At 42.6% G+C, this 62,193-nt stretch overlaps 4 protein-coding genes across 7 annotated transcripts in view; 2 read left to right on the top strand and 2 right to left on the bottom strand.

Moving 5' to 3' along the window:
* Window positions 1-1,895: 1,895 nt before the first annotated feature.
* Window positions 1,896-15,366, bottom strand: LOC138971190 (riboflavin transporter 2-like). Its single transcript, XM_070343844.1, has 6 exons — window positions 15,141-15,366; window positions 10,680-10,877; window positions 9,689-10,347; window positions 8,945-9,224; window positions 8,155-8,355; window positions 1,896-7,228 (listed from the first exon to the last, which is right to left on the bottom strand). Exons 2-6 carry the CDS (start codon window positions 10,854-10,856, stop codon window positions 7,031-7,033), a joined length of 1,515 nt encoding a protein of 504 aa, XP_070199945.1. The 5' UTR covers window positions 10,857-10,877; window positions 15,141-15,366; the 3' UTR covers window positions 1,896-7,030.
* Window positions 15,367-15,990: 624 nt separating this feature from the next.
* LOC138971174 (bromodomain-containing protein 7-like) lies at window positions 15,991-30,561 on the top strand. 3 transcript variants are annotated; one of them, XM_070343832.1, is made up of 15 exons: window positions 15,991-16,139; window positions 17,790-18,001; window positions 18,832-19,079; window positions 19,773-19,917; window positions 20,190-20,300; window positions 21,774-21,934; window positions 22,580-22,697; window positions 23,081-23,153; window positions 24,061-24,171; window positions 24,971-25,106; window positions 25,389-25,500; window positions 26,113-26,193; window positions 26,513-26,549; window positions 27,029-27,184; window positions 28,070-30,561. In XM_070343832.1, the coding sequence occupies exons 1-15, from the start codon at window positions 16,082-16,084 to the stop codon at window positions 28,486-28,488; spliced, it is 2,178 nt and encodes a 725-aa protein (XP_070199933.1). In that variant the 5' UTR covers window positions 15,991-16,081; the 3' UTR covers window positions 28,489-30,561. The 3 variants fall into 3 exon arrangements, with proteins under 3 accessions (XP_070199933.1, XP_070199923.1, XP_070199915.1); XM_070343822.1 differs by having other exon boundaries at window positions 17,787-18,001; window positions 18,835-19,079; XM_070343814.1 differs by having other exon boundaries at window positions 17,787-18,001.
* An 11,599-nt stretch (window positions 30,562-42,160) lies between these two features.
* On the bottom strand, window positions 42,161-50,723 carry LOC138971163 (E3 ubiquitin-protein ligase TRIM9-like). The gene is made up of 9 exons (XM_070343803.1): window positions 50,586-50,723; window positions 50,215-50,271; window positions 49,341-49,490; window positions 48,436-48,992; window positions 47,402-47,497; window positions 46,917-47,215; window positions 46,244-46,365; window positions 45,371-45,687; window positions 42,161-44,558 (listed from the first exon to the last, which is right to left on the bottom strand). Exons 2-9 carry the CDS (start codon window positions 50,258-50,260, stop codon window positions 44,256-44,258), a joined length of 1,890 nt encoding a protein of 629 aa, XP_070199904.1. The 5' UTR covers window positions 50,261-50,271; window positions 50,586-50,723; the 3' UTR covers window positions 42,161-44,255.
* Window positions 50,724-50,868: 145 nt separating this feature from the next.
* LOC138971150 (glutamyl-tRNA(Gln) amidotransferase subunit B, mitochondrial-like) overlaps window positions 50,869-62,193 on the top strand; it is a 22,872-nt gene continuing 11,547 nt past the window's right edge. Inside the window, exons 1-9 of one of the 2 annotated variants that reach the window (XM_070343785.1) lie at window positions 50,869-50,999; window positions 52,140-52,293; window positions 52,994-53,107; window positions 53,290-53,494; window positions 53,640-53,762; window positions 56,165-56,278; window positions 56,700-56,784; window positions 61,100-61,334; window positions 62,064-62,193. The exon at window positions 62,064-62,193 is cut by the window's right edge and continues 4 nt beyond it. In XM_070343785.1, the coding sequence (XP_070199886.1) occupies window positions 50,875-50,999; window positions 52,140-52,293; window positions 52,994-53,107; window positions 53,290-53,494; window positions 53,640-53,762; window positions 56,165-56,278; window positions 56,700-56,784; window positions 61,100-61,334; window positions 62,064-62,193 (1,285 nt within the window). In that variant the 5' untranslated portion in view covers window positions 50,869-50,874. The remainder of the gene's footprint in view (window positions 51,000-52,139; window positions 52,294-52,993; window positions 53,108-53,289; window positions 53,495-53,639; window positions 53,763-56,164; window positions 56,279-56,699; window positions 56,785-61,099; window positions 61,335-62,063) is intronic. The other variant, XM_070343793.1, reaches the window with a different exon arrangement.

Raw genomic sequence — 62,193 nt, 5'->3', positions numbered from 1 at the left:
AGTTTGGTAGCGCAAGGTAGTGCAAGGCCGCGTGCGGTCGCGTAGTATTTAGTCAGGGAACGGAAGTGGGCGGTGTCATATCAGCTTCAAATGTGCGCGCGATGTCTAATCCCCCAAAACATCTGTGTGTTGCATTTAGTTTTGGCAGTGCCAAAGAACAAAGTTTTGTGGCCTTACCGGTTTTTTTGTGTCTAAAAAAAAAATCTGACAGGGCAGGTTTATTGTATAGCCACTGCATAGTCAGCTGCTAGAATATTAACACTATAAACAGGGAATGTTAAAGTATTGCTGCCCCCCCCCCCCCCCCCCCCCTTCCCAGATTCCGCACAAATGTGAATATTCAGCAATGCTGCAAACATTACACATGCAACTGCTGCAATCACTCTTGAATCACACCCTGTCTGCACTTTTTCTATAATTTTTAAAGTGCATGTAACTTGAATCACTGTTTCTTGGTTGGGTTTATGTACGTTTTTTATATTTAGTCAAGTTTTGACTAAATATTTTAACATAGAGGGGGAATCGAGACGAGGGTCGTGATGTATGTGTGTGTGTGTCTGTAGAGCGATTCAGACTAAACTACTGGGCCGATCGTTATGAAATTTGACATGAGAGTTCCTGGGTATGATATCCCCGGACGTTTTTTTTCTTTTTTTCGATAAATACCTTTGATGACGTCATATCCGGCTTTTTGTAAAAGTTGAGGCGGCACTGTCACACCCTCATTTTTCAATTAAATTGATTGACATTTTGGCAAATCAATCTTCGACGAAGGCCGGGGTTTGGTATTGCATTTCAGCTTGGTGGCTTAAAAACTAATGAGTGAGTTTGGTCATTAAAAATCGGAAACTTGTAATTAAAATTATTTTTTCATTAAACGATCCAAAAACAATTTCATCTTATTCTTCGTCATTTTCTGATTCCAAAAACATATACATATGTTATATTTGGATTAAAAACAAGCTCTGAAAATTAAAAATATAACAATTATGATCAAAATTAAATTTCCGAAATCGATTCAAAAACTATTTCATCTTATTCCTTGTCGGTTCCTGATTCCAAAAACATATAGATATGATATGTTTGGATTAAAAACACGCTCAGAAAGTTAAAACGAAGAGAGGTACAGTAAAGCGTGCTATGAAGCACAGCGCAACCGCTGCCGCGCCAAACAGGCTCGTCACTTTCACTGCCTTTTGCACTAGCGGCGGACTACGTTCAGTTTCATTCTGTGAGTTCCACAGCTTGACTAAATGTAGTAATTTCGCCTTACGCGACTTGTTTTAAATGTATTGTTTCTTTGCTTGTTCTTTTGTTAGAAACTTGTCTAAAAGAAAGTTGAACGGATTACAAAATGGACCAATTAAGTCAGTCACCACCACCCAAAAAAAAACCACACACGCACACAAAACATTCACTGCACCTCGCCTGGTAGTCAAAGATAATATGCTTTTAAAAGAAGTGAGTGCTGCTTTATGCAATTACATGTAATGTCAACTTCCCTACAGGTTTGCCTTGACTGAAAGTTTCTGGATCTAAGAATGATGCAGAAGATGTTGAAAACTCACACACAAACGTATACATACACCTTACATGCATGTGCACACACTCACATACACTCAAGGTGTACTCTTCATGCACGCAGACAAACAGACACACACATTTTTTAACTGCTCGCTGGTTCCGTAACCTGCCAGGCTCGTAGGGGCATCTTCATACATTCTTTAAAGAGAGAAAAAGATGTCTAAGCATGTCCTTATGTTTTGCGGGTGTGTGCATGCACATTTGATTGAGAAATATGTTTGCAACACCCCCCTCCCCCAGATGTACAAACAAAACACATTCATACAACCAAGCCTGAGGAACGTATACAGCAAACAAGTAGCGACTGAAAGGCATGTAAAATACCTAATTTATTTCAGACAAGAATAAAACCATCACAACAAAGATTCTGATAGGTACAAAACAAACAAAGAGATACAAAAGCACTGTTTTGAGATTCATATTGGCAATAACCAGAAATAAATGAAAGTCAGATAATAATAACACTTTCAAAAGTAACAATAACAATAACCCTCTCTGTGCATGAAAAAAAAGACACATATACTGGTCAATACTAACGACAAGAGTACTTTATTTTAATTAACAGATTAATTTCATTCAGAAAACTATGATTCACACCAACTGAAAAGACAGTATAAGCATTTTGTTTTGAGTCTTTTGGCAGTTGTTGGAACGTATCATACAATGATTATTCTTTTTAAGAGGAGAAAAACAAATCTTTTATTTGTAATCTCTTACTACTCTGAATACAAAAGAGACTGCTAACGTTCATTTTTGTTTGATGTGTCTCTTGTTTGTCTAAGACTAGTAGGTCACAGTTCCTGTGAATGTTTGGCTTTGTCCTGAACTAAATGCTCCAATAATTTAACCTTTCTTATTTTTTACTCTGAATACATGTAGCAAATGGAAAGAGTTACTTTTTTACGATCAGAGTTTGGTGATTATTTTGAAGGTTAGAAGAAGGAGGAGAAAAAAAAGACAAAGAAGTCTAAAACGTACAGTCAACTTTCAATTTTCAACCATCAGATTTAGACCTCAGCAATGCAACAGATGCTAAGATGTGCCTGGCTGTCTTTGTTTGGGTGCAATAGACAACAAGAGATCAACAGAAAACGGAACAAAAAGTAACAAATAATTTACCCTTCGTTTTTAGTGCATTAAAAACAAAACGGAGTAATTATACATAATGAAATATTCACAGGGACTGCATGTCAGGTCAATAAAGATATGGTCAACTTCCTTGGCACTCATTGAGATATGTCCAACATTGAGAAAAAAAAATATTATGGCTTCCATCCAACATAAACCATCCTGTTTTCTTCTTTGCTTTTTTACTAATGGCTCTTGTCAATCAGACATTAATAAATTCACTGATAACACATCCACATATCCATTTGAGATAAGAATAAATAAATAAATAAAATAAAATAGAACTTAAACAATTTCAAGACACATGAGTGCATTCTCTTTTCAAACTGATAACATATTAACCAGAGTGTACCAGTAAAGCAACAAAAATGGCATTTACCGGTAAATGACAGAATCCCCGCCAAAAAATCTATGAGACCGCAAACACGAAATTAAAAGAAAAATGTACATAAAGGAAATGCACAGCATTCTCCATAAACATGGCGACAATGAAAGCATGATTAAAGGCACAGTAAGCCTCCCGTAAACCATCACAGAGCTCCCCGAGCGTCTACATACAGTACAAGCATACTTCCATTTAAACGCTCACCTAACGGGAACATCCTGGCTGCTTTCTGTCGAGCGTGAGAAATTTTCAAAGAATTTATTTTCGTGGACTTGGCCCTTTACAACAATGGCGCCTCGTTTTGGTGCTGGACGGCTGTTATGAATATCCCGGAAATCACGCCCGGACAGTAAGCCTCCCGTAAACCATCACAGATACTGTCAGGCTTTTACACACAGTACAAACACCTTTCCATTTGAACGCTCACCAAACGGGAACATCCTAGGTGCCCTACGTAAAGAGCGAGCAATTTTTAAAGAATTAATTTTGCAGATTGTCTCGAACACTTTTTGGACCCATCCTGAACTCAGGTCAAAAATGAGTTACTTCCCTTAAACTGGCGATAGCCGTGGATCGATAATCAGAAAGTTTTTGGACCGTGGTGCGTTTTTTGCGCTAGACCTAACTTTTAAAATCTAAATAATAAATTGACAGCGTGTTTTCATCAAGACAAGATCAGTGCAATTCGAAGTTGTGAAAGTTTGAAAAAAGAAAAGCCCGGAAGCAGGGTCACGCAAGGGTCGTAGCAGACGACGGTTTATCCGGCATATCGCCGTTCCTCTCAACAGTTAAAAGCCATCGCTAGAGTTCTTGTGAACCACAGCCGTTTGTTTCGTGCATAAAAACGTGCTATTGTAGATAAGCTCACATCGAGTCGCATTCAAATGACTAACTGACGACTACATTGTGAAAAAGGGAAACTGGATCACACGGGTTCACGATGGCTCAGGGGTAAGATAAACCACACAAAAAAAAATTCTTTGAAAATTGTTCGCTCTTTACGGAGGGCATCTAGGATGTTCTCAATCGGTGAGTGTTTAAATGAAAGGGTGTTTGTACTGTGTGTAAAAGCCTGACCGTATCTGTGATGGTTTATGGGAGGCTTACTGTGCCTTTAATATATACATGTCAGTCTGTTATATCAAAAAACTTATAAGTAAAATGTACCAATAATTCATAAATGGATTTCTTCTTCAACACTGGCTCTAAATGGGCAACAAATGTACAGGAATAACAACCTTCATGCATATACACATACCATTTTATATTTGCTGAACAGCATCCTCAATGCATTAATTAGTTGTCTCCCCTTTTGCCATCCGGTTCTTGTTAACACAAATGGGGCATGCAATAGTCATGCCTTCCACATCCCTCCCCTTAACACCCATACGATGAGATGATAGCAAATGTTAACAACGGAATCAAACATATTTTAATCAATATGGCTTCATTGTAATTCTAATGCTCAAAAATGTGCAACATTCAGCGAGAAACCAAAGAAACATAGAAGTGAGAACACATACATGTATCTAAGCTAATGCTGACATTTTACACAAGTACAAACTTGCACACACACACACACACATGCACACTTTCTTTCTTTATTTGGTGTTTAACGTCGTTTTCAACCACGAAGGGTTATATCGCGAGGGGGAAAGGGGGAAGATGGGATAGAGCCACTTGTCAATTGTTTCTTGTTCACAAAAGCACTAAACAAAAATTTGCTCCAGGGGCTTGCAACGTAGTACAATATATTACCTTACTGGGAGAATGCAAGTTTCCAGTACAAATTAAGGACTTAACATTTCTTACATACACATGCACACACACTTGTTCAAACATTGGTAACATATCTTCCTGGGGCACTTAGCACAACAACATAAAATCGTAAGTCTCGTTTGGCATTGCCAGTTGAGATTCTAAATTCAAATTTGCTCACGTCGTCAGTAAGTGTCACACATTTTTTTGTTTGTTTGTTTAACGCCCAGCCGACCACGTAGGGCCATATCAGGGCGGTGCTGCTTTGACATATAACGTGCGCCACACACAAGACAGAAGTCGCAGCACAGGCTTCATGTCTCACCCAGTCACATTATTCTGACACCGGACCAACCAGTCCTAGCACTAACCCCATAATGCCAGACGCCAGGCGGAGCAGCCACTAGATTGCCAATTTTAAAGTCTTAGGTATGACCCGGCCGGGGTTCTTCGAACCCACGACCTCCCGATCACGGGGCGGACGCCTTACCACTAGGCCAACCGTGCCGGTTAGTGTCACAAATACCTGGCACATTTCTACATGAGTACACAACAGAAAGTGCAACTGTCAACTGCATGCATATGCAACAGCTTGCAGTTCCTGGTGTTTTAATTATACAAGCTATAATGCTTTTCATGAAAAGTAATGGACAAATACTTTTATGAAATTAAAAGTCAAGCTGCATAATAGTTCAGGCCATGGAATGCTTGCAAACGCCAGCCTCACACAAAAAGTGTCTCTAATTATCAAGAATGACACACACAGATTGCAATCTCAGCCCCAAGTAGAATCTGGTTCTAAGGAGGGATTTACTGTTTCACCAATAAACAGCTGGGGCTATATTGCCTGGGTTCTAGTTTTAGCACACACACAAAAACAAAAAACTAAATTTAGTACATCAACTGCAACTTCAAAAATTTTTCACAAGAACTCGAAGCTGCAGCTTCGAAACATGTTAGAAAAGAACCCTCAGCTAATACTGATCATTTGCTTGAAAAACAAATTGTTAATTATTGAATTAGTAACTAAAGTACATACACATACTTTATTCATATAAACACAGATTCCTGGAAAAGCCAAGGGAGCATTTTTCAAGTGTACTTTATAATGATGACATCTGATGTATTCTCAGATTTTGATGGGATCTCAGTACAACTTGGAAGTTTTGATTTTTCTTTCTTGGACATGTCCAACATCTGTCACCCTCCTTTCCTTTTGTTTGTATCAAAGTGAAGCATTTGCACCAACAAAACCTTTCAAGGTCCTTCCTTCTTATGTAATCCATCATGTCAGCTCCCACACATCTGACTAGTCTCTTATTTATATGATCCTCTATGATGCTGCATGTATTGTTTTTATTTGTGAATACAAGTTTACTATTTATACATTTTAGATTTGTGATAGAAGTGCAATGCATTGGATAAATCTCTTACCATCAACTCGTGTGCGTGAGAGTGTGTGCGTGTGTGTGTGCGTGCATGCGTGTGTGTGTGCGTGTGTCTATGTGAGTGGGGGTAGTATGGATGTGGGCGGCCGTGCCTGTCTGGAGTACTTTGGCGGTTCTTACTTCGTATGTTATTATAGTTTTTATGTATAGGGTTGTTGTCATGTGTTGTTTGGTTGTTTCAAGAGCAGATGAACCACACTTTTTCATCCATTGTTTAATTGACAATAAATTATCTTATGTCTTACATAATATCCTTCCACATGAACATACACACAAAAATGTATGGCCCCGCTGAATTCTGTGCAAAGTGAACGTTTTTAGTTGAATCGATATTGCGTGTCCACACTGGGTAGACTTTTTGGTTCAATCTAATTTGTAACTGACAGTAGTGTTAACTCGCAAAATTAATTCTGCAAAAACAGGTCCATCCTTTCTGCCCGGAGTGCAGCCAGGCTGTTGATTTTTTGTGGGGTGCAACTCCCACATACACTCGTAGGCACGAGTGGGCTTTTATGTGTACGTATTTTTACCTGCCACTTAGGCAGTCATTCTAAAATTACGGGGCATACATGCTGCTTTTTTTGTGTGTTTCTGTAACCCACCTGATTTTGACATGCTGGATGACAAGATCTTTTTTTGTGTGAGTTCAAGTGGAAGGATGCTCTCATTCTGTGTAAAAGCCTTAACAGATCTGTGATGACTGGGATGTCTGCTTGAGATTACAACCTCAAGCACAAAGATTTGCCTGCTTGAAGAGTTTGTAGAAGTTGAGGATGAAGAACATGATGAGCGCTCCCACCAGGGACCCGACTTGTGTGAAGGCCCCGCACCATAGCAACGCCTTCTTACCCTCCTCTCGCAGCATGGACGCTATGCTGACCTTGATGTAGGTCAAGAAAAACACAACCAGCACCCACGCTGTCACCTGCACACAATGAGGGGGTGAAAAACTGTGAAGAGCGTCTTGCGAACCTGTGTTTCTTTTTCTTAAATTTGAAGCAAAGTGTCTCTCTGTCAAACTTAGTGACAGAAAAACATAAACCAGAGATTAGTTTCCTTGTAATAACTTTCACATTGACCCCCCCTTCCCCCCCCCCCCTCCCCTCCCATCCCCCCCCCTCCCCTCCCCCCCCCAGGGTTTCATTTACTAGTGCGCCTTGTGCCATTGGCATAACATCTCAAAATGTCCCATTGGAATTCCCTTCAGTGCGTCAAAGGGCGCACTGAGATTACGTACCACTGCGCCACCACATGCACACTTTTCACGGGAGTACAATGTTCGGAATGACCTAAACAAAAACTTGCGCCAAGACGAGCAACTTGCGAGTTTGTGAAATGCGCTGTGATTGGCTTTTAAAATGTAATTCATTAGTATTCAACCAATCTTGCGAACTATCTGTGCTTGCGCGATTACCTCTGTAGAAACTATCAACAGAAGCGATATCGATCGAAACACAGATAAACACCCACACACACACTAACCAGATACACTAGCAAATTCTCATATCATCATATGGCACCAAATAGCACTATTTTGCATCTTTCAACAAAAGCATTTTCGAACCGCCTAGCCTGCTTTGTGCGTTTTTCCTTCAGCTATGTAATGTCCCATCAGAATTTCGTTGAGGGGGACAAATGTCCCATTGTCTTTTTCTACCGGGCTAAACCCTGCCCCCCTCCCCCCCCCTCCCATTATTTCAGCTGAGCCCCATACATTTTTTGGTGTTAGTTTCTGCCTCATAGTTACATTGTAATCAAACCCCTTTTAGTTTACCCTGCTATCAAGTGACATATTTGTGAAGTAAACTGCCCACAGATAAAAACGCAAATACATGTAAACAATCCGCTTACCACTGTGAATGATCCCAAGGAATGATTACTCAGAGGAGGCGAAGGACTAGAGGCAGCAGTGTATATAACATAGGTGGCGAGAATGGATCCCACAATGGAGAGAATGGAGACAGAGCGCAGTGACTTGGCTCGGAGGAAGAACGTGACAAAGCATGCCACAGGGTTGGCTATACTGGACAGCGTTACTGCAAGGTGGTACGCCTGGAAAAAAAGAAAACATCACATGCTTTTTACCTTCATAAGGATAGGAACTATCAGCAAAAATAAAACCACATGACAAGACAAAGGTGATCCTTGTCAGTGATGTTTAACTTGTCTTTATATTTAGTCTTTTCTTTGCCAAACTTGCATACAAATTCAAATGTCTGAAAAACTGACAGTTTTTGTGTGGACATAGCTGTTTTGTCTTTTGAAGAAGATTTTGCCACTCTCTTCAAGTTTAATGAAACTATGTGCCAGGGAAGGTAAGTTGTTGGAACGTTTGTTATTGACAAAAAAATACGTTACAGTCACAGATATTTCGACCCAGCGGTCTTTTAGGTGCACAGACACACAAATATTAATCAAACAACAAAAGACTTAGCTCGCAAAAGGTGCTGCCGCTTGGGGAGAAGACACAAGTGAGGCAATGAATGTATGACGACATGAATGTTTGGAACGTTGGCAGTCTCTTTGTTTTATGTGCCAGGGAATAGTATCAGCATCCATAAGATAAGACAATGGGATAATATACATTCAGCACACACACACACACACACTCACATGAATCAACCCTCAGCGTAACACTTACCTCTATACTGTACGGTAAACAGGAGTAGGACTGTATAGACGGCAACACCCCATTGCCCAGTCCGTTCACCCAGGCTGTCAGCAACAACAACGTCAGGTATTCCCACTTTCTCAACTGCTTTCGCTCAGCAGTAATGGTGACAACTTCATCCAGAGCATACTCCGATACTTCTGGTCCTGAGGTGCTGGAGTCCGTCGGTGAGTTCATCAGTAAACGACTGCGGGAGTTGATATCTGACTGAAGTGACTGGGCCTCTCTCACTGTAGCTGGATCCAAAAATCTGAAAGCACACAATGTTCACCAACACTGTACAGAGGAACCCCCCTTTTAGGACCTACAAAAATATGAGAAAATCACGTCTTGAAAAGGAGGGAGTCTTAAAATGGGGGGAAATTTACAGAGGTTCTGAACAGAATATCCGAGAAAAGAGTGTCTTAAAAAGGGGGTGGTCTTAGACGGGGTGTTCCACCGTATAAGCAGTCGTCCAATGTTCTTGCCTGAGAAGAAAGAGCTGTCCTTTGCTGGGAGATATTTTCTAATGAGAGGGTAGCATTGTACATGTGGCCCTGCACCTGCACTCTATAACAAAATATTAATTGCAACGCAACTTCTTCATGTGTTTTAACCTATCTTTTAAAATGGAAATGTTATTTTTAAATTGACTGTTTACATCTCAAGGAATATCCAACAGATTTGTTTTTATTTTTACCATGTGTACAAACAAATTAAGAGGTGTCTTCTCACCTTGGCTGATTCATGTGAGAGTTGAGCTCATATGACGCTGTTGAAGCTGAAGACTGGAACGATAGCTGTGATCTAATTTGACCTTCTTGCTCCGACTCCACACTCCCATCCACCTTTTCTTTCTTAGCGTAAGGCCAAAAGTTCAACAGAGTGAAAGAAATGAAACTGACCACCAGCATACCACACAGAAAGAAGAAGAAAACCTCAATAGAAAACTTGGGAGTTTCATACTGCGGATAGACAACAAATGATGGCTCCATTGTCGACGCACCATCGACAGTTACGTTCTGCATGATGGACTGATTGACACAACGCATCTCCCCAGCGCCTTGAGCCAACGACACCAAACTGGGCAAGAGACCGCTGAAGCCCTCCCCGATGTAGAAGGCTGTCATGTATTCCTGTTTGAAGGAGCCCATGAAAGGAAGGTAGACAACAGATGATGTGCAGTCAACAAGAGCCAGGAAAAACTGCAGCGCCAGCAACCCAACGCTATGCAGCTCTCCTGCGATGACGGCCGTGGCATCCCAGAAAAAGGACAGGAGCAGACAGGAGACGGCACCCACAGTGATAATGGTGTAGATGACCGGGACTTCAATGTTGCGCTTTGGGAACACGGAGTGGACGATGACGTAGGTCAGGGGAGCAATGTTTGCAACCTGCAAAAAAGAAACAGTAAACAATGAGTATGCATGCTACATTAAAAAATGGAGGTGGAGGTGGGTATTAGAGGAAGCAAGACTGCCATGTTAACATTGACATCCACACTTGTCTGAGCTCACTTGAGATGTCTATTTCAACAAACGTGCAAACCAGCGTCCCAGTTACAGCATTGAAAATCTTCAAAATAAACGCATACCAGTTTATGTTATGACAAGAAGAGCATTTGAGTACAAATCAACTGATTTGCAGAGGGAAACAAAGAAATTGCTCTGACAGGCAGTGGCATTAATGTCTCTTCTGACTCTGAATTTTTCCAACATGTGCGTACCTGAATAATGACGGCCATGTAGGACGGGAGGTTCCATCCCTCGGGCAGTCGCTGGGTGAGGATGGGCAGCTCCACCCAAAGACCGTTGATGTCCACCCACGACGAGATGGCAAACATCATCACCAGCAACAGCACCACCACATTGGTCCCACGAACTTGACACAAGTCTTGACTCATCTTGCTTTAGTTTATGTTTTCCTGAAAGCAAAATAGAACCACAACAGTCAAATCTATCTATAACAAACACCCAAGAAACTGACCTACAGTGATTTTAATAGACATTTGGTCACTATGGAAAGGTGAATTATAAAAAAAGTTGTTAGGGATCCTTTGGGGTTGTTGTTGCAGGCAAGTGGTCTTTAAGCATGAAGCGGTCGCCAGGGCAAGTTCAACAGTATAATAAAACCAGAAGTTGATGATCTGCATTACTCAAACAGTTGTAGTCATGCAAGGAAGCCCCCCTCCCCCTTCAATCTTAATTTGGTTAAAAAATGAGGTAGTCACAGTAGCGCCACAAGTTCCACTATAAGCCAGATTGTCAGGGTTATCATGTGGAATCATTTTTCTGTCAAGTTTCATGAAGAACGGTTCAGTAGTTTTCTGAGAATCGCTTCACACATACACTCATACCCACACACGTGCGCGCCATCACCTTTGTCTCGATTTCCAGTCTATCAGAAAACCTAGGTAAAACTTGACTAAATGTAAAAAAAAAAATTTCAAAAAGGACAGAAAAGCAGGCAGTCTCCAGGCTGAAACAGATCCAGTGACTGCAGTTTCAAGCACGACAAGCCTGAAAAGGGGATGGTCCTAAAATACACAGATCACCCACAACAGGTTCTACAGTCTCAATTCACCTCTCCACCCCCCCCCCCTCTATTTCCAAAGTACAGTCTCCATATACCCTCCCCCACCCCCCTAAACAGTCTCCAAGCAGTCTGTATTTTCAGTTTTTGTGTGCACAAGTTTATGCATTCTTTTTTTTTCCACAAGTTATTTTATGTGCTGAAAGCTTCAGATCAATAGAGAAAAGAGAGTCATGTTGACCAACTCTGACAACAGCATGTCCAGTAATCTTCACTGATTCTTTCGCACTACATGCAGTATTTTCCAGTTACATTTGTTCACACTCTGCTTTTAGGTGTACCGACACGGTTGGCCTAGTGGTAAGGAGTCCGCCCCGTGATCGGGAGGTCGTGGGTTCGAACCCCGGCCGGGTCATACCTAAGACTTTAAAATTGGCAATCTAGTGGCTGCTCCGCCTGGCGTCTGGCATTATGGGGTTAGTGCTAGGACTGGTTGGTCCAGTGTCAGAATAATGTGACTGGGTGAGACATGAAGCCTGTGCTGCGACTTCTGTCTTGTGTGTGGCGCAAGTTATATGTCAAAGCAGCACCGCCCTGATATGGCCCTTCGTGGTCGGCTGGGCGTTAAAGGCATATGTACTCGATGACTATACACGCTAATTGCTTTACCAACAGCTGGAGACAGACTAAATTAAGTTCCCTGCAAAATATTGTGGTCTAGGACCCCTTAAATGTTGAGATATTTGAATTTTCATTTTGATCTGGATCGTCCTATTTATAGATTTGGCAACACATGTAACGTTGATGCAAGGGAGAGAACACCGCGGCTTTGTTGACATCCTCACTTTTTCAGAGGCTAGAACAAGCTGTAATGCATGTATTATGGTCCGCGCATGGTGACGTATCGTCATTATATGGTCTTATGGTGCGTTTGACATCGATTGTGGGCAAACTACACTTTGTAAACACGGGAGTGCGTTAGTATGCCTTTAAGCAAACAAACAAACAAAAGCTTTTAGGTGTGTGTGAGTCAGTGGGATTTCCCCTCTGTCTAAAAATAGTACAAACAAATACTTTGCATTTAACGCCTGACAGGGTCACAGAGTGAAATAAGCTCCCCCAAAACTGTTGTAGCTTGTTGATGTATCAAATATAACATGGTACAAAGAAACACACACTTGAGTGTCCTTTTTTTGTTGCCTGTTTGTTTTTTTAATATAAATAATATATATAAAAGGCTTAAAATTAATTTACCAACAGAATAGATGAATCTGGCAACAGAGAGGCTTACCTCATCAACAGATTTTCCACCACGAAAAAGGATTCTTTGAGCACTTGCCTCGGAAGCGAGAGGTTGCGAGTTCGACCCTGGGTCAGGACATTACCAATTTTCTCCCCCCTTTCCTAACCTAGGTGGTGGGTTCAAGTGCTAGTCTTTTCGGATGAGACGAAAAACCGAGGTCCCTTCGTGTACACTACATTGGGGTGTGCACGTTAAAGATCCCACGATTGACAAAAGGGTCTTACCTGGCAAAATTGTATTAGGCATAGATAAAAATGTCCACCAAATACCCATGTGACTTGGAATAAACACCGTGAAAGGTGATTGCTCGCCCTAATAGGCTTGAGATTTGCTGGCCGATGTGAATGCGTGATATATTGTGTAAAAAATTCCATCTCACACGGCAGAAAGTAATATGTAAAGCGCTTAGACAACGTCAAGCGCTATATAAATCTCCCCATACATATATAAAACCTTATACAAATTCTAACTGAATACTGAATCTATTATACAAGTTTTATTTCTGCAAAATAATAACAACATTAATAACCAAACTAATAACAGAAAACATGTAAAACGTGCAAGCGACCTCATTCACCTTCATTATCAACCTCTCCCATTGTGACATATATAAATGCAAATCAGCATAACATGGGTTGTCACAGCAACAGTGATGTATGTCAAAGCATGCACTCAAATTACTGTGACACACTCAGCTACTATAGATGTGCTGAGTGTTATGTTCAAACATTTACATAATGCTGTGATCACGACTGGAAATGACACATAATCTCAACACACAAACAAAAAAAGTTTTACAACACTTGAATACTATAAGCACTCTTTTCATAAACATGTAATGAGAATTAAATGAGTGTTGCCCTTTGGACTCTGTCAGGGAAGAGCTGACAAAACAATTAAAAAAGAACACAAAAAAGAAAAAGAAAGAAAGAATTAGAAAGACAGTAAGCACGAAAGAAAGAAGAAACAGAACAGAACAGTTTAATCTTTGAAGCCATATAGGTCTTATTATACCACATCTTCTTCCCGTGGGGGACCGGATCCAATTTCTTGAATGCCCCTGGAAGATTTAAGCGCTGCCTCAAACAAGTTGAACCACATAAAATGAGTAAATTAATCTACTGTGTACCTCCCCCCTTCAGACTCAATTTCCAGATGCTTAATTAACACATCCGTCATTACATGAATAACCCAAAACTCTTCTACAAAATACCAGCATGAGCTCAGCATGACATTTAAAACAGCAGACAGTTTGGTTACATTCAAAGAGCCCCTTATCTGAGTATACCTTTCCAGAATAAAAGAGAACCATAAATTAAAACACATGTGGCTATGGGTAGGACGTCGTGTTTCTGCCAATACATGTATAAACTCTGGACTGAATGCTTCCCTGACGATTAGGGGTACAGTACAATTATTTAGATGGAGATAAGAATGTCTAGTTCTTGCAGGTAAAGCAGATTTGGTATGAATAGACCGTATCGGTATTCCGAGCTCTCGCAAACTTCAGGGCATAGCAAAGCATGTGGTATAGCGATCTAGCGCGAGCTGCAAAAGCAGAGGTTTGGAGTTCTCGCGATGTTCAAAGCATAACATAGAGCGTGTCTCGCGGATATCTTGCGAGATCGAGCTGCTCAGATACCAAAAAGGTCTATTCCAGGCCAAAAGCTTTTACACAAATATTTGATATATTCCAAAACTCACCGATCGAATGGTTAGTCCCCAGAATGAGAAAAAGAAAGATTTTGCAATGAAGAAAATTTTAAAGTCAAAATACTATTTTTTTCACGTGAGTTCAATACAGACTCCAAAGTTTGATAAGCATCACTTTGGAGGGGAAGGGGATAGTCAGTATGGAGTTTATGTGAGATAAACAAGGTCGGCTGACGTCCTACCTATAGCTGCATGTATCAAATCCAATGGCAAGACCTTTCATAATCACCAACAGCACATCAGTGGGATAAAACATTTCTCAGCACCAAAAAACTGACACTTACCTCAGTTCAAACCTCTTTCTTTGTGAAACTTTAAGGCTTAAAAATACACAATGACAAACTCACAATTCAAGACACTGTCTGAGAGCGAAAACAGGATGCAAGCTTTTCCACCAATAAGGTCGGTGTCAGGGTCCTTTATTCACAATGTCGAACGCGGAACGGATGCAAAAGGGTAAACCATGCATGCATCTACAATTCAACCACCATGGTGACAGTAGAGTTTAGAAGACCGCGCAGAGGCAACAGGATGTACATTCACATAGTTTAAATATGTAACAATGATACAGATCTTGTGAACCCTGATAATGGGCCGCTGATAATGTCTTTTTTAACGAGAAGAAAAAAATAAACGCACCTGTTTCATGAACGGAAAGGTCCTGTTTTGGTTCTTTACACAGAGCCGATCGACAGCACAAAACTGAACCCGACTCTTCTACACACGTTCTGTTGACAGTTAAATGTCAACACTGCCAATTGTCCAGTCAAAGCAACCTATATGACGAGTAATACATACTGTCCGTCAAAATCGCGTGGGGGAAACTCCGCTATTGAGTCTGTCCTCTTGCATCACCGATGGAGCGCTGTAGCAGACAGCTCTAAATTTGAAGAAAGTTGGATTGGCTTCAGGGCATGGACTAGAGCAAAACAGGGACTGATTTCATCACCTGTTCTTCGTTGGCACATTGCCAACAGAGTTCGGTGATTTTAATCCACGGGGTTGTATCGGGTTTGGTCCCAAGAGCACAAGTACTAATGGGCTCAAATGTGCGCGAGTCCGACCACAAATGTCAGACATATCTTGTCACAGTCAGTCCAACATGAAATCATAGATGTGTATTGACATACATATTTCTGCATGAAATAGATAAAGCTCAGTTTTAAACTAAACTGAGTTTATAATAACGGACATACCATTGTGATAATATGTTAAACATATTTTTGATTTTGTTGATGATAGGAAGACATTTTTAAAAAGAAGATTCCTTGAATTGATGAAGCTAAAATGGAAAATAGTTTCTATGGAGTAAATATGTATGAACTGTTAAATCAACCGACCAACCATCCAGAGAGCCAATCAATCGGTCATTTCAATCACTCATTCACTCAAACAATCAATTCAAGTTCAAGTCCACCTAACGATCCACCCGACGTATGTACTAATTTTAGGAAAACAGGAACCGGAAGTTAATAGCCGACATCAACAAAGGAAAAGACGCTTGAACCATACTGATACTTGCCTGCGAGGCTGGGTTGAACCACTCCGCCTGTGGTTGAACCTGTGTAATATCTTCCAGAATGGGAAAAAAGCACAAAAAGCACAAGAGCGAGAAAAAGTCTTCAGACGCACCTGATGGTAACGCATTATACATCCTAGATCTTGACTGCGATGCACTTTCCAATCGTCATTGTGATGGATCTGGCCATAGACCATTTCTATGATCTGGCAATCTTTTCGACGTTCTCTTGAAGTTAAAATGACTCGGGACTAGATAAGTTTGTACAGCGTAAAACCTAATGGTTCCCGTACTGAACCGTGGCCCAGTACGCATCAAGCCACATCTAACATAACACAAGGGCAGTTATCGTGAAAGTAGCAGTTTAGATTTTACCCACACAACACCAACCAGAATACCAAGATACTTTAGTTTACTCTTTAGCAGTAGCTCTGGTTTGACACATTTGTACTGTAAACTAAAATTATAATAGAAGAAAGATCCTGATCTTTCATTGTATAATGACAGTGTAAATTGCTCTCACATGCCTCGTATGATCTTCCTTGCGCCGTATGTGATTACATTTTTATTCTGAAGACAACTTGCGCAGACGATTTTTACTTTTACACTTTACTTCTGGTCTGTGTATGGATTGGATGTGATGCCATTTTTGATGGGGTGGCCAAATATATTGTGTAAATCTAGCCTATATCTTTCACCACTTTATATATAAAAAACGCTCGCGCTGGACCCGAGTACTCTTCAGACATTCACACACACACACACACACACACACTCTCTCTCTCCCTCACTCCTTCTCTCTCTCCCTCTCTCTCTCTCACACTAACACACACACACACACACACACACACACACACACACACACACTACCACATCTCCATTCTAAAACACGTCACGTTCCAAATCAAAAGACGACATTCTATTTTCTTACGTCACTATTCTTGGTTTACGGTACCATTCGGCGGCTTTGCTACGAGTATGGCATAGTCTTGGTTTGCCGAGACCTTGCACCGTTCTATCAGACTGCCTGGCTGGCTGTTGCACCGCGAATTCCTCCCACCGCCAAGTTAGGTCCCAGGTAACATTATGAAGTTTTAATACGATCAATCGGACCTATTATCAAGTTAGTGTATCAACTTTTAAACGAACTGCGCCCAGTAGTTTCCCAGCAATAAGCTGTTAAGTCGAGACACACACACAGACAGACAATTAAAGTCTGCTGGACCCTTGTACTAGTGTACTCGGGGATAAATATATATATATATATCGCACTGGCTATACGCACTCCAAGTGTATACACGATTCAGCCCCTGTATACACTCCGGCGTAACTTCCGGTCGCGACGCGAATCAGTTTGCAATCCAAAGCCACTTTGCGGTTGGAACGCAGAGCAGTTGTGCAAAAACAAAAACAATCTTACGCTCCAGGGCCTTTTCTGTAATGTAGATTTCATTTTCGAAGTGTACATGAAAGACCAGACAACCACATCAACACTTGGAGTGTCATTCGACGCCATTTTGCGAAGGAACGCCTAAAACAACTTTCGATTCATAGTATCAAAGTACATTTGGGACAAACACACACGCACAAAACTGTTGCTGCATGGCCTGATGACCACTTCTGGATTGTTGATGTTATACTACTTGTAGATTGCTGACAAGAACTCAATTATGCTGTTAAGTTACTTTTATGTGAGGTTCTGTTTGGTGGAATAATATGAATATTTTGAATACATCTCAACTAGTTTTGCTCTGTAACCTTTTCAGCAGATACAGGAACGGATGGTTCTGCAGCTCACAGCGGGCAAGGGCAGACAACTGATACATCAGAGAAGGGGGAGAAGCCACTGAAACTTGTCTTCAAATTAGGACCCCAGGAGACCTCTGAATCATTCAATTCGCCACAGACAGAAGAACGGCCCAAACACAAGCACAAAAAGAAGAAGAAAAAGAAAGAGGGAAAGGACAGGGAGAGGGAAGAGGTAAGCTAACTTTTGCTGCTATGGCTAATGGAAGAAAACTGTTCTATTTTAAAAGATTAAACTTTAAAGCAGTATTCACTAGTCTTTTGCTACACAGTTTAATGCCATTCAAGTCATATATATATGCTTGGGAAACCCAAACAGTCTGTTTTCATACCTTTCAACCAATACAACCAAAACTAAGTGTCCGGATGAAAGCATCCAGGCACATACACACACAGAGTTTTACTTGTCACTGATAGGCAACTGAAGTTAAAAGAATAGTTAATTAAATTACATATGATTATGATGCAACTATCACTATCAGTAAAGTGGAATCCTACTCCTCCCTCGCCAATTAAGACCTTACATTCTCAGCTTTATTGTTCACTGACAAGGCCTAAAAAAAATAGGTGTGGTTACAGTAACCCGACCTACCCTATTTTTAGGGGCCGACCCTATAACCTTTTATTACATTTGTCAAAAAACAAAAAAAATGAAAACAAGAATTCCTCTAATCTTCTAGTTCTAAGGTGTTTTTTTTTAAAGGTAAGTTCAAAATTGTTCAAAAGAATATCCATAGTCGCACACTTATTTCCCTGTCAAGTAGGTTTAATTTGTATACATTAGAAAAAAAAGTTTAAAAAAAAAATGTGATTGCCTACCTTCCTACCCTATTTTTTTTGGCTATGTTACCTTAACCACACCTATTTTTTTGTGTGGCCCAACCTCTATTTTAAGACTCCTTCCTGTTTCAGAAATAATCTTCACATGTGGTTTTTTTTAGGTCTAAAGAGGGATGTTCCACTGTATGATTCAAAAGAACATTTAATAACGTTGATCACCTGTAGCAGGGAAGCAGCAGCAGCCAGAAACGCAGCGTGCCAGAGGAAGTGAAGACAGAGCCACCGTCAGAGGAACCGCCCCCGAAGAAAGCCAACACAGAAACAGATAGCATCAGTGTCACTGCTGATGGCAATGAAGAAGGGGAGACTATCGAAGACAGGGTCCGTCATTCCCCCAGGGCCTGTGCCATTAAAGCAGACGATGGCGCCATCTTGCGGACGTGTTTGGAGTATTTACAGAAGGCGCTACAATCGTAAGTTTGTTCACCTGTCCTTCTAATTTGAAGTTGGAATATTCTAAGGGAAGTGAATTCGGCTCTGGCCATACTGTCCAAGTCAAAACCTATTTGAGCAAAACAGGGGTGGGAGCTGTAACCAATGAATGCCAAAGAGGAAGAAGACTCTTAAAATGTGGGATAGCAGCTGCAAACAAAGCGCCATGTTCAGTAAACTGTGATACTTGTCATCAGAGGACCAGCTCTGAGAACAGTACGCAGCATCCTCTCACTGCTGGTGTCCTTTCACGACAGGAACACTGGTAAAATGAACACAACAAGAGTGTATAAGAAGATGTCTGGTTTGTGCAGTTGTCTCTTCATGAACAGAACAGAACACAAAACAGCGTATGATGTCGAGTATTTTCAGATGGCCCTTCATGAACAGAACAGAACACAAAACAGCGATTGATGTTGAGTATTTTCAGATGGCCTTTCATGAGAGGGACACTAGATAAATGAACAGAACAAGAAACAGTATAAGAATAAGATGTCTGGTATTTTCAGGTGGCCCTTCGTGAGAGGGGCTCTACATTCAGGGGCTGTATTATTTTTAACTTTGGGTTGGCAACAACACTGTTTTTCTTCTCATTTGCAGGTGTCCTCTCTTGAGGGGCCTTGCATTTCAAGTACTACTGCATGTGTTAAATTTGATTTTTATGTTGTTTTCAGCAAAGATGTCAACGGGTTTTTCGCCTTCCCAGTGACAGACTCCATCGCCCCCGGCTACTCCAACATCATCCACACCCCCATGGACTTCAGCACCATGGAAACCAAGATCGAGAAAAACGATTATCGCAGCGTCATGGAGTACAAGGTGAAGATTTTGTAGTAAGACTTTTCAGTAAGAGCCGCTGTGAGAGAGAATTGTCAAACACAGAGAGTCTGCAGAATGTGACAAGTATAACACTGAAGTTTATTAGTATGGTACTCAGAAAATTAATTTTATATTTGAAAAAATAGTGAATGTGCTGACAAAAGTCTGTTTGTTTTACTCTAAAAGACCTGTTGGGAAAAAAACCTGCATTTGCAACTAAATTTAGTTTTTTCTTTGCCATATTTTTCTGTAACATGATGTTTTGTTTGCAGAAAGATTTCCTGTTGATGTGTACCAATGCCATGACGTACAACCGGCCGGAGACAGTGTACTACAAGGAAGCCAAACGGCTCGTACATATTGGCGTTAAACAGCTCAGCAAGGTCAGGCTTTTATCTGCTCATAGATTCAATAGATGATGTTTGGAAATAACTCTGTCCGGTTTGTATGGGTTGTGAAACTAAAAGAGTGGATACTCTTGCTTTTATTGAGGCAAACTTTTTGTAAGGCACAACAACAAAAAATAGTCTGTTTACGGTAACATAGGCACACAAAAAATAGGGTCGGTAGGTCGGGTTTATTTTGTTGTTTTTTTCTCCCAAAAACCATATTTTTAAGTTATTTTGCCAAAAAACAAAGACTTTTTTTTTCTTTCCCAAATGCCAAAAAAAGTCTAGGGTCGTGCAAAAAAATAGGGTCGGCCGGGATACCGTAAACAGACTATTTTTGTGTGTGCCTAATATTATAGGCCATTCACTAGCGATGGGTGTGTCAAAAACATGTGGACAAGGAGTATGTGTGGAAAGTTTGCCTCAATAAAAGCGAGAGTATTCACTCTTTCAAAACCCATACAAACCTGACAGAGTTATATCCAGAGTTCGTCTATTGGAGGAATTTTTATACTAAAAGGTGTGAGCCTACCTAAAAAGAAACTCCATTTACATTTAAAGCACACAGGTGAACTGGATTCTTGTATGTGACATTTTTAAAAACAACTAGGCATTGCTGGCGATAATAAACTACATTCTTCCATGGCGATAGTTTTGCTGGCATTTTCAGCATCTTATTTGTTTACTTATTAAGCTGCCAGTACATCTGCACCAGCTTTGGAAATGGAATGTGTGATGCAGGTTTCAAAGTGTGTTGATCTGTACTAAAGCGTGATGAAGGGAGTGTGATATCAGATCACATTTGGCGGGGATGTAGCTCAGTCGCTAGCGCGCTAGATTTGTATCCAGTTGGCCGCTGTCAGCGTGAGTTCGTCCCCACGTTCGGCGAGAGATTTATTTCTCAGAGTCAACTTTGTGTGCAGACTCTCCTCGGTGTCCGAACACCCCCGTGTGTACACGCAAGCACAAGACCAAGTGCGCACGAAAAAGATCCTGTAATCCATGTCAGAGTTCGGTGGGTTATAGAAACACGAAAATACCCAGCATGCTTCCTCCGAAAACGGCGTATGGCTGCCTAAATGGCGGGGTAAAAAACGGTCATACACGTAAAATTCCACTCGTGCAAAAAACACGAGTGTACATGGGAGTTTCAGCCCACGAACGCAGAAGAAGAAGAAGAAGATCAAATGTTTTTAATGGCGGCTTTATCAAGCAATTCAGAGCAATGCAGTATTGGCGACCAGCCCTCTGATAATGATGTCATAAACAAAGGGAAGTAAGCGCTCTAAATGCATACAACATGTGCAACAGAGTAACAGAGAGTTATGTGCAACCAATCTCCTGGCACCTCAGAGAATAACAAACCATGAAATGAACAAGCTTCTTCTTCAGCGTTCCATGGAAATGAACAAGCGTCTTTCGTCTTTTTTATTTCCTCTGATAATAAAGTCAGTTGTTTCTGTGCAGGAGAAGCTGTTGACGATGAAGAAGACGCAGAGCTGGCTGTCGAACCTGACGCTGGCAGAGATCGGTATTGACGAGAACGGCAGAGTGCTGGAGGAACTGCCGCCCATACCGGAGGAAATCAAACACAAGGAGAAACCAAAGAGCAAGTCGACGAAGACTGTGTAAGTCTGCTTCATGAGTTACGGTGATGGTACAGTGGAACTCTCTTTTAAGACCCCCCAGTTTAAGGCTTCCCCCCTTTTAAGACCTTGTTTTTTCAGACTTTCTTCTCATAATGTCTGTAAATTTACCTCCATTTTAAGACTCCCTCCTTTTTAAGACCTGCTTTTCTCTGATTTTTGGAGGTCTTAAAAGGGGGGTTCCACTGTAGAGTCAAACCTGTCAATGATAATCACCCAAGAGACCGACCAAAAGTGGTTGATTTAGACAGGGTGTCGAAAGGTGAATAATATCAAAAAGAACTTGTTGGGGATCCTTCGGGGTTGTTATTGTGGGCAGGTGGTTGTTATTGAGGGGTGATTGCAAGGGCAGATTTGACTGCAGTACAGAACAGTACACTGGGATAAAACTAAGTAAGTTGTGTTTCACAGCACTTTTGAAAGATGATTCTGTAATAGAGAATCAAATTGACCAGGAAAGCGCAAGTATTCAGAATTTTGTGAAAACACACAAGTGATGGTTTTGAGACATTGGCTGGTTCTTACTGTTGTGCAAATAGAATCGTCTTGTGTGTATCTATACAAGGGTGCCTGTTGTGAAAAGACTCCCATCAAATGTATTTATGCTGGGTCATATTATGCCGACAGAGGGACGCCCTTTGAGCCGTTCCCAGACAACCTGTCACCGGAAGAGATCCTGGCCCAGGCACAGACCGCTGCCAAGAAAGCCAGGCAGGAACTGACTGTCAGGGAACCCAAAACTGATGTGAGTTGTCCTGCAAACTGTTGTTCTCGTCTAACTTCTGTAGCTAACCCTGCAGTTGAACATTTTATTTTTTAGTTATGCAGTTCTTACACGTACTGTGCAATTTGAGGTTTACTGAGCAAGTTCCGTGTCAACACACACGCACAAACACACACATGTCAGCGGGTTCAATTTAGAAGTTATTTAAAAGTTATTCATGGTAAAGACAGAAACAAGTTTTTGCAATAGCAGCAACATCAACTGCTAATATAACATCAACAACAACAAATCAGACCTTTCTTACCAATTCCTAAAAATGTTACAATAAGCATATCACAATGTTTGCTTCATGCTTGGTTGCATGATTTGTGTTTGGGTAATGTTATTTTCAAACTTTGTTACAGCTGGTGTTCCTGAGGCGCAACAAGAAAGGCATAACCACTCTGAACATCCTCAACCCTGAAGACGACGGAATTGGTAAGTAACTGATAGATTTATTTGACTGCGAAGCAAATTTGTTATGTGTTCAGTTTTAGTTTCACTTGATTTGCTGGTGTAGTGGTAGAATACAGTGACTGCAAAGCACATTTTCAATGTTTTTGATATGCAGGTATGGGGGTCAGAATTACAAATTAGGCATGGAAGTTATTTTTCCTTTATGTTAAAGGCATATGTACGCGCTCCCGTGTTTACAAAGTGTAGTTTGCCCACAATCGATGTCAAACGCACCATAAGACCATATAATGACGATATGTCACCATGCGCGGACCATAATACATGCATTACAGCTTGTTCTAGCCTCTGAAAAAGTGAGGATGTCAACAAAGCCGCGGTGTTAGCTCCCTTGCATCAACGTTACATGTGTTGCCAAATCTATAAATAGGACCATCTAGATCAAAATAAAAATTCAAATATCTCAACATTTAAGGGCTCCTAGACCACAATATTTTGCAGGGAACTTAATTTAGCATGTCTCCAGCTGTTGGTAAAGCAATTAGCGTGTATATTCATCGAGTTAATATGCCTTTAACATAACTAGTTTTATATATAATTGAAGTAATTAGGGGGTGAAATCTCAATTGTTTGTCTTTGCAAGGATTCATCCTTGAATGTTGGGGATCTTTTTTAGAATCTAGTCATCAGTATATTAGAAACTCAGCATAGATTTCTGTTTAAAGCCGTAGTCTATCTTTGATCATACGAGGGGCAAATGTTTATACAAAAAAGGGGGACCGCCAACACTGCACAGAATCTGTACCGTATTCTGTACACTAGGGGCAGCCTGCACGCTTGATGCAGAATTTGATACATGATTCTTAACTACTCAGTCCCCGTATAGTAATGGACCTCAGCTTTAATGTCATGATTGTTATTGTGTGTGCAGTGAGCAACACAGAGAGAGTGGTGAACCTGGGAGACCTGGTGGGAAAGCTTCCTGCTGGCACCGGGGCTCTGCAGGGCTTCAAGGAAGATAAGCGGAACAAAGTCACACCCGGTAAGTGCAAACAGATACACTTGGTAAACTTAACAATTGGATTGTGCTTTACCTAGTACAGTCGATCCTGTATATAATGACCACCTATAGATTTTAACCTACATACTTATCATCACATGTTTAGTTAATCATTTGATCTGTCTGTTGACTGGTCTATGTGCTAATAGTATTATAATCAGCAGGAAGAAATGGTTGTGATTTGCTACCTTCTTCCATTGCAGGGCGTATATTATATTGAGAGATAACATTTTTGCCACAAAACAGTTCAGTTTTGAAGATGCAGCAATGGAACAGTTCTACCGTCTAGGCAGCTATGGATTTTTGTGGTGATAAGAAATATCCCTTTGAACAAGTTTTGGTTGGAACATTAATGTCAGAAATGTAAGGTAAAGCAGAACAACAGATAATTTGCTGATGGATAAAAACTGACAGTGTGAGAGTTATGACTGGAGCAGAATAGAGGAACCCAGGAAATAACTCACTCAGGTTTATAAGGGTTGTGAAAGAGTGAATACCCTTGCTTTTACAAAGACAAGCTATCTACACATGCTTCCGTTGTGCAATGTAATTTTCACACACGACATTATAGGCCAGTCACTAGCAAGGGTGTGTGTCTGAAACACATGGAAGGAAGCGCATGTAGAGAGCTTGTCTCAGCAAGGGTATTCACTCTTTCACAACCTATACAAACCCGACAGAGTTATTTCCGAACATCATCTACTGTTTTCCATGTTAATGACTTGAGTGCTACCATTGGTTTCCATGATACCAGTAAAGATGAACGTTGCTTTGATTTCAGTCCAGTACGTAAACTACGGTCCATTCAGCAGTTTTGCCCCGCAGTACGACTCGTCCTTTGCCAGCGTCAATAAAGATGAGTCAGACCTGCTGCTAGCCACGTATGGGGACGAGACAGGAGTGCAGTACGCCAAAAGGTCAGTCAAAAAAATCTGATTAACAAAGGGAAGTAAGCGCTCTAAAATGCATGCAACATGTGTAAGTGAGAGATTTTCGGAACCATTCTCCTGGCACCTGAGAGAATAGCAAGCATTGAAATGAACAAGCGACTTTCATCCTCAAAATGTCATCGTATTTCATTCATTTTTGTCTGGTCAGTCAATAGGCATGGTTGTCACCATGTCAATAGGCCATGCATTACTGGGTCAACTGGTTGGGTAGTTTTCAAGGTGAATAATACTTGTTTGTTTGTGTTTCAGTGTTCAGGGTTTTGTGGACAGTGCCGGTGACTACGCGGTGAAGATGGTGAACAACCTGCTGGACATGCTGACCAAGGGTCAACACACTCGCACCAACCATGCTCTGGAACAGGTGACCACTCACCTTGACTTTTCTTCTTTTCTTCCTTTGAAGGATGGTGTTCAACAGATAGAAGTGTCCCTGTGTTCTGGCTACAGAATCAGTGGCTGAGATATGGCATGCTCTTGTCTTGACATGATGATGATGATGATGATGATGATGATGATGATGATGATGATGATGATGATGATGATGATGATAATGATGATGATAATGAGTATGATGATGATGATGATGACGAGTATGATGATGATGATGATGATGACGAGTATGATGGTGGCGATGATGACGACGACGACGACGATGATGATGATAATGATGGACGGCGACGGGCGACAAGCAACGACGACGGACAAGATGCTTACAGTCATATGGATGATCATGATGATTGTGATGGTATGTAGTGTTTAAGATCCATAACAGGCTGTTTGGAGAGCAAGTGAAAAAACATCAAATATTTACTTACTTTTTCCCATTGTATGATGGAAATTCTGCAAAGCCTGACGTTTTTAATTCTCATGTGTATGAAGTCGTATGTGTCTGTATCTCAGCATGTATCTGTGCCTGTGCTGTGTGCTGACTTGTTGTTGAGATACTAAGTAGCAAGTGTTTGTGTGTTGACAGCAACGCAAGCAAGAACGAGAGAGAGCAGCAGCTGCAGAGGAAGAGGAGAGCAAAGCTGAAACTTCTCCAGCATCCAGTGAGGTGTGTCGGCTTTTTATTTGACTGTATTTACATTTTTTCTCTGCTGTTTTTGATTTCTTTGCGGTTTGTCTTTCCATGTGGTTGGAGGGAGGAAGTGTTTCTTTTTGAGGTATTTCTTCTTCCACAATGAAACAAATACTCTCTTTCTCTCTGTCTCTTTTTTTTCTCTCTCTGTCTCTTGCATTTCTCTCTGTGCCTTATTGATATCTGCTGGTACTTTTCAGAATAGGTTTGAAAAATTCTGGTGAATCTAATGGAGAGTTTTGTCTCATATGTGGACAGCTAATTATTTAAATACTGTGCTGTTTTTGTCTTTCAGAAGTTGATGTCTCCCCAAGGTGACGCTGCGAGTTCAGGTATGTATTCATGTTCTTCTGATTCAGTTATGTGTGATTCTTTACCCAGGATAGCTGATGGCTGATGTTAATTGTAGTTAGGTACAAGACCTTGGTAAATGTGGACCTTTTTCCACCTTCACCCAATCTTGTAGTCTGCTTCTAATGAAATAATCTGCTTCTTCTGAAATTGGTTTTGATATGGCTGAGTTCCTGCTGGTATCAAATGATGACACTTGCTGCTAAGATGAAAGAGGTACAGTGGAACCCCCCCTTTTAAGACCCCCTAATTTAAGACTTCCTCCCTTTTAAGACCCTGTTTTCTCAGACTTTCTGTTCATAACCTCGGTAAATTTATCTCCATTTTAAGACTCCCTCGTTTTTAAGACCCAACTTTTTTTTGTGGATTTTTGGAGGTCAACTGTACTCATAAGATGTAGAGCAGTAGTTTTATATAAAAGGTCTCATTTTAATCACACTGATATTTCTGTTTCTTTCAGAGGCCACAGAGACAACAGACCCCTTACAGAAACGGCTGAACAGCACAGCGGAAATGATCGGAGACTTGCAACGCACACAGGACGCTCGGCTGAGTCAGGCTCCTCCCGCTCACCTGGCTCACTGTGCCGGGCCCTCCGACAAGGAGATGGAGCTGGGTCAGTTTTTTTACGAGATTAGAACACTTCGTTTTTTGGTAGATCTAGTTTTATTTGAGATATATTATAGCTGTGTTGTTAGTCAGTGGGAATGGGATTGGTTTTTTTCAGATCATTTTGATTGCCTTGTTTTCAAGACAAATAATGTTACGTGTTGTTTAGTATTTCACCTTCAGTGAACTTTATGATGTTACAACATGCACATATGTGACCCGTTCTCACAAACGGGGGCCTAAGTCGCAGCGAGCCGTTCCGAGCTATCGGCTGGGAAAGGCAGTGAGGGCCTACTTGGGTGATTTTCATTTTTTTGCATTTCTGACCTCTTTATACCCTAATCTTTCATATTCCGAAATATTTTGTTGAGTTTTATTATTTAAATGTGTTAATTATGTCTTCAAAGACACAAATTCGCTCACAACACTATAATTAGGGAAGGAAAAAATCGCGATTTTCTCAAAATGGCGTCCTTGAACATGGTCCGGTTGTAACTTACTTAACTTCCGCAATTTTTTTCACACAAAATTCTTTTTGGTATCAAATCAAAGCTTATTAAATGCAGTTTCCAGTGATATGCATAACTTCAAATATCAAAATTCGGACTTAGGCCCCCTTTTGTGAGAACGGGTCACATATGATTTATTCTTATTGAAATATGAATTGAAAGTGAAATTAAAAAACCCTGTCCACTTTTTCTCATTGTTTCTCCACTGTGGTTCAGGATATAGTCCAGAAAAAATCCTGATCTTGTCTTGTGTTCTTTCATGTCATATTCAGTATGTAAGATTTGCAGTAGAGTCCTCTCTGCCCTGTTGCTACTTGTCTGACAGACAAACTGAAACCATGGCCACTTTGTGGATACAAATTTGTTTCGTTCTTTTTCAACAGCGTCCAAGGTAACAGAGGGCCTGGCTGATCTGACCAGCGAGGTCACTCCGGGGGACTTGGTCAGTGTGAACCGCCTACGTAAAGCCATGGGCATTTCGTCGCAAGCTGCTGCGTCCCAGCCGTCCACCACAGACCCTGAAAGCTGTGCTGACGATGCTCTTCCTGACGAATCTCCAGAACCTATAGAAAATCTCCCTTCTGCTGGCACAGCATCAGAGAGCGTGGCCGCCTCGCATGCAACGGAAGATGAAGACGATGAAGAGGATGACGATGACGCAATGGAAGGGGTCGGGGATAAAGTGGAAACGGAAGACGAGCGGATCGTGGAGGAAGGGGTGTCACAAGACCCGGCCGACCTCAGCGAGTTTTTCTCCAGCTCCCCCATGCAGGAGGAGACAAGCATGGACGGTGCCAGCTGAGTTGTTTCCCCTAGTTTTGTTCTGTACAGGTTTCAGGTTTTGATGAAAATGTGAGATCAAAGATTACCAGCAAAATTGTTCGAGTCATAATCGGTGATGTCTACTTGCTTTTGTTTCTCCCGTACAAAAATCAAATATATTTGGGAGATGGGATATAGGTCAAAGAAAACCAGGCATGTTACTGTTTAACTGACCTCATGTATTGTGCATTTTTGATTACCATTTGCGGTCCAGGAGTAGTCCATGAGTAGCTGAAACCCCTGAACAGGATTATTCCATGAATGATATGCTGTAGGGGAATTTATTTAGTATTGGTCACAAAAGCTGCAGCAATTTTGAGAAAAATCATTTCGGAAGGCTACGCTGTTATAATTGGGAAACACTGCAAAATTACAAGGGAAAACTGGTTTTCATACAGATTTCAAGAATCTCAGAAAGCATCACATAAACAGCATCATTCACGTTAACTGGACTGTATAAGAATGCAGGTTTTTTAACTCAAAATCCCTGTACCTGAAGTGCTGATTGGAAATGTGCAGTGTTAGCTGTTGCACACAGACTTCGCTACAACTAATTGAATGTCCACGAGAAACTCGAAGCTATAGCTGTATATGTTTCTGTTACTCTCATGATTTCCTTGATCTGATTGCAATGATGGATGATGAGTGTAGTGTGGTGAGGCTGTAAAAACAATAATGGTGAGATCATGCTGTAAGAAACTGTCATACTCAGATGGGACTTCTTACCAGCCATTACTTCAGCAACTTTTGTGTTTGATGTAATTATGCTGAATACAGTGTATTCTTTAACTTGCTGTAGGATTTAGTTCATTTGTATGGGGCGGGGATGTAGCTCAGTCGGTAGCGCGCTGGATTTGTATCCAGTTGGCCGCTGTCAGCGTGAGTTCGTCCCCACGTTCGGCGAGAGATTTATTTCTCAGAGTCAACTTTGTGTGCAGACTCTCCTCGGTGTCCGAACACCCCCGTGTGTACACGCAAGCACAAGACCAAGTGCGCACGAAAAAGATCCTGTAATCCATGTCAGAGTTCGGTGGGTTATAGAAACACGAAAATACCCAGCATGCTTCCTCCGAAAGTGGCGTATGGCTGCCTAAATGGCGGGGTAAAAACGGTCATACACGTAAAAGCCGTGGGAGTTTCACCTCATGAACGAACAAACAAAAATTCATTTGAATACGTGGGACTGGGAATATTTTGATGTTTGAAGTCTGTGTGTGTGAGAGAGAGAGACAGAGAGAGAGACCAGCGAGAGAGAGAGAGATAGAGGTGGTGTGTGTGTGTGTGTGTTTATGTGCATCTGCCTGATTTGGAATGATGGACAGTGCTGGATTTAGTTGAGTGTTGAAAACGTGCAAGAGTTTAGGAAAGAGAAAATAGTCAGAATGTTTTTGGTAATGAAGGTCACTGTTGATATCTAGATACTTGGGACTATTGTGGATGCTTTCCATGGCAGCTTTTACGTTTTCATTTTTTTCTGTTTGCTCTTTGTGTGTGTGTGTGTGTGTGTGTGTGTGTGTGTGACCTGGGAACCTATACGATTTCGCCGTATTTTGTACGCATGGTACGATCAGTACGGTCAGTGGAGATTCGAGAAAAATACGACGAGAAAAATTCCTAGACTACTTTTCTTCACAAGCTCATCCTGAAGTCAATCGAGTATTTTGACACATGATTAAAGTTTTTCTCAGTAAACATTAAAAGAAGCATTTGTTTTAAACGCATTGGTAAACTTAATTAACGGTGCGACGGACGCGTGTGAAACATGTTTGAATCATGGATATTGAAATGCTGTGTGGAGTATGATAATTTTTTCTGAAAATAACCAAGTTTGCTTGAGAATACTCCAAGTGCAAAACAGGGGTTCCCTTGCGTGTGTGTTTGTGTTGGGGGGAGGTGGTGTCATTGATGTAACCAGTAAGAGGTATGTACAACTTCCGCTATGATTATGAACAATGATTCTTTTAGTATAGGTATGAAGTTCACACATTTTCATTTTCTGTTTATCAATATTATCACATCATAAACTGTTGGACGAATAAAACTTTTAAATGTTTTTCAGTATGTTATCTTACTGAGAAGTGCTAGACAAACAGGAATCACATATACCACACACACACAAATATTCACAACACATATACACACATGCACATTCACACACACTTCCAACACACACAAACATACACAGAGCTTGTCTTCGTGTATTTATTGCTAAGTAGATTTAACATCTCAAAACAAAACAGCAGTACTGACTAAAAGAGTGTGATCACCTTGCATAATAAAACCAGCAAGCAATTTCTTTGCCCTGTTTAATATGTTTGAAGCAAGCAACAGTAAATGTCACCATGGTTACCCAAAGCAAAAGATGCAGCCCATAACAAAACACAAACAAATCCACTTCAAAACAAAACTGAACTGCCAATTTTAAAGCCTCGGATCCAAAAATGATTCATGATTGTACTAGGTGCATAGTTACGCAAACTTTGAAAACTCAAACAATATCGTGTAACCCAAGTACAGTTATTTCCAAAGCAAAGGTGAGCTTCTAACACCAGCCTCTAAGATTCAACATACCTTCCTTCTTGTTTTAACCACCCATCTTGTCAACAGGGGAGGGACTCTTCTCAGTAGAAAAAGAGGACCCACCCCCCAACCCTTGAAACATTTTCAATGCTACATTAAAATCTGTGCAATCCAAGACTAAATTCAACATGTTTGGACAAGGTCAAAAAGACACTAATCACTTTTTATTGTAAAGCTCTTGTCCAGTGTTGAACATTTGTCTTGTTTGACAATGTCAGATTCGCCCAGGCTTTTACGCTGATTAAGAGCATCCTTTAACTTGGACACATACCAGGGCGGGGATGTAGCTCAGTCGGTAGCGCGCTGGATTAGTATTCAGTTGGCCGCTGTCAGCGTGAGTTCGTCCCCACGTTCGGCGAGAGATTTATTTCCCAGAGTCAACTTTGTGTGCAGACTCCCCTTGGTGTCTGAACACCCACCGTGTGTACACGCAAGCACAAGACCAAGTGCGCACGAAAAAGATCCTGTAATCCATGTCAGAGTTCGGTGGGTTATAGAAACACGAAAATACCCAGCATGCTTCCTCTGAAAACGGCGTATGGCTGCCTAAATGGCGGGGTAAAAAACGGTCATACACGTAAAATTCCACTCCTGCAAAAAAAAACCACGAGTGTACATGGGAGTTTCAGCCCACGAACGCAGAAGAAGAAGAAGAAGAAGAAGGACACATACCAAAAATGAACAGTGTGGCTGCTTTCTGTGCAGAGTGTGAGAATCAATTTGGCAGATTTACATAGAAATCGGTTGTGAAATAAATTCATCAGAAATTCCTACTTTGCATGGAAAGCAGCCAAGGTGTGGAGTTTTAAAGATTTCCACGACGTGTCAAACTGGAAGGACACACTTGTACAACGTTAAAGCCTGAGTGTATCTGCAGTCTATAACGACAGCCCATGGGACCAATTAAGTTGTCCCCATAGACATGTGTTGTTATGGAACGATGAATTATACAGGAATGAACCTTATCTTGGTTTCTTTGGGGCGGTCATATTTGGCAGGTGTTTGTTGTCAAGAGGTGGTTGCCAGGGCAGTTTTTACTGTGTCATGATTTACAAAAAGGTCCACACGTGGAGGAAGATACACCTGTACCTCTAAGAATACAACTAACCCAGCCCTCTACTAAGCAAAAACTTCACAAATGTCCCATAAAGCTTGCCTTTTAGCTCAAATACAAAACAACATGGTCCCGGCAAGCCAACAATCCAACGGAGCGAGCATGGCCCTTTTCTGAGCAACGATCATACACATTGGTCCTGGACACTAATACCAATAAAGCTGACCAAGGAAACTTAGAAAACTTGACAAATATACAGCAATCTTACATCTTGAAAATAATATTTGTGGCTTACAAATATACTCTACACAAAAATTCCCAAACAAATGGGGCCGCTGAACTGCATAAAATAATGTTCAAATAAAAAAGAATCCCCCAAAACATGATTAATGAGTGAAACATTTCAATTGTGATCAGAGTAAGGAGCATAACCTGAAGTTCTATGCTCAGATCAAATGCAGTGGGTGTAGATTTTTGCATACTTGTACCAGTGACAGAGTAGTCACGTTTGAATGACTAGTTTACGACACACCACAACTATACTCATACCTGTGATAAATATGAATTTTCGTAATGATCCAAGACTCAGCTTGAAAAAGAAGTCACAACTGACAAATATAAAAGTCATTTCAAACATTTTGTTGTAAGCATGCTTGAATACAGAGCAACTTATCCCAGGAAATAATGTAAAGAAAATATTCTAGTGGCCTTTAAAAAGCTCTGTGGATGGATTCAAATGAAAGAGGAGAGACAGGAAGGGGGAAGGTATGTGGGTGGAGGGGGGGAGGGGGTATATGGCACACGTTGCAAGTAAAAGAAAAAAGACAAAGGAAGGCAAAGGTATGATGCCGGTTTTTGTGGGAAGAATACTGCAGTGACTTTGCGTATAACTTTAGCTATTACCTGTGTCTGTCTGTAACTATCTATGTCATTTTTGTAGGTTGAAAATAATGGAGGCAGTCTGGGCTATGTTTAATCGTCAAATTGTAATAATAATTGTATTGTTTTCAATATTACGTCAACACAAATTACCCTACTGCAAGGTGAAGGGAGAGAATTCTGTTTGTCTCCCTTTACAGAATTCATACTTTACATTTGACTCAACACTCACATTAAAATGGACACAAGCTTAAATACATTACATGTGTACTTGTTTACTAACATAAACAGTGAAAAGAAAGCGTATATTTTTGAACACATGTATACTTTTTTTTGCATGAAGCTTAGATATATACTATACTGCACAAGTTGAAACTGGATGAAATATGTGTGTCTTTCTTTCTTTATTTTGTGTTTAACGGCGTTTTCAACCACGAAGGTTATATCGCGACGGGGAAAGGGGGAGAGATGGGATAGAGCCACTTGTTAATTGTTTCTTGTTCACAAAAGCACTAAAATATGTGTGTGTGTGTGTGTGTGTGTGTGTGTGTGTGTGTACCTGTGCATACATGCGTGTGTGTGTGTGTGTGTGTGTGTGTGTGTGTGTGTACATGAACGTATATGCATGTTTGTGTGTGTATGCATGATTCACTGGTAGTATGTACACATGTCCTATCACCAAGATGGCTGACTAGTTGATAAGAAGATGAGTATATGGCATTTAACAAGTGGAACTGATGCTTCCGATGGACCAACATTAAGTGCAGAGAAATGCAGGAAGCAATTTGTTGCAAATACATAAACATTTTAGCATGCATAATCAATGCTTCATTCGTTGCTCTTTGCCCCTACAAGATGGGGGGCAAACTACATGTGGCCTTTGTTTGCTGGGAATATACCACTGGCCATGCTAATTCCATTTTGTCAGCAATCAGTTACAGGGGACTTCCACTAAATCGCGGTCTACTAAATCGCGAATTCGGCTATATCGCGAAGACCTCTTGGACCCCCCAAAAAACAGGACATTACTGTCAGGCAATCTCCCTAGTTAGCGACACTGAATGAATCTCAGAATGTTCACTCTTATTTCAGTACAGTAGATGGCATCATTTTCATTGGGCTAGTTCTGGAGATCATCTTACTGTCTTTTCCTTATGGGGAGAACGGCTCGGAACTTGAGGATTTTAATATTTGTTTTATAGGATATGTTCATAATAACAGTAATGATAATGGATTCACCAATTTTTTCTGGTCAGAAATATTTCTGTGAAGTTTAAACAAGACACAAAACTATAGTGACAGTCACTGAGCTTTGTTTCTTTATACTTCTTTAAACTCTATTTACAGTTATTTATTTTATATCAATAACGTCCCGGTATAAAAATTACATACAATATCATGCACAAAAATCACAACCATTCAAGCCAAGAGCATTCGCTCTGGCAGTCCAAACACTGGGTATTTTCTGTACAGGCAAGACAAAAATATCTTCACAACCATGGGGTATATAGCATAAAATGCAGTGAGAAAACAATAACATACTCGGGGGTGTATTAACAAAATGCAACAAGAAAATAAGTGTATTCACACGCAAAGGATTTGCCATAGAATCTCACAGGGAGGATTGCACCGATTAACAATGACAAGACTTTTTCGTGGACTTCAGATTAAAAATTAAAGTATATATATATACACTAGATGAATACCCGCTTCGCCAGGTACGGCTGCGCCGGGAAGAAGTCAAGCCGAATACCCGGCTGCGCTGGGGACAAGCCGGCGCACCGCACGGAGGAAGGGAGATAAACGCGGCTGAAAACACTGGAGAAGATAAGGAAGAGTTACTGGGAATGGATCCAGAGAAAAACCAAAATCGGTTCAGCGCTGCGCGCTGAGAGCACGTGTTGAAATATCTCATCGATGAGGTTGTGTCCGGGGTGTAGCTGAATACGGTCTCCAAATTTGAAAAAGATCCACCGAGAACTTTGGCCGTGCATCGCGGACACACACACACACACACACAGACAGACACAAGTCGTATATATATATACAAGCCATTACTGGAAAAAATGTGACAAAGCATCAGTTGATATATTACCCGCTATTACAAGTTAGTCGTGTGACAGAGAGTTTTCTTGCACACGAGACTGTAGATGTCTCACGACGGCGTAGCCGGAGTGAGACAGCAGCAGTCGAGTGTGCAAGAAAACTCTCTGTCACACGATTAACTCGTAATAGCGATTATGTCTCACAGCATAGGCATAGAAAGACAGAAATGAGTTTTGGGGGACGAAATAACAGGCACAAAACAAGACTGAAAAACACAATTGCCCTTTTACACATACCCTACACACGCATGCGCGCAGAAGATAGATTCAATGTGTTTCATGTCTTTTCTGGTTGAAAGCATTCAACAAAGTATCAACCAACGTTTCTGAATCTTTCAATGAAAAAAGATAAACTTATTTTGAACCAAACAGCACATACCAACGAAAGCTAAACACACAAACACACACGCGCACTAACACAGATTGAATGCAAAGCGCGAACGAACACGGAGGATTTTTGTAGGTCAGGTCGTGGGAAAGTCCACCCAAAATGTTCCACAGGGGAACTGGTTGTGTTTGTATTGTTTACTTTCTCACAGTGATGTTGATGGTTTTTACAATGCCGTTTTGAAAGAATATTTTCCGAATTTGGGGCACACTTTTGACTTTTGGTTCGTTTATCTCGTCGAAGTAACATTCGAGTGTTTCTAAATCAAAACCTTCCAACACCGCTGATGCAGATTAGACCTGCCTGACTGTCTGCGTCCGTGTTAGAGCTGAAGACGAAGCCTCAATCGCCAAAGCGTCACCTATCTGTAGGTCCTGAGCATCGGATGTACGTTAATACGTGGTGAGATCCGCACGGAACTGTCTATGCAACTTTTCCTAGTCACAGGTGTAAGGTTCGATCTTTTCTTTGACATTTCGTCCTCTGTGTACGTAGCAAAGCGTTTCGCCATTTTTGATTTTCATTGCAGACGACGATAGTGAAAGTAGTACCTATTGTTTTGTTTTGACCTTTCGTATTCAGAGTTCTTAATTGAAGCTTGGTAAAGGGAGCTTGTCGTGTAAGTGGAAAGTTGACGAAGCTTTTGAAAACAGAAATTGAATGAAGAAAAAAATGTGGCTTTCAGTTATATACAGGAGAACGGGGTTGGTGTTATTCTTTTTCCGTCAAACACGACCGAAGTACACAGATAAAACGTGGTTGACTGACCAAGGCCTGTTGGCACACTATTCAGAATGCACAACAAAATGTAACAACACTTTGATACCCATTTTTCTACGTTCGTGATCACTTGAAATGAATACTGAAAACATAAGTGTTTAAGGTAGTGACTGAATGTATGTGAAGGTAACATTTTTCAGAAATAAATGCATAATCAAAATAATTGATTTCGGCATCAAAGCGTGTAACATACAATCTTGCACACGTTTGCTTTAGTAGTGGCAAAGAAGGAATGCGTGTGACATACTGTCATAACATGGCTGTCCCTGCTGTAAAGTATTGTTTGCATTTGAAAGTGCAGGATTTTTTTCATCATTGACTGCACTATAGTACTATTATAAAGTTTCAAAAGTAAACTTTGATTTAATTAATGTACTTACCAACTCACATAGATAGCAATAACCTCGTTCAGTTGCTAAGACATTGAAGCACTCTTACATGGTAACATGGGGAGATAACTCTAAAACAAAAACCAAATGCCATATAAGGCACGGTCCGTGGTGGTTATCTCCCCTACCGGTGTACCGCGCATGCGCAGGATGTATACCGGTGACACTCATTCCGTCCTGAAACATATACCCCTTTATAAAATTTGCTGGGAGGGAATTAAGTATGTGAGTTGGTAAGTATATTAATTAAATCAAAGTTTACTTTTGAAACTTTATATTAAATTACATATTCTTAACCAACTCACATAGATAGCAGATTGCTAATTTAGGTGGTGGGAAAATATTCACAGTCAATGTAAGTACTTGTCCTGCAGCGACTACAGCTGGCAGACCATGTGTACTATAATAGCGGGTACTAGAAATATCCCGCAAATAGAAACTCATGACTACGTCCTTGGATGTCCAATAAGCTGCATTCATAACTTCTGCAAGTCTTTCAGACTTGAATACAGCTAAAGAAGAGGCACACACTCTGACTTCTTGAGTCCGTGCTGCCTGAAGAGGGAGGACTGACTGCCCCCCCCCCCCCTTTTTCTTGCCACCACTTGTAGGCATGCCTAATCAGTGTGGCAGTCCATCTAGCTAAGGTTGACTTCACTAAGTCATTGCCTCTACCTTTGTTTTGGTGATCTAAACGGATCAGTGCGAGTCAGAAAAGTTTTCAAAACTCAAAATGTTCAATTGGTTAAATATGGCTCTAGCGGAACCAAACTATTGCTAAGTGGTTTGAATTGTATTATCGGAGCTGGTTTCTCCGGTGTCTGCTTATTTGTCAGAAATTTTGAATGAAACCTAAGCTAAAGCGCCATAGATCAGTCTTTCTCCAAAGAGATGTCTATAGCAAAACCAGACAGAAAATGCACTTACTCCCACTTCTCTCAGAAGCTACTAGAGTAAGCATGACCGCTTTCCGTGTTAGATTAGCAAGGCTAGTTTTTGTAACGGATCAAAGAATCCGATCTCAAAAGCTCCAAAACTAGGAGCAAATCCCAAGTCGGGACTGGAGATTTGTTTTCAGCCAACCGAAGGGAGGCTCCCTTAATCTAGCTTGCTATAAAGCCCCCAAGTGAAATATTGCGACCTAGCTGTTTCAGTGCAACTGATATCGCGTATCGTCTTAATTCAAAGACGTGGGAGAAAATTCGGAAAGCCAGGATAGGTGGTTCGCCACCTGCATTGAACGGAGAGAAGTGGAGTTCTTTCCGTTAATATTACGCCATTTGTTCCAAGCCAGTCAATGTGACATGTAAAACGAAGACGCTGAACCCCTATGGGATCTCTGGACCAAATCCAGAGTTGAGGCAGAAGCCTCTGAGCGTCTCAATGATTCCCGTACAGTAGACACCCGTGTGGCTCGAGTGTAAAAAACGGCGCCCTCTTGCCAGCCTTAAAAGGCCTGGCAACCAAGATTGAATGGGCCCATACTGTGCGACCGGCAGGCCGCTCAAAGTAAAATCGAGAGTATTGATCTTCCAAGCTTCGGGATCCAGGAACGGGGAGACGAACATCAGCAGAAGGCGATAGTACCGAGAGGCAAATACGTCTATCAGTGGCTTCTCCAAATTCGCCCGAAGGCGTAGAAGCGCGTGGTGAGATAGAGTCCATTCTGTGTGGACATTCTTGGCCAACCGACTTAGAGAGTCCGCCAAGTCATTGAGCCTCCCAGGAAGGTACTTCGCTGCTAATAAGATCTCGTGGTGGTAACACCACATCAGAATCTCGCATGCTCAATGTGGCAGCGATAGGGAGCGAGAGGCCCCCCTGCTTGTTGAGATAAAACGCCACTGTGGTGTTGTCTGATTGAATCAACACATGTTCTCCCCTGACAAGGGGAAAGAATTCCACAAGAGACAGAAAAACTGCTTCGCTGGTGGAGAGAGAACCAATGGGAACACCTTGCATGAGCAATGGTGTGAGAATCCATTGATTGGTCGTGTCTGTGAACCAGTCGAGAAAAGACACTAACATGTTCCAGCCCTTTGTTTGTTTGCTTAACGCCCAGCCGACCACAAAGGGCCATATCAGAGCGGTGCTGCCTTAGACATTTAATGTGTTCCAGCCCTGCAATTCCAGTTTCCACCTGGAGTACAGGGCTTCTAGGAAGGGCTGCTTGTACAGTCTCCTCAAAGAGATCAAAACGGCCATGGATTCATTTGACTTAGAATCAAAATCAGAGCCCTGAAGCCCTGAATTAAATAAAATGTAGCCACTTCCGATCTATTTTGTGTATCAAAATGTGGAAGTAAACATCCGTACGATCTATGTAAGTGACCCAATAGGAAGGCCCCAGTGCCTCCCTCAATAAAGTGGGAGTCCTAATCCCCACCAGCCGCTGTGGTAAAACACAAAGGCGGAAAGAAGGGTGATGCAGAGCACTAAAACTCCAGTTGACATAACTGCCAAGAGTGTGAGTGAAAGCGTGCTTTTGTCTGCCCACCGACCCCCACCGCTAACTTTCCCCGAGGGGGAAGAGGGGTGGGTATTTGGCACAGCGCCCTGCCGAGAAGGAGAGAGCATGGAGATAAAAGCCAAAGCCGAGACCGGCCAGCCTAGCGCTTTTCTTTTGATAACAAGACAAAGCCGAGGCCTGCCGTGCGCTTTCCTTTTGCTGTGAGCTTCTCTTTGTTAGAGAAGAGTCCGCGTGCATAGAAGCGGACTCGAAAAGAGAACCTTCGAGCAAGGAAGAGATAAAAGTCTCGCCAAAAGAACAATACTTTCGGTCGAGACCTACTCCCAGACGAACAGCAAAGCTACATCCTTTGTATCTGTGTCCTGATGGAACACAAAGATATCCAGTGAGGATGTAACCGCACGAGAGAGAGAACGAATCAAAGTCTTGGTCAAAGGCGATAATTATAAAGAAGTGCGGCCACAATCTTCCACAGCCAGGAGATCCTTGTTCTTGTAAACAGACAGTTTCTACTTGCTATAAACATCCAGATGGATGTTCGTCAATTACGGGGTACCCGGAAGCGGTTCCGTAGTTAGAACAAAAGAATAAACTAAGTTCTTAGGCTTGGTGTTAACTGAGGCCTACAGATAGCGCTCAGCAAGTGATGCGCTACTTGCGCGGGTGACGCAAGCTAAGGCAACGCCGCAGCAGGTGCTTCGCCGAGCGCTGCCCACAAAGGAAGTGGTGGCAAAGGAGAATCATTTGAGAAAACTTCCACAAGTTCAAATGCCACCGAGGAGCAGGAGCTTCCCCATGTGATGCCAGCAAAGGCAGAGGTGGGGCAAAAACATCGTTTGAGAAAACTTTACAAGTTGAAAAGCCACCGAAGGAGACTCTAAAAACTTAAAGTTCGCAGATTGTTCCTGAGAAGGAGCAAAATCAGCCAAAGCTGATGGTGGAGTAACGGCAGATGACGATGCTACTGCTACCCCTTCAGGGAAATAGTGCGTAGTAACCTCTGCTGCTAGTGCCAACAAAGATGGCAGCTTAGCCGAAAGTCGAAAAGAGGCATCCCCATCTGCCTCAGAAGCTTCGTCTTCCATATCCTCATCATCCTGTTCAGTAGTATCCCAACGATCTTGGAAAGGATGAGAACCGGAAACCAATCCCGCTGAGGCAACATCTGCCGAAACCGGAAAAGGTTGTGAAAAAACTCCCGGAAGCCGGAACTCCGTGAACGGATCCCCCATCCACCTGCCTCATGCCAGCTGAAAGACTGGAAGAGGAAGTGGATGCAGCAGCGGAAACCGCAGTAGCGGAACCGGAAGCCGAAGGCTGATGAGTGCCAACTACCAACACCGAAGTGTTAGCGGCAGAAGGCAATACCATCGTGCCACCGGAAGCCACAGCCGCAGAAGCGGAACCAGCAGTGGATTGGTAAGCATCAGCACCAACCAGAGTCATAGAATGGTGACCGGAAGATCCTGTTGTCCTACTACCGGAAGTAGCGGACACATGCTCTTCACACCCCAACCCATACCCCGGAAGGGCATAAGGCTGACGTGAGGAATGAACCTTTTGGCTGGTATGCACTTCCGCTAAAGCGGAAAGTGTTGCCGCAGGTTTGCGCGCTTCGCCAAGAACACCTCCTGCCGACGCGTAAGCGCCGAGAGGACCAGGAGGTGCTGTTGCCTGAAAATCAGACAAAAATTTGTCGAAAGAAACATCTGACGACAAGTCCAACACCACTGTTGGATCTGCAACAACGTCAGCAGACGTAATGGTTGCAGAAGGCTCTGAACGAACCCGTGCAAGAGCGCAAAAACACCGCCCCCGACGCTAAAGCGCCGAGAGGACTGGGCGGTGCTGATGTCTGACAGGCAAACAAAAGTTCGTTGACAGGAAACCTGACGCCGAACTAAACACATCTGTCGCCTCTGCAACAACGTTGGTAACCGTAATGATTGCAGAAGATTCGGAACGAACCTGCGAGCGACAGTGCGTTACCTACTCCTGAAGGGAGCAGCAGAGAAGCCTAACTTGCTATTTGTTTACAATCAGCAGTTAACATTCCCTGAACCTCAGAATAAACAATGACAAACAAAAAGGGCCCTCCGAAAACGGCGTATGGCTGCCTAAATGGCGGGGTAAAAAACGGTCATACACGTAAAATTCCACTTGTGCAAAAAACACGAGTGTACATAGGAGTTTCAGCCCACGAACGCAGAAGAAGAAGAAGACAAACAAAAAAGGCAAGAAGATACCCTTGCTTAACTTCATTATGGTTGTAACACCTGAGGTTATAAACCGAAGCCGAAAAGACAACTGAGGGAGAAGCGCTATCTATCAACAATAGAATAGAAAGCTGCGTATCAGGGTAAAGTCCCAATCTAAAGATGGCTTCTCGCTAAGGAACTTTAGAACTATGAGAGCTATGAGTAGTAGAAGAAGTTCGTGGTTTAGCGCCAGCTTTAACCGTTTTGCCCAACTGAGAACCAGGTGAACGAGTCTGCTTGGCAGAGCTCTTAGTTTCTCTTTATGTCTAGGATGTCGGCCATTTTGAAAGTCAAGAATGGTGGACAAATGTTCAAAAGACAAGTGGCAAAACCTTCAAAAACGCTAAGAAATCTTCCCGTTATACAAAAAAGAAACGCTCTCACCAATTCCTGAAGAAGTAAAGAAGGTTGTTGATATGTTACCAAGATTCGATGGACTTCCCTGAGAGATAGGCCGATGGCTTAAAAAAAAGCCTGAGCACCTCAAAACACGTCATGCACTGTGGGTTGAAGGAAAAGGAATGAGTGTCATCGGTATACATCCTGCGCATGCGCGGTACACCGGTAGGGGAGATAACCACCACGGACCGTGCCTTATATGGCATGTGGTTTTTGTTTTAGAGTTATCTCCCCATGTTACCATGTAAGAGTGCTTCAATGTCTTAGCAACTGAACGAGGTTATTGCTATCTATGTGAGTTGGGTAAGAATATGTAATTTAATCAAATTTGTCTCTAAATTCTCTGTGCAGCAATGGGAAAAGCTTATTTATTAAAACTACATATTATCAACCTTCCCACAAAACATTGGAATATATTCATGTCTCATATATATCTGCTGGAGTGATAAGTACAACAAACAGTTTCATGTCAAACAAAATCATTCTTCACTATCTAAATAATAAAGTTTGTTTGTGACAGTGGCTCCAAAGGGAGTGGTCCCCAATAGAAGACTGTTCAAAGCAACAAAGCAATACATTGTACCTTGTCAGTTTGAGTCATCTTGTGATTATCGTGTTCAAAACTAACAGAGCAATAAATTGTACATTGTCACTTTGTCATCTTGTGATTTTTAACTTTAAAACTGTTCCTTGCTTTGAAAATGATGATCGATCCAAACTTAAAGCACACAGCATTCTGCAAAGTTCAGGGTGAGCTACAATGAGTGGAAAGTTCTACGAAATGTTTGTGTAACTTCTGAACACGCCTCAGTTGAATAGGAAAGTGAACAGTTCTGGGACAGCTAACTATAATACAAGGGTAGCAGAAAAATCAGCTTCAACACACCACCGTTGTGGGCATAATCAGATATGTCACAATATTCAGATCCGCAAAAAGCTACAACACAAACAGAAGCAAAGTAGCAACAATGACTAAAACATATTGCTGCATCTATTTCCACACCTACACAAAGGACAGAATGTATGAAATGCCATGATGACAAGTTGTGCAAAATCAGCAGAAATATTTTGCATCCACCATGATCTCTTTGAGTCAATGCCCAGAGAGGTTCTCTTCTGTGTAAATAATAAGCAATGACTGAATGAGTGCTATATGTATTGTTCCCAGTTCCATAAATGAGCATAGGCTTATGCAAAACATAGTTTCTTCATACCTTCATGTCACCTAAAACATCCTTGTCATACAACCCCTTACAATGAGAGAACACCTCCTCATAAAGTCAAAACTAGACACGTACTGGAACTCTACCAGGAATATATACATCCCAAGCTGCTTATGCTAGAGCCCGCGCACAGCAGCTTATTTTTCATACGAAGATCAGCGAACAGGTTTTATATAAACCTACAACGTCGCACAAGTACAAGTACAAGTATAAAGGACAAGTCAAGCTTCCCTTAGATCTATTACATAAATCAACATCTGCACTTTGAAAATAAATGTCCTGTTGTGAGGGAGGACACCTGGATCTCTTAGATCTATTATGTGAATCAACATGTCCACTCTAAAAATAAACATCGTCTTCTTCTGAGTTCCCAAAACAAAAAAAGAACAGAAACTTAAATTGCCTTGTCCCTCAGTTGTATTAATTGTGTTACACACATAAACTTCCAACCTCCAGCGCTTAACTGTCTTGAGACTAGATACAATGGTTGTAAAGGAACCAAACCTACAAGTTTTGTGACAAAAAAAACCAATCATACTTGCAGGTACATCACAATGTTCATGACATTTCACCGACCCAAATCTGCTGTTCCAATCAGCTGTACATTTAATTTCATGACACACATGACATTTCAGCTTCTACCAAGTTCTGCTACATCACAGTAACTCTCACACTCCATTCTTTCTTCTACGTACACACTCAGATTTTTCAAGGAAAAATGACTATTGCATCATGGACAAAAACATATAATGTCCAACATATCAAACAAAATACAAGTAATATAATAAGCAAACAGCACCACACACAGGCATACCCTCTACAAGTTATCTCACTGTACACATGTTCACTCTTGAAAATTACACAACAAACAAACAAACCAGGATTTCTTATTTCAAGCATGTTATCACACACATAGTATTGCTCCCTTCACATTTCTCATGTCAGCTTCTGTCCTGCGGTAGAATCCACACTGTCCCCTCAAAGCTGGGCGACTTTCCTGTGGAATTCCTCTATAGTATAACTTATGGTTTTACTAATAACTTCATGTATTTTCTCCATATCTGCAAAATTAGCGTGTTTTGAACCAGTCTTCATTTTCATCTCAGGGTAAAAACGGTCATACACTCGTGCAAAACCATGAGTGAACGTGGGAGTTTCAGCCCATGAACAAAGAAGAAAAGAAGATCTCCCCATCTTTCTCATCCCTCAGTCCATCTCACCATCACACAGTCGAAGATGTCGGGAACTGCAGCTTGACTCGTTGGCTGACGGTGAACACTGGAAGGACCTTGACCTTGAACCCTGGGTCAGGCAGAACGACCTTGCCAAGCAGGCAGCGACTCCAGCCGGGCAGGGACAGCAGGTAGGAAAAGATAACTCCATTGTCCCCAGCCATGGTGATGCACAGAGTGACGGAGACTGGCAGCTGGTCCAAAGAAAGCAGCGACTCTGTTTTACCGTCGCGACAAAAGGACAAACAACCGTTGGTGCACACGATGCCTGCAGAGGAGGCCGTCATTCCAACCTGTACAGAGGAAGAGAAAATGCTCCTATTTGTTCTGAAGAAATTAGTGGATGTGCTTTAAGCTGAACATCCGTCTCAAGGACACCATGTCTTGTTATAGTACAAGGCCACAGAGCTAAATTTAGCGTTGCCAGCACAAGCAACTAGAGCTACATCTGCTGCGCACTGATGTTGGCCTTTACTGAAATCACGCTTTGATGTATTATATTCTCCAAAAGCACTCAGCACTCTTTTGAAGTTTTCACTGTCACAGACCTTGTTGACAAAACAGTTTCCTTTTTTTTTTGTATAAAAGAAGTCACAATTTCAATTACTGTGAAGTAACATAACAATGCCAACCAATGGAAACAAAACAAATGAGAGAAGGACCTACCACAAAGAAAAATACTTTTGTGTGGATATATCCAGCAAAGAATAAAAAACTTAGCACATGAAAGGGGCACTGACTGGGGGCACATTGAAAAGCTTACTGATATGGGCCATTCACATGGTAAAAAACAAAAGTAAAAAACAAATCTGCAACCAGCACAATACAATACTATACAATAATACTTTATTATCTCAAAAGAGAAATGACATTGTGGCTGAACACATCATAACGTTAAAACACATCAATATAAACAACACACACACACACACACACACACACACACACACACACACACACACACACACACACACACACAAGCATATAAAGTGCCATTTGAAGTTAAAACATGAAAAGTGCCATTTTTGGTCACAGCATCTAAAACAAATAAAAACAACTGTTCTACCGATACGCCTCACAAAACCCACAATCAACATTTAATCACCTGGTCCTTGGATCCTAGCACCTCATGCGCGACGCCAACACCAAACAGGTAGCCCGAGTTGATGTTGCCGATCTTGCTGGTGTTCTTCTCCACCGACACCGACCACTGCGACGACTGGGACAGGGGCTCAGCGGTGATTGTCGTGGAATTGAACCCCCAGGAGATGAGGGTTCGGTTCCCCGCTCGCGGTGAGGGAGAGAGACCATGCACATCAGGGCTGGTGGGGGTGGGGAGGGGGATGTCAGATTTGCCAGGAGATGTGGCCACAGCAGAGCGAATGGTTGGTGTAACCACCGCACATTTTTCTGTTGCGTCCCCTGAAAATATATTGTACACTGCAGTGCAGGGTGTTATCACAGCACACAGGGAATCTTTTGTAAACTTAATGGAACTGCATCACAGTCCGTATTTCCAGGGAAAAATAATTGTGCCACTTTCCGGTCTTCAATGACAATAGCAAGATCTAGATCAGCACTTTTCAGGACATGTACGGGAACGTGTACGGGTAACGTCATCAAATCTTGTTTTTACGTCACGCGTTTGCCAAGATCTGCAGTCTTGGTGGGACCAAAACAACATATGCATTTGGAACATTGGAGAAAAAAGTGAGTCACGGGTGACGCAATATCTACACGTACACGAACAGGTCTTTGCTGCACGTTCGACCATCTAGAACACTGTATTTACAATAATGACCAAACCATGAACATGTATCTCATCATCCATCAAGATAAGAAATAATGTCCCTCTGCCCTCGTTCATACCCTGATTTGCCTCATTTGCTTGCTTCTGAATTGTTGATGGGCCACGTACATGTGCGATATATGATACAACTTTATGTGCATTGCTCTAAAATGACTGAAAATGACTGACCTGCTACTTTACGCAGAAGGTCAAAAGCAGAGGTGCGGAATTCCAGGACAGAGCAACGAATCCTTGACGTGGCTTCCTTGTCACTGCTCAGCTGTTTGTGAGTTATGGCCAACTCTGAGTGCCTGTAAAAGCCAAAGCGAATCCTCATTAAGCTAAACCTCTAAATGTTTAAAACTGTTCATGTTCTTTTCTGGATGGGATAAACATACACAATGACAAACAAACCAAACCAGTCATCCTAAATCTAATGCTGCTATAAAACCATTCTTCTGTAAACAAACAAAACACGGGTACAAACACTTGTTTGCTCATTCACTTATTCATCAATCAATCATCCATCCGTTCGCTGACTAACTTCCAATTACCAAACTAGTCACTCAACTTTTACTTTCAAACCAAATATCAACACTCTTCCAAAGTTCTTTCAAAAGAGACCTGAAACATGAAAAAACACACGGACACATTCAGCCGACCGCTGATCTCTGTACTTTTCATCCACAAAAACCAAATACAGTAGAACCTATTAAGACCCCCCAATTTAAGACTCCCTTCCTTTTAAATTAAGATCTTGTTTTCTCAGACTTTCTGTTCATAACCTCTGTGAATTTACCTCCGTTTTAAGACCCCATCCCATTTAAGACATGATTTTCTGACATGTTTTTAGTGTACTCACTGTTTCTCCAACTCCTGAACCTGAGTCCTAAGGGGCGGCGCTTCTCCTGAACACTGCAGCACACGCAGCCGCTTATCCTCCTGCACCAAGTCCTTGCAGCGCTGCGTCAGGCTCTGCAGCTGGTGCGCCTGGTTGTGCACCAGTGCTGCGTGCGTGCTGCAAGCAGCAGAGCGTGTGCTGTGAATGGCATCGAGATGTTTGAGGGCGGTAGTTCTGTGCGTGGTGAGGATGTGAGTCATATCCTCAATCATACGGTCGTACTGCACTTCTACCTTCTCTCTGGCGCTCGTGTGGATTGCCTGTGAGATGGGGAAAAGAATGTATACTGAGGAACAGCACAGAGGAGCAAATATACTGATGTACATTATTCACACACACACACACACACACACACACACACACACACACACACACACACACACACACACACACACACATTGCATGGAAAACAACAACTCTGAAGAAATGACACAACACAAACTCACAGTAACTTCATGAAGAAGCTGTTCTGTCTTGACTTTCCTCTCCTCGGTCACCGACATCATGGCTTCAAGGCGTTCTCTGTATCCACCCAGAGATTCCTGCAAGCATAAATCAATGTCATATTCCATGAGTATAACTCCCAAACAAAAATTCAGATGTGTCAACTAATGATTCAACCCACTGATACGTCTACACATTTTTATCAAGGGAAAAAAGGAGGTAGAAAATGTTGCAGATACAGTGGAGACCCTCCAATCTAAGACTCCCTCCTTTTTAAGACCTGATTTTTTCAGATTTTTGGAGGTCTCAAAAGGGGGGTTCCACTGTACTGAAAAGTAATTGCAGATCATTGCGCAAGACTGGAATGGACTAATCGATGAAATAGCGAAATTGCATCCGTGCAATGAAGTCCCTTTCCTCATGGAGATAGGAGAAACTTTGCAAAGAAAAAACAACAGCTTGAAACAAAGCAGAAAAACTGAATGCTCTCAGTGCAGTGAGAAAAACAAGCTTTTACTTCACACACAAACAACTCAGTAAAGAATGTGAACAAACTAGTTCACATAGACACTTGACTTCTAAAGGTTGGTCCAACCTAAAGGTCAACACATGCTCACACACCTAAAAGTAAGAATTCCACGAACGCAGGGAATGAGATCATGAAATTGCTCTAAATGCTTGAAAAAATCCCCGCCCTCTCTTCCCCCCCTGCCCCCCTGAAAAACGTTGGAAAAAAAAAGATACAAATCGTGCATTATGGTGCAATTTGGAGATATCAAGAATGATCTCTTGAGCTTTAAAAGTGCCAGGAAAATCTCATGCCTGCACACATATATATGTATGGCTAAACATGCACACACCCCCTGACTTTAAAGGGTAGCCAAACCTAAAGGTCAACACACAAGCCCACATCAAAGAAGCACACACACACACACACACCGTATACATGCATGCCTAAACATGCACACAAACACTGCAACTGAAACAAAGCTACCCCCCCCCCCCCTCACCCCCCGCCAAACACTGCCCCCCTCACCTTGACCTGTGTCCAGGCAGTGTCCAGGTCCAGAATCTTGTGTCCAGCGTGATGACCTGTCCCCTCACACACACACAGGTGACACACCAACACCTGGCACCTTCCGCAGAAGATATTCGTTGCTTCGTCAGCGTGATCAGAACAGTAGTTCACCGGCTCTTTCTCCTCCTGATCCCTCTTGGCCGGTCGTGTCACGTGATGGTTGCGCAGGGACCCCCGCTTGGGATGGTAGCTGTCCAGACATTTCGGACAGTACAGCACAGAACACTGCCCGCAATACCACACCGCCTTCTCCTTCTCACCCTCACACATTCCGCACAAACAGTCTTCTTGTCCTTCCTCATCAAAGACGGGAAGGTCGAAGTCCAAGGGCAAGGAGAGGTCAAGGTTGGCAGAAGAGGTCGTTGTAAGGTCAAGGCTCTTGCTCTTGGAGATGGTGGTGCTCTGGAGCTCCTGGAAGCGGAAGACGATGTTCTCCAGCGCCAGATTGCGCGGCAGTTTCTCCACGTGGTCCTCCGCCACGGTGTGATGGTTGCGACACGACGGGCACTCCAGACCTTAGAACAACAAGAAACGCAAGATCTTGAGCTGGCATCTCAAGACAAGGACAGATCATCTGAACCACATTTATCATAAGATATGAGAGACTTTCACAGTTTTATTTGTAACTTACAACAACAGCAACTCACACGTCTTGAGTTGTTAATGAGAACTGTAAAATGTAGGTTCAGATTCATTTAAAAAAACTTAGATTTTCCTGCTAAAGGCCCTTGTTCTTGGAATACTTCAACACCGAACTTGGATTTTTGCGTGGAATAAAGTCTGTGAAATGTTGGTCTAATTAGGCACAATTACACTATTAACAATTTCAACAGGTCTTGTTCTCAAACTAACACTGTTCTCACCCTCTCTGCCAGATTTAGATCGGGACTTGATGATGTCCGACAAGCATTTCTTGCAGACGCTATGCGAGCATGGCAGCATGAGAGGGTCAGCGTATAACTCGAGGCACACCGGGCATGTCAGGTCCTCCTCCATCCGTAGGTAGGACAGATCTAACCAGACAACGGACACACATTTATACACATATACTGAAGGTCAGATCTAAACAGACAACGGACACAAATTAATACATGTACTGGTGTGCTGTGAAGTGAAACATCAATGGTAAAGCAATGAATAAACAAAGCATGGTACTAATTCAAGTATGAAAATGATGCTTTCATTTAAATTCTCACTGTTTGTGTGTGAGAGAGAGAGAGAGAGAGAGAGAGAGAGAGAGAGAGAGAGAGAGAGAGAGAGAGAGAGAGAGACAGACAGACAGACAGACAGACAGACAGAAAAGGAGTGAGGTTGACAGGCAGACAGAGAGTCAGAGATCGAGAGACAGGGTTACATGACACAAGTGTCACACAGACTGACACAGACTGTCACAGGCCGTAGGCTGTCACACACAAAGATACACAGGCATAGAAACAGAGAGAAATACTTAAAAACACTCACACACACGGTAACGGTAATACAGTTTATCTCGTGCAGCATAACACATTATTAAACCGAAAAAGACAGAAAACGCCCTAAAGTACATAAGACTAGCAGATATATACACACATAGGCCTACATAGAAAGATCTTAAAGTTAGGGGGAGCAAAGATGGAATGTGCAGCCTACACACCACACACTGAGTGAGACACCTCGGCAAATGAAAGAGGAAAGGGCTGTTTAAACACACAGAGACCAGGGAAAGCTGACTGACAAAAAAAGAGATAAAGAACAAACCTTCAGATGCTGCCTTCATGTGGTGGGGATTGCTCAGCCCGGACATTCTTGTTGGTCCTAAGCAAACAGCCAAATATCGCCTGGGTTAACTTCCCACGCAAGTCGCACTCAGGATACAAACATAAAATTTAACTTTATAAAATAATAAATTGCAACAGCTTATTTCACACATGAAATTGACTATGGAAAGCACTGCGCCGTGTTATCAGTAGCAACTACCGATTTAATGTCCATTAAAAAAGCTTACCACAATTCTTATAAAAACAATATTGATTTCTGTATTGATTGTCAGATTGTTTTGTTCTGAATGAAACGTCCGTTTAATCACGATCTGTTTGCAGTCATCAAGCAATGAAACATTGAGTACTTACCTGATAAGGCTGAACTCAAACGTCTCTCATGCTGTAGCTAGGTCTTCTGACTTGAAACTAGGAAGAGCAACAAGCTGAGCGCATCGCAAGCAACTGCTGCAACTTCTGTCGATGAGGAAAACATCTCAGTTCCATCTTCCCGAGTCAATTTCCGGTTTTGATTTCACAACCCATGGGAGATAACAAGTACTGACTGGGTAAGTACCAGATTTATTAGAGTTGCTCCCCGCAAATGACATAATAAAATGTGTGTTTTTTAGAGTTACTTCCCCGAGTGTCTGAAAAGAACATGGCGTCTGTCGTCTGGAAAATGTTGCCTTTGAGAAATCCATGCAAGTTTTGCGCGAAATTTCATCGGCCTAGCCAAGATGTTTTTGCGCGACACGCACGTCGGATGTCGAAAAAAGCATCAAGGTAATCTTAGCAAGGTCAAAATGAACTCTTCCGTTAAACATGAAGAGGAAAAGGTCAACCGCACATGAAAATTGAAGTCGAAAACAAAACTTGATAGATCTCAATCTGCCTCTCTCCACTCAACAAAATTCGAATTATGTGTTGCAATTTGAAGGAAGGTGTTTTGAGTAAATAAAAGTTCTGAGATGATATATATCTTGTCACATTAGCTCTATCACAGCTGAAGTAGATTTCTGGTGAAAACTGATTTATTTTTTTGACTTCTTCTTCGTACTGAGGGAATCCTTATACATGTACAGGGCAATTATCCTCTCTGGTTGGTGCGCCTAAGGTCCTTAGAGTGAAAGATAAAGTGGACAGTGTACCTATGAAAATAAAAACAGGGGTGGGTTGGTAGGCAAGCTACTGCTTTTCGCGATTCGCCGTGGTGCCCAGTTTCAGGCAAGCCTATCACCCAGTGCTACCTGCTACCTATAGCACAGCAACTTGGCCCTGACGAAACAGTACAAACAGGACGGACAATAAGGAGCAAGAGCGATAGATGAATTCTAATACATTTATATTACTTCTGATTTCTTATGTGTCGAGAGGGATGAGAGGGGGGATGGGTCTGAAGAGGGGGGAATGTAGTGTGGAGGGGAAGGGGGGGGGGGGTAACAGACAGGGAGTGGATTTTCACAGGGGGTGCTTATGGGCTGGCTCCTCTGAGCCAGGCCTCAACGATGGTTTTGAAGGCCTGGGGGGAGTCTGCGCTCAGCCTCTTGGGGGATATTATTCCAGAGGCGGACCGCTGACACAACGAACGACGTTCTGTGGGAGTCAGTGGGGGACCTGTAGTCTGGTAGTGTGCCCCCTGGTGGATCTTGGGACCTGTGTCAGGGTGCCTTCCTTTGGGGCTACCTTGACCAGTGCACTCATGATTTAAGACTAACATTAAGAGTGTGAATTAGTGAACGACGAAGAAGAAGAAGAGTGTGAATCACTCTGTAAATCATATATTGCGTTTTCAGAGGATGACTACGAGGCATTCACAAAAAGTAAATTGGGAACTATCTCTTTTATGTTATTCGCAGTTTCTTTTGTTTTGAAGGCCTTGATGCTTTTTTCTTCATTTTCTTCTATTTTTCTATTTTTTTGCAGCAGTAAGTCTGACTGGCAGAGTGTGGTTGGTTTAGAAATCCACGCTCAAATCAACACGGCCAGCAAGCTATTCTCAGGAGCCTCCACAAAATTTGGTGCACCCATTAATTCTCAGGTGGCTCCTTTTGATGCTGCACTGCCAGGAACTTTACCAGTAAGTCGATGACAATCAGATAGTGTTTCATGCTATAAAATGAAATAATTTGTTTCTTGACGAGTAGGGTGGCATGGTGTGTGTGGGTGTGTGTGTATGTGTGTGCGTGCGTGTGTGCGTGCGTGCGTGCTTGCATGTGTTAGTGTTATAGACTTTTGTTTTCTTGTTGAAAGTGCAAAAAAATCCTGAGCTATAATTCACTGCTTTTTGCAGTATGCAATGGGGTGATGTTAGAATTAGAGACTAGCATAGATTGTCTGTATGAAGCTCAGTTTGCTAAACACGGACCTGGGAACTCATACAATTTTGCCCTATATTTGTACGCATGATTGTCTGGAATACGAGCAGTACGGTGAGTGGAAAAAAATACGACGAGGTGTGCAACTCTCTTCTACTGCCCATAAAAACCCCAAGAGCTATTTGGAGTTCTTCGATCTTTTGTAGGATAAGGCTGCAAAAGTGTTAAACTGTGTATAAAGTTGAAAAACAAAAGAATTCCGTACTCACCAATACAAGGACAGCACATACAAAACTAAATCAAATTTTCACCTTATGGAGGCTTCTTCAGGACCAACAAACACACAAACACAAAGGGAAAACAAAAATCAAAAGCCGTACGGAAGGAAACAGGTATGAAAAGAAGATGGAGGGAAACGAAAAAGGGAAGAATAGGAGGAAAAACCTGTGCATCTTTGTGCAGGTGTTGAACAAGGACTGCGTGGAGGCTGGAGTGTTGACAGCGCTGGCGCTGGGCTGCAGGATCAACCAGGTGTCCAAGTTTGACAGGAAGCACTACTTCTACGCTGATCTACCTGTAAGTTGAGAGAGAGAGAGAGTGTGTGTGTGTGTGTGTGTGTGTGTGTGTGTGTGTGTGTGTGTGGTGTGTGTGTGGGTGTGTGTGTGTGTGTGTGTGTGTGTGTGTGAGACAGAGAGACAGACAGAGAGAGAGAGATAGAGAGAGATACTCTGTGTAAATCACTATTGATGGTGTCCTAGGCAGGCTACCAGATCACACAGCAGCGACAGCCACTGGCCTGTGACGGTCAGGTCAACTACGTGCACGTGACGTCCGGCGCTGGGCAGACATCCACTGCAGAGATGCGCACGTGTCGACTGATCCAGCTCCAGCTTGAACAGGACAGCGGCAAATCTCTGCACGACCACCTGGACAAACAGAGTCTCATTGACCTCAACAGAGCGGGTGAGGAGGGAGAGAGAGGTAGACAGAGAGAGAGAGAGAGAGAGAGAGAGAGTGTGTGTGTGCACAAGCGTAGTTCTTTTTCATGCAGACTTTTGAAATTTATTTTACCTGTGTATTTCAATGTTTGACATTGGTGTCACTACAGGTGTGGGACTGATGGAGGTGGTGACACAGCCAGATCTGAGGGACGGGGAGGACGCGGCCAGCTTTGTGAAGGAGGTGCAGCTCTTGCTGAGAACCATCGGTACCTGCGACGGCAAGATGCAGGGTGAGTTTGATGTGTGTCGCTCTCACTGCTCTCTTTGGCTTCAGGTTATAATGAAGAATGCCTTAGTCCGCTGTAACGGGAAACATTATACTGTGAGAGACTGGTTTTCTGTTTGGGCTGAGGGGGCAAAGCCACAGCTCAGTCTGTTTTCCATTTAATTTCCCTCTTGAAAAGTAGGCTTTTTGTTGTACAGAACCATTTCTATTTGGGTGGTAAACAGTGGCTCCCCACTTCTAGGACCCCCTAATTTAAGACTCCCTCCCTTTTAAGACCTTGCTTTTTATATTTAGTCAAGTTTTGACTAAATATTTTAACATCGAGGGGGAATCGAAACGAGGGTCGTGGTGTATGTGCGTATGTGTGTGTGTGCGTGCGTGTGTGTGTGTGTGTAGAGCGATTCAGACTAAACTACAGGACCGATCTTTATGAAATTTGACATGAGAGTTCCTGGGTATGAAATCTCGGAACGTTTTTTTCATTTTTTTGATAAATGTCTTTGATGACGTCATATCCGGCTTTTCGTGAAAGTTGAGGCGGCACTGTCACGCCCTCATTTTTCAACCAAATTGGTTGAAATTTTGGTCAAGTACTCTTCGACGAAGCCCGGGGTTCGGTATTGCATTTCAGCTTGGTGGCTTAAAAATTAATTAATGACTTTGGTCATTAAAAATCTGAAAATTGTAAAAAAAAATAAAAAATTATAAAACGATCCAAATTTACGTTTATCTTATTCTCCATCATTTGCTGATTCCAAAAACATATAAATATGTTATATTCGGATTAAAAACAAGCTCTGAAAATTAAATATATAAAAATTATTATCAAATTTTTTTTTTCGAAATCAATTTAAAAACACTTTCATCTTATTCCTTGTCGGTTCCTGATTCCAAAAATATATAGATATGATATGTTTGGATTAAAAACACGCTCAGAAAGTTAAAACGAAGAGAGGTACAGAAAAGCGTGCTATGCAGCATAGCGTAACCACTACCCCGCTCTTCTTGTCAATTTCACTGCCTATGCCGTGAGCGGTGGACCACGAGTATACGGTCTTGCTGCGTTGCATTGCGTTCAGTTTCATTCTGTGAGTTCGACAGCTACTTGACTAAATATTGTATTTTCGCCTTATGCGACTTGTTCAGCCTTTCTGTTGATATTGTCTGTAAATTTACCTGCATTTAAAGACTCCCTCCCTTTTAACCCCTTCACTGCCCACCCCGTATGTAATACGTGGTCATTTTCGGTTTGTCGTACGCCCATAACCGTATCTCGTACGTGGGATTTGTGTCAACAACATTTCAGAACATTTCTGAAAACTAAATGGGAGGTAACCACTGTCCAAGTACTTGTAGGGGTTCTAAACACAGTTCTTTCCCATAGACCGTTCGGATAAGTTACTACCACGTGTTGAAAACTGTTAGAAATTTGGAACCGACTATAGCATTCAGCCGCCATTCACAATGGCGGCCGAAAGTCGGACCTCAACTCGTAGACCTGTTTTCAAGCGATACAGTGTTCTGGAAGCTCTACAAGAAGTGATTTATGGATTACCACACAGAAGAATACTTTTATGGGCTGTAATGTGAGTACCTGATGTTTGACACCAGTTTTAGCAGTGTTTTGTGTGGTTTTACGTGCTGCAATGTGTGTGTGTGTAAGTCCGGAAACTGTAATTTTTGACAAAAATGGTCATTATATCAATTTTTACCATAACAATCACAAACAAAGTCCAATGATCATGTCATCCTATAATAGCCAAGGGTATAAGCAAAACACATGCCAAAGATCTAAGAGATATCTCAATAAATGATCGAGCAGTGAACAGATTAGTGAACCTACCGAAGAAAACGAAATTTTGCCCTGGCACACAGCAATACCAAAATGCTGTTATACTGTGGCAGTGAAGGGGTTAAGACCTTGCTTTTTCAGATTTGTGAAGGTCATAAACGGGAGGTTCCACTGTATTTCTCTGTAGCAGTCAAAGCTACAGTCAGTGTCAGCCTTTCTTTAACAAATATGAGTAGCTTTGCCAGACTGCTGATTTCGTTGTTGATTCAGATGTCAGGGAGATAGCTCAGACGGTAGTGGTACTGGCTTTGAAACCAGTTATAATAGTTAATTGCCAGTTGGGTTCGACCCCCACATTTGGCGAGGGATTTATTTTTGTTGTTGCTGCATGGTATTCCCAGGGATTGTACCCAGATGTCCTCCGAAAGCGGCGTATGGCTGCCTAAATGGCGGGGTAAAAACGGTCATACACGTAAAATTTCACTCGTGCAAAAACACGAGTGTACGTGGGAGTCTAAGCCCATTAACGAAGAAGAAGAAGAAGAAGAAGAAGAAGAAGTACCCAGAGGAAAATAGGATATACCAAACACACAACAAATCTGTCTCTTTTGCAGAGGGTTCACTACGAGTGGATGCCAACATCTCTATTCATAAAGCGGGAGAGCCTTGGGGTGTCAGAACAGAAGTGAAGAACATTAACTCCGTCAGGAATGTCAGCAAAGCCATTGGTAAAATATCAGGAGTAATCTTCCTTTATTTCTTCAGACATGTGAAATATAAATTAATCTGATGGTAAATGCGTGTATATCCACTATTATGAGTGCCTTTGCCAGCTGATTTAAATTATGGCATACTGGATCTGTTTCTTGGCAGGTTTTTTTCCTAGCAATGGTTCTGTCTCATGCTTTTCACATGATTTGTAATCTGAAGTTTCTTATCATACTTTCACAGAAGACTACAGAAAAGACTACAAAGAAAAACACAACATAATGGTTTTAATTCCTCATTTCTATGAGTAACTGGACTTGATACAGCTGATAAATATAAGAGGAACTTACCTGAAGTTTGCATTTATTCCACAAACACATGTAGAACCAAAATCATCGTTGTTTGTTCACTTTGACAATTTTTAACATTTCTTTCCCTCAGATTTTGAGATCCAGAGACAGATAGGTGTGCTGGAGAATGGAGGTCAGATTGAGAAGGAGACCAGATCTTTTGATGCGGAGAGCAAGTGAGTATTTTTGTAGTTTCTTAATGTGTGTGTGTGTGTGTGTGTGTGTGTGTGTGTGTGTGTGTGTGTGTGTGTGTGTGTGTGTGTGTGTGTGTGTGTGTGTGTGTGTGTGTGTGTGTGTGTGCTAGCTCAAGAAGTAGAGTATTGGACTTGTGATCTTTGGGTCATTGGTTTGAATCCAGGCTGGGAAAACTTTTATTTGATTCAGTGGTGGTATCCATGTTTAACCCCTGTGTCGACGCTGTGGCACATAAAAGACCTTGGTCATTAAATTACATATCTTATCCCAATTCACATATAGCAATTTACTTCAGTTTAGTGCTAGGACACTGAAAACTACGCTCACCCTGGTAAGGGGGAAAGTAACCCTAAAAATAGAACAGCCTTGACGGTCACATGACAACGTCAGGACAAGGTTACCTCCCAGCAGGCTCTGCGCACGCGTGCTCTCACCGCCATATAGTATTCATTCTACTCTTCAGCGACGTTGGTTGAGGACGTGTTTTGGTTTATGCTCGGGCTATTCTTTAGCCCACTGCTTCTTGGCAGTACCAACCCTGGTCACACGTCTGTATCTTAGCTTTTTGGCTGAGATTGGGTGACATTTTTCCAGTTTTTCTTGTTTTGTTACTTTCGTTTGCCACAAGTTAGTCTTTGTTTACGTTTTGATGTTCAAGACTTTCGCCAGTATGGCAGACAGTGGGAAGAAGAAAGCTAGCGCTAGACAGGTAGGGACAGCAGAGTCCCCGTCTAAGAAGGCGGCGAAGAAAGCAAAGGTTTCGAAAACCACAGTTAGTGTGTTTGAACCAGTTTCTAAGAGTTCGTTTTCAGTAGAAATTGATGACCCTAAGAGTCCTGTAATGCCGGCGTTGAAGCAAGAGTGCAAGACAGTGCCAGTTAAGCCAAGCACAGTGACGGAGAAGGACAATTTGTCCGCCATGTTTGCTTCCTTTAGCGATCAAATGCGTTGCATGTTTTCAGCGGAGTTAAAGTCGACGAGTGCGCAGTTGCTCTCTCTCCATTCGGGAGCGGAAGAAGCAATCGCGCGAGCGAGGGTTAAGGCAACCCCGTCAGCCACGGTTACGTTCGCCGATGTTCACGCTGAACAAGATGGAAGTGCGTCTTCTCACCGTGCATCTTCTGCCGGGATCGACAGCTTCACTAAAGGTACCGTAACTGTCCCTCAGGGAATTACGCGAGTGCATGCCTGGCCTGTTAAGGTTCCAGCGACGGCACAACGTAGTTCCCAACTTCCGCCCGGCGTCGGGCAGGAAGCCGTCAATAGACAGGCGTCCGGTTGGGGAGTCACCCTTCCGGTGCTTGCTCTTAGTACGGGAGATACGAAGTGCATGCCTGGCCCGTATGGAGTAACAGTGACGACACAACAGTCTCAACTTCCGCCACGGGAGCAGGAAGCCGTCAATAGACAGGTAGCTGGTCGGGGAGTCTCCCTTCCGATGCCTGCGCTTAGAACGGAAGACACGCAATCGTCGGTCTGGCCTGTTCAGGATCCACTATCGGCACAGCGTTCCACACTTCCGCCCGGGGGGGCAGGAAGTATTCTCAAGGGTGGATGCTAGTGGTGATTATACCTCACAAGCACCCTCACTTTCAGGGGATACCGCCTATGACGATGCAAGTCAATGTGGTGGCGAACTTCCGGAAGGAGAATAGGAATATGGGGATTCCGCTGTGGATGATGATACCAGTTTTCGGTTACCAGCCAAGCTACACCAAGCGGTAGCAATGGCAGCTCAGGTAGCCTCAAGGTATTTTGAGGAAGGAGTGGTGTCAGCAGCAAATGCTACGGCACCACCACCTTCAGCTGTTGGAGATTTCCACTCACCACAGGAAGAGACACAAACTTTTAAGTTTCGTGAATCTCCTTCAGTGGCTTATGAGATGTCTTTGATCCTGGCTAAGCGTTCGGTGCACGGGTATGCGTCGTCTGATTCAGTGCCTCTTCTAGCAGAGCATGGTCAGGCACCAGACTCGGCCAAGCCTTGGCTATCTGACGCACATCGAGCCTCTCACAGCAGGCGGGACGAAGGTTGACGTTGAACGCTACCCCACGCAATCTCATAGACTCCTACTCTTCACCACGCACGACGCTCCCGGTAACACCGGAGTTGGCGACGCTCCCGGTAACACCAGAGTTGGTGACGCTCCCGGTAACACCAGAGTTGGCGACGCTCCCGGTAACACCGGAGTTGGCGACGCTCCCGGTAACACCGGAGTTGGCGACGCTCAGAGAAGACGGCTATAGCAGAGACAGATCTATTCCTTATACAGAAGCCTCTCTCTTGGGTTTGGAGGAAACAGGGAGATTCAACTTGGAGTTAGCGTCTCTGTCGGAGACGCTGCTCAGGTCTCTCTCCCGTTCTATCGCCACGTCACTAGATTCGTTTGAATTTCGGAGTGACACGAGTGTAAAGGACGTGACTACTCTGCTTGCTACTTTGGCTAAAGTCTCAGCAGAGCAAATGCGTCTTTCTGCTCAGCTTTACGCTGTGGCTGGTTCTAGAATTCAAGATAAAGCCAGTTGGAGGTTCTTAAGTGTTCGCCTTTCACTGAGGGTTCCTTGCTAGGACAGCCGTCTCTCGACGCCCTCCAGAAGGAAACACAGGACAATCGGGACTTAGCGATTGCTAAGTTAGCTCAACACGGTTTCCCTAAGCCGCAGAGCAAGAGCTATGGACCGCCTAAACCTTCCGCCTCTTCGGCGAATAGGGGCAGGTCAACACAAGCCAGCTCTTCTTCAAGGGGACGGGGAAGAGGCGCGCCTTACGCTAAGAAGAAGCCGTCTTTCAGCAATTCAAGGGGGTCTGGACGGAAAGCATACCCCCAATGATGCGTCCCCGAACCACTAACTCACGCACCCACCACGCCTTTGGTGGCAGGCGGCCTGTCTCGGGCCCTTACACATTGGTTGCTAAAGGTAAACAGTCAGTGGATAGTGGGTATAGTGCATTCGGGGTTCAGGCTACTCTGGAAGGAGGGAAAGGCTCCCTTAACCAGAGTTCCTCCGGAGTTCAAGTTTCCCGTCAAACTGGAGGCAAAGATGGCGATACAAGCAGAAATCTTGTCTCTACTTCAGAAGGAAGCGATAGACGAAGTAACGGACCACAACTCCCCAGGATTCATCAGACCGCAAATGGCTGAGATTTCGGTGGGGAGAGAGAGTATTTCAATTCAAGGCCCTTCCCTTCGGCCTATCTTTGGCTCCTTGGATTTTCACGATGGTGGTACGACACAGGGCGTACGACTCAGGGCTTATCTCGACGACTGGCTTATCCTCAATCAGGATCGGGAAGCATGCAGTGCCCATACGCGGCACATCCTGTGTCAGGCTCACGAGTTGGGTTTCTCTGTAAATCAAGCCAAGTCAGAACTTACGCCATCCCAGTCCTTCACGTACCTGGGAATGAGGCTCAATATGGTAGATTGGTCAGTCCGCCCCTCACAGAGGAGGATAGACAAACTGCAAAATCTAGTGAAATCGTTAGCGTCACAGAAGCAAGCTCCGGTCAAGGAGCTGGCATCAGTACTTGGTCAAATGGAATCCATGGCCACACTTGTCCCTCTGGGGAGAGTGCACAAGAGGCCGTTTCAGGCAGCTTTGAGTTCGGTTTGGAACCCCTCCTCCCAGGGTTGGCAGGTCTCGGTTCAGCTAGAAAGCTGGTTTCAGCAGACCACAGCTCAGTGGCTAAAACCATGGGTCTCACAGGGAGTCCTCATCACTCCCCCTCCACCAGAGGAGGATTTGTTCACAGACGCTTTCCTGTCAGGCTGGGGTGCTCATCTCTCTCACCACACAGCCTCAGCCACGTGGACAACAGGCCAAGCCCTCTCACACATCAATGTTCTCGAGTTAGAGGCTGTACGCTTCAAGCGAATGAATACAATATGGCGGCGAGAGCACGCGTGCGCAGAGCATGCTGGGAGATAACCTTGTCCTGACGTTGTCATGTGACCGTCAAGGCTGTTCTATTTTTAGGGTTACTTTCCCCCTTACCAGGGTGAGCGTAGTTTTCAGTGTCCTAATACTAAACTGATGTAAATTGCTATATGTGAATTGGGTAAGTATATTAATCAAATGAAAATTTATTATTAAAATTTTCGATTATACCATAAGTGCAGGTGGCTAATTATACCTAAACACGCTAACACCTATGGGTAGCTCAATTTTTGTTGCTGCTTGCTGCCATTGGGGGGAAGCGACTCAAATTTCCCAGTAATGGGATAATAGAGTAATGAAAATAAAAATGAATGAAACCATGCAGTTGAAGGGTATGATGAATCCTTCACGTTTCAGTGAGACTGTTCAGATGCGAGACAAGGAGAAGCTACTGGACTATCGCTTTATGCCAGAACCCAACCTGCCACCCCTCCATGTCTACAGCAGTGGGAATGTCCCGCCTGGCACCGGTGCTGGTTCCAATGTGGTGCTAGAGACGGTGCAGCGGCGCCTGCCGGACTTGCCGGGGACCATTCGGGACAAACTGCAGCACAAGTATGACGTGCCACTCCTGTCCGCGACTTTGTTAGTTGTGAGTACAGTAGTTTGGGGCTTTTTTCTTTGTTGTCTGGGGGGACCAGGACTTCGAATCCAGGCCGTGAGAAGAAGAAATGAACGGACACGGGTCAACTTTATGTGCAGACTCAGAGACGGTATCCATGTCCCTCCCTCATGTCAGCACAGTGGCACGTAAAACACTTTGGTCATTCTGCCATTCTGTCGAGTGCAGGTGGCTGATTACATCTAAACACACACACATCTTGGTGGCGCAAGTCTTGTTGCAAGTCTTGTTGCTGTTAGCTTTCCATTGGGAGGAAGTGACCTCAGTTGGATAATAACGTAAACACAAACAGCTGTCAATATGGACACGGGACTTGTATGAGCTGAAACATCACTGTTCTTATGAGGATGAAAGTTGCTTGTTAGATTCAATGCTTGTTATTCTCTCGTTGTTGCACATGTCGCCTGCATGTAGACTTACTCTGTTGCACATGTGGTATGCATGTAGACTTACTCTGTTGCACATGTGGTATGCATGTAGACTTAATTACTCTGTTGCACATGTGGTATGCATGTAGACTTACTCTGTTGCACATGTGGTATGCATGTAGACTTACTCTGTTGCACATGTGGTATGCATGTAGACTTACTCTGTTGCACATGTGGTATGCATGTAGACTTACTCTGTTGCACATGTGGTATGCATTTAGAGTGCTTACTTCCCTTTGTTTCTCAGACCATTTTCTCATGATTGTTGCAGACGGAGGAAGGTTTGCTGGACATCTTTGAGTCACTGATGGCCGACGGTTCCAGAGACCTGAAGACTCTGCTGAATGTTCTGCTCAATGATTACATCGGTGTGCTGCATGAACATGACTGCACTGCTGCGG

This window comes from Littorina saxatilis, linkage group LG1 (assembly GCF_037325665.1).
Source record: "Littorina saxatilis isolate snail1 linkage group LG1, US_GU_Lsax_2.0, whole genome shotgun sequence".
NCBI lineage: Eukaryota > Metazoa > Mollusca > Gastropoda > Littorinimorpha > Littorinidae > Littorina > Littorina saxatilis.
The sequence above is the reverse complement of the archived record's forward strand: the minus strand, read 5'-3'. Positions and strand labels throughout refer to the sequence as shown.

Bases quoted from the DNA above. Each gene is read 5' to 3' on its own strand.
- LOC138971190 (XM_070343844.1), bottom strand. From the start codon at position 10,856: ATGAGTCAAGACTTGTGTCAAGTTCGTGGGACCAATGTGGTGGTGCTG. The intron at 10,348-10,679 runs GTACGCACATGT...TCTTTTTTGCAG, and splicing joins ACATGGCCGTCATTATTCAG to GTTGCAAACATTGCTCCCCT. The intron at 8,356-8,944 runs GTAAGTGTTACG...CTTTTTTTCCAG, and splicing joins GTTTACCGTACAGTATAGAG to GCGTACCACCTTGCAGTAAC.
- LOC138971163 (XM_070343803.1), bottom strand. From the start codon at position 50,260: ATGTCCGGGCTGAGCAATCCCCACCACATGAAGGCAGCATCTGAAG. The intron at 47,216-47,401 runs GTGAGTTTGTGT...CCCATCTCACAG, and splicing joins AGCTTCTTCATGAAGTTACT to GCAATCCACACGAGCGCCAG. The intron at 44,559-45,370 runs GTGATTAAATGT...TCCTCTGTACAG, and splicing joins TGCTAGGATCCAAGGACCAG to GTTGGAATGACGGCCTCCTC.
- LOC138971174 (XM_070343814.1), top strand. From the start codon at position 16,082: ATGGGAAAAAAGCACAAAAAGCACAAGAGCGAGAAAAAGTCTTCAGAC. The intron at 18,002-18,831 runs GTAAGCTAACTT...GATCACCTGTAG, and splicing joins AGGACAGGGAGAGGGAAGAG to CAGGGAAGCAGCAGCAGCCA. The intron at 24,172-24,970 runs GTAAGTGCAAAC...CTTTGATTTCAG, and splicing joins GCGGAACAAAGTCACACCCG to TCCAGTACGTAAACTACGGT.